The sequence below is a fragment of the Capricornis sumatraensis genome, chromosome 1 (assembly GCF_032405125.1).
Source record: "Capricornis sumatraensis isolate serow.1 chromosome 1, serow.2, whole genome shotgun sequence".
Lineage (NCBI taxonomy): Eukaryota > Metazoa > Chordata > Mammalia > Artiodactyla > Bovidae > Capricornis > Capricornis sumatraensis.
This window is the reverse complement of record NC_091069.1, coordinates 172,949,524-173,021,612: the sequence shown is the minus strand read 5'-3', so window position 1 is coordinate 173,021,612 and position 72,089 is coordinate 172,949,524. Positions and strand designations below refer to the sequence as shown.

Genomic DNA, 72,089 nt, shown 5'->3' with positions numbered 1-72,089 from the left:
CTGAGTGAACTCTGGGAGTTGGTGATGGACATGGAGGCCTGGCGTGCTGCAATTCATGGGGTCGCAAAATATCGGACATGACTGAGCGACTGAACTGAACTGAACTGAACTGAACTGAACTGAAATCACAAAAAAAATCTCAGCATTCTCCAAAGTAGACCTCATAAAAGCCACACTTCTTAAGTATGATAAAATAATGAAACACACAGACATTTAAATTCTCTGCTGCTGCTAAGTCACTTCAGTCGTGTCCGACTGTGTGAGACCCCATAGACGGCAGCCCACCAGGCTCCCCCATCCCTGGGATTCTCCAGGCAAGAACACTGGAGTGGGTTGCCATTTCCTTCTCCAATGCACGAAAGTGAAAAGTCAAAGTGAAGTCGTTCAGTCATGTCCGACCCTCAGCGACCCCATGGACTGCAGCCTACCAGGCTTCTCCATCCATGGGATTTTCCAGGCAAGAGTACTGGAATGGGGTGCCATTGCCTTCTCCAATCAATGGAGAATATTAATTTCTTTTAGTCATTTCTAGAACATATTTTTTAAGTTAACCATGTATTAAATCACAAAAGACTCTGATGCTGGGAGGGATTGAGGGCAGGAGGAAAAGAGGACGACAGAGGATGAGATGGCTGGATGGCATCACTGACTCGATGGACGTCGGTCTGAATGAACTCTGGGAGTTGGTGATGGACATGGAGGCCTGGCGTGCTGCGATTCATGGGGTCGCAAAGTGTCGGACATGACTGAGCGACTGAACTGAACTGAACTGAACTGAAATCACAAAAAAAAAATCTCAGCATTCTCCAAAGTAGACCTCACAAAAGCCACATTTCTTATGTATGATAAAATAATGAAATACACAGACATTTAAATTCTCTACAGTTGGATATTTTTAATCCTTTTATTTGAAGTATAGTTGATTTACAGGGTTGTGCTAGTTTCAGGGTTACAGCAAAGTGATTCAGTTATACACATATAATATATGTATATTTTTTCAGATTATTTTCCCTTATAGGTTATTAAAAAATTGGGTATAGTTTTCTGTGCTATATAGTAGGTCTTTGTTGGTTGTCTATTTTACATATAGTAGTGTCTCATATCTGGAGGAGGGTGTGGCAACTCACTTCAGTATTCTTGCCTGGAGAATCCCTGTGGACAGAGGAGCCTGGTGGGCTACAGTCCATGGGGTTGCAAAGAGTCAGACATGACTGAGGGACTAAGCATAGCACAGCACAGTGTCTCATATAGTAGCGTCTACAGTTGAACATTAACAAAAATTATTCTAAATAAAACTTAGGTTAAAGAAGAAACAAAAATTGACATTATAGATTATTTAGCAATAAGTAGAACATACAAAAACCTGTTGAATTTAGCCAAAGCATTATTCAGATAAAAGTGTATAATCTTAAATTTTCTTCTTGGGAAGAAAATAAAAGCTAAACATAAAAGTAGCTAAACATTTAAGTCCATAAAAGGATAGTCAATTCTCTAACAATGTAGAAGACAGGAATTAATAGATGTTAAAAATGGAAATGAACAAAATACAAACATACAAAAAGAAATCCAGTGCTTCAATTAAATCAGATACTATTTTTTTCTGGAGAAAACCAATAAAATAGATAAATGTGGTCAATCAAAAAAAGGCCAAAAAAAAAAAATCACAAACTCATTAGAAACAAAAAAGAACACATAGCTACAGTGGCTTAAAGGAAAATCATTATATCAATATAGTTGACAATATAGATAAAATGCAAAAATTAGTAGGAAAACATAAATGATCACAATCAAGCTCTTGACTTCTAGAATGACTTCTAGACTTCTAGAGTAAGAGCTTCTGAAAATCTCTTCCATAAAAGCAATTGGAACACTGGCAAAAATGGAGAAGGCCAGGTTTTCCAGAATTCTGGAAATTCACTGCTGTTGAATAACAATCAGAGGAGTGTTTATTTAAGAACACTTTCTGAACCTTAATTGGAATGGCAAATCTTGTGGCATTTTACCTTGCCTTGATCCTGTCTCCCTCTCCTCACCTGTGCCTTACGCAGCCTTGCGAGTGAAGAGTCATGCAATTACAGTAGCTGTGAAAATCAGTAACCTAGAGGCTACTGAGTGAACAAAAAGAGTTTGAAACTCCCCAAAGCTGTATTCCTAGAGAATAACCACCATTTTACATGGATAGTAACTTGTTTAAAAGCTCCATTCTCAGGGATTTCTTTTTTACTTTATTTTTTTAACCTTACTCTGAGCTCATCCCTAGTTCTGGCTTCTGGACATTTATTGAAAACAATCAGCAGTAATTAACATTATAGCTGCCTGATGTGGTATTACCAGCCAAGGCTAAGAAGAAGCTGAAAAACTTTTAAAAAGATGAGGAATAAGATGTCATGCTGCTGCTGCTGCTGCTACTAAGTCACTTTAGTCATGTCCGACTCTGCGACCCCAGACATGGCAACCCACCAGGCTCCACCATCCCTGGGATTCTCCAGGCAAGAATATTGGAGTGGGCTGCCATTTCCTTCTCCAATGCATGAAAGTGAACAGTGAAAGTGAAAGTGAAATCATTCAATCGTGTCTGACTCTTAGCTACCCCAGGGACTGTAGCCCATCATGTTCCTCCATCCATGCGATTCTCCAGGCAAGAGTACTGGAGTGGGGTGCCATTGCCTTCTCCATAGGGAACTTAAAAAATTTGCGACATATTATTTGGAATCTACAGGGTTGCATCTATGTGCAGAGCTATGCATATGCTCAGGAAAGATCTGTGAAGGCTTTAACTTCTCATTTCTGGGCTTGAGACTCTGTACAAACAGGAAGCAAAGGCTAAAACAGAGTTGTTAACTGCCTGTGGGAGCATTGAAGGCATGCCCCAACACTCAAAGTCCTTCAGCAAAGACTGAGAGCCAATTAAGAAAATCCCTGTCCAGTCATAAACTGACACTAAACTAACTGAGCAGAGATTTCAGTGGCTGCACACCACAAAGAATACAGACTTTACAGTCCAGGAATGTTAGCAAACAAACAATACCTATAGCAACAACAAACTTTGCAAGGAGCAGGATTTGATTTCCATAATTTACACACTACGTCTTTTTAAATGTTCAATTCTCAAAAACAACAAAAAATATATAAGATATACAAAGAAATAGGAAAGTAAGGTCCATACAAACAAACAAAAAAAAGCAGTCAATGGAAATTGTCCCTGAGGAAGCCAAGACATTGGACTTCTTAGACAAAGATTTTTTAAAAATTAGCTATTTTATACATGTTAAGAGAACTAAAGGAACCCATGTCTGAATGAAATTTGAGTTGTGTCTTCTCAAATAGAGAATATCAATAAGGAAATAAATTGTTAAAAGAAACAAATAGAAATTCTGTCACTTAAAAGTAAAATAGTTGAATTAAAATTGTTAGTGGATAGACTCAACAGCATATCTAAACTGGCAGAAGAAAGAATCAGCAAACTGAGAGATTAATTGAAATTATTTATTTTCAGAGAGAAAAAGACTAAAGAAGAAATAAACAGAGCCTCATAGACCTGTGGAATATCAGGAATATCAATATACACATAAAGGAGTGTCAGAAGGAGTGCAGAGACAGAAAGGACATAAAGGATGCTTGAAGACGTAATAGTGGAAAAAATCTCAGATCTGGTTTAAAAACACATTAATCTGCACATTCAACAAGCTCAGTGAATCAAAGTAGAAAAACCATTATCTAGCCATAATAGTTGTGGAGCCCTATACTGAGGTCATAGGGCAATAACTCCAGAATTAGCCACGTTCCATGACAACCATTGCCAGAAGCCATCTTGTTTGTTGTGAGCCATCCTGTTTGTTATGAGCCATCCTGTCACTAACCGGCCAGCTCCCATCTCCATATTAGGCAAAGTGGGCACCAAAAGACCACTGATCAATGACTTAATGCCACCCTTCCCCTTAGAAATTTTCTTTGTCTTGAGACTATAAATATTGGCCATAAGCCAAACTGTTGGCTTTCCTTTGAGCAGCCCGCTGTTTTAATAGCATCCTGTTGGCTCCTCCTGGTCTGTCAGGAAGCTGGCCTGCTGTCTTTGCAGCAGCTCTCACTGTCTAAGCCCTTTCTTCTCAATAAATTCTTTTTCTTCTAAGATATACTGTGTCTCAAAATTCTTTTTCCCACCCATGCTGACTGCCTTGACAACAATCATACTGTCAAAATCAAAGACAAAGAGAAAATAATTAGAGAAAGGTAACTCATCAAATACAAGAGGTCCTCATTAAGGTCACCTGCTGATAGAATTTTCAGAAACTATGGAGGCCTTCAGGCCCCACATGATATAAGGCATAGGATGGTGTGTTCAAGCACCAAAAGAAAGAAAAATGTCAAAAAAGAATTCTATAGTCAACAAAACTGTACTTTGAGACCAAAGGAGAAAAAAGACATTCCCAGATAAAAGTGAGAAATGAAATATTAAGTGTTGTACTTTAGGTTCAAATGAAAGCACACTAGACATCAACTCAAATCCATATAAAGAAATAAAAGAATGCCAGTAAAGATAATTACATATCAACAGATATATATGAGAGGCTATAAACATATTTTTATTTGGAATGCTTTTCTTCTATCTAATTTAAATAATATGTTAAATATATAAAAGAAACATTATTCAACCTTTCTGGCTTACTTCACTCTGTATAATCAGCTCTAGTTTCATCCACCTCATTAGAACTGATTCAAATGTATTCCTTTTAATGGCTGAGTAATACTCCATTGTGTATATGTACCACAGCTTTCTTATCCAGATGTGAGGCAAAACCAATACAATATTGTAAAATAAAAAAAAAAAGAAATATTATTCAAACTTTAAAAAGAAGGAAATTCTGCATTTGTGACAACATGTATTCAGTTGCTAAGTCATGTCCAACTCTTTGTGACCCCATGGACTGTAGCACGCCAGGTTTCCTTGTCATTCACTATCTCCCAGAGCTTGCTCAAACTCATGTCCATTGAGTTGGTGATGCTATACAACCATCTTGTTCTCTGTCATCCCCTTCTCTTCCTGCCGTTAATATTTCTTAGCATCAGGGTCTTTTTCAACAAGTTGGCTGTTTGCATCAGGTGGCCAAAGTATTGGAGCTTCAGCCTCAGCATCAGTCCTTCCAATGAATATTCAGGACTGATTTCCTTTAGGACTGATTGGTTTGATCTCGTTGCAGTTCAAGGGACTCTCAAGAGTCTTCTCAAACACCACAGCTCAAAAGCATCAATTCTTCAGTGCTCAGCTTTCTTTATGGTTCAACTCTCACATCCATACATAAATGACTACAGGAAAAACCATACCTTTGACTACATGAATTTTTGTCAGCAAAGTAATGTCTATGCTTTTTAATATGCTGTTTAGGTTTGTCATAACTTCTCTTCCAAAGAGCAAGCATCTTTTAATTTCACAGTTGCAGCCACAATCTGCAGTGATTTTTGGACCCCAAGAAAATAGATTGTCACTGTTTCCATTGTTTCCCCATCTATTTGTTATGAAGTGATGGGACTGGATTCCATGATCTTTGTTTTTTGAATGTTTTGAGTTTTAAGCCAGCTTCTTCACTCTCCTCTTTCACCTTCATCAAGAGGCACTTTAGTTCCTCTTCGCTTTCTGTCATAAGGGTGGTGAGAAATTTAAGAAAACCTAAATAAATAGACATATCATGTTCATGAGTCAGAGGAGCTATATTATTAAGATAACAATCCCTATATTGGTCTGCAGATTCAGTGTGATTCCTATTAGAATCTCACATGACTTTTTGGTAGAAATTAATATCTTGATTCTAAAATTCATATGGATTTGCAAGGCACTGGGAATTGTCAAAACAATCTTGCAAAAGAAGAACAAAGCACTCACATTTCTTGATTTGAAAGCAGCTATAAAGCTACAATAATCAAGATTATGTGGTACTGATGTAAGATAGACATTTAGATCAATGGAATAAGATGGAGAGTTCAGGAATAAACCTATGAATTTATGGTCAACTGTTATTGACTATGCCAAAGCCTTTGACTGTGTGGATTACAATAAACTGTGGAAATCCTGAAAGAGATGGGAATACCAGACCACCTGACCTGCCTCTTGAGAAACCTATATGCAGGTTAGGAAGCAACAGTTAGAACTGCACGTGGAGCAACAGACTGGTTCCAAATAGGAACAGGAGTATGTCAAGGCTGTATATTGTCACCCTGCTTATTTAACTTCTATGCCGAGTACATCATGAGAAATGCTGGGCTGGAAGAAGCACAAGCTGGAATCAAGATTGCTGGGAGAAATACCAATAACCTCAGATATGCAGATGACACCACCCTTATGGCAGAAAGTGAAGAGGAACTAAAAAGCCTCTTGATGAAAGTGAAAGAGGAGAGTGAAAAAGTTGGCTTAAAGCTCAACATTTAGAAAACAAAGATCATGGCATCTGGTCCCATCACTTCATGGGAAATAGATGGGGAAACAGTGGAAATAGTGTCAGATTTTATTTTTGGGGGCTCCAAAATCCCTGCAGATGGTGATTGCAGCCATGAAATTAAAAGACGCTTACTCCTTGGAAGAAAAGTTACGACCAACCTAGACAGCACATTAAAAAGCAGAGACATTACTTTGCCAACAAACGTCCGTCTAGTCAAGGCTATGGTTTTTCCAGTGGTCAAGTATGGATGTGAGATTTGGACTGTGAAGAAAGCTGAGGGCCGAAGAATTGATGCTTTTGAACTGTGGTGTTGGTGAAAACTCTTGAGAGTCCCTTGGACTGCAAGGAGATCCAACCAGTCCATCCTAAAGGAGATCAGTCCTGGGTGTTCATTGGAAGGACTGATGCTGAGGCTGAAACTCCAATACTTTGGCCACCTCATGTGAAGAGTTGACTCATTGGAAAAGACCCTGATGCTGGGAGGGATTGGGGGCAGGAGGAGAAGGGGACGACAGAGGATGAGATGGCTGGATGGCATCACCGACTTGATGGATATGAGTTTGGGTAAGCTCTGGAAGTTGTTGATGGCCAGGGAGGCCTGGTGTGCTGCGATTCATGGGGTTGCAAAGAGTCAGACATGACTGAGCGACTGAACTGAACTGAGCTGAATTTTCAAAAAGGTGCCGAACCATTCCTTGGGAGAAAGAATAGTCTTGTAAACAAATGATGCTGAGAAAACAGGATGACCACATGCAAAAGAATGAAGGTAGATCCTTACTTCAAAGATCATATACAAAGATTAACTTAAAATAGATCATCAGTTCAGTTCAGTTTGCTCAGTCGTGTCTGGCTCTTTGCGACCCCATGAATCTCAGCACGCCAGGCCTCCCTGTACATCACCAACTCTTGAAAATAGATCATAGATGTAAATATAAGAGCCAAAACCATAGAGTTCTTAAAACAAAACATAGGAGTAAATGAACACATGAAAAGATGCTTAATATCATCAGTCATTTGGGAAATGAAAATCAAAACCACAATGAAATACAACTTCATTCTCACTAAGATGGCCATATTTTAAAATGAACAATAATAAATATTGATGAAGAGCTGAAGAAATTAGGATTCCCATAAATGACTGGTGGGAATGTAAAGTGGTGTAATCATTTCGGAAAACAGTTTACCAGTTCCTCAAAGTGTTGTAAATAGATTTATCAGATCACACAGTAATTTCAAATACATATACGTATAAATATATATGCCTATAACTATACCCAAGAGAATTGAAAACATACCTCCACCAAAAACTTGTACCCAAATATTCATAGCAGTATTACCATAATAGCCCAAAGTGGAAGCAATAATGTAATAATCTGAGAGTATAAAACTAGATTCAAAGGAATTTCCTGGTTGTCCAGTGGTTAGGACTCGGCACTTTCACTCCCAGGGCCCAGAGACCCGGGTTCAGACCCTGGTCAGGGAAATAAAGTCCTGTAAGCTGCACAGCCAGCCACTCCCCTCCTACTCTCCCCAAAAAAAAACCAAAAAAAGTAAATTCAAGAAGTCTATGAATTTATTTTGTGATAAATGGACAACTGCTAATGTTTCTTTGAAAAATAAAATGAAATCATACTTTACAAGTATACAAAACTAAATTTCATATAAATTAGCTAAATAGAAAAAATATTAGAATAGAACTTCTGAGAAGATTTTTGTAATCTTGGATGGGTAAGGCCTTTCTAAGGTAGATTAAAAAAAAGAACACAGGTGTCAAGAGGGAAATACAGAGGAAACTAACTACATACAAATTAAAATTTTCTGTATAATAAAAAGCATTAAAAAGGGAAGGAAATAATTATAACACATTTAATAGGCAATCTATTTTTGTAATATTCAGAGGATTTCTACAACCAATAGGTAAACTATGAACAATCTAATAGAATAATGGGCAAGGTATATAAACAGGCAATTCACAGGTGAAAAAAGCAAACGGCTAATAATATGAAAAGACAGCCTTTCTAGCAGTTGTAGAAATGTAAGTTAAAAAAATAATAAGATATCTTTGACCATCTGATTGACCAAAATAGCTGTAAATTTTGTAATACCCACGTCTGCAGAAATGTGGAGGAATGAGTATTTTTCTTAACAGTTAATGGGAGTTTGAGTAGTATAGCCTATTTGGAAGGTAATTTGGCATTATCTACCGAAAGTTCAAATATGCATATCTTTTGACTTAACAGTTGTACTGCTGAGAATACGTCTTAAAAACATCTCTCTCCAGAGAATAAGTGGACGTTAATAGAGAGCTTCTTTTGTGTAGAGAAATTAGGATTCCTCTCAGTACTGACAGAAATAGAAACGACTTTACTAATATTAGCAAAAGTTTAAAAATTTCATATCATCTGAACTGGTAAATTCTATCACAGGCAATTTGTCATGAGGAAATTATTGTAACTACGAAAAAGTTTTTTACTTAAAGATAGTCATAGCATCATCATACTTAATAGGTAAAAATTTGAATTTATTTAAGTCTAAAGCAGGAAAATGTAAACTAATCCATGGAAAATTTGCTCAATAGAATATTATGACACCACTGAAAATTATATTCATGAAGATAATTTATGATTAACATAGAAAGTGCTTCTGAGATTATATTTTACAGAAAATTCAAGGTACAAAATTTTCATGACCTCTCATCCCAATAGTGTTAAATAAGTACCTACCTGCCTGTTGCTTGGAAAGCCTCTTTCCATAGAACAGCCTCAGGCCTTCTAGCCTCATCTACCTGTTTTCCTTTCCCTGCCTCCTCAACTGCCGAGTTTCCCTTGTGTCTGCCTCTCTCTGAGTTAATCCGTGCTGCAGCCAGGCTCTCTACTGTTTCCTGGCTTTTACCTTTCAGGTGGCTCAGAGATGAAGAATCCACCTGCAAATATAGGAGACCCAGGACATGCAGGTTGGGTCTCTAGGTTGGGAAGATACCCTGAGAGGAAATGGCAACCTGTTCCAGTATTCTTGCCTGGAAAATTCCATGGACAGAGGAGCCTGGCAAGCTACAATCCAGGGTGTTGCAAAGAGTTGAATGCAACTGACCACTTACACACCCTGTGTTTCAGCATCTGTTGCTGTGGTCCTAACTCCTCCTGCTTCATTCTACCCAGGTACAACCATTCTTTCTGTATTCCCTAAGGCTTCAGAATACAAGGTGGTTGTCTATAATAGGCTCTGACTGAGGAGTTAGGGATAACAGAGGGCAATTTGAAAACAGCACTGGAAAGATCATCAACATGAATGTATAATACCATTGCAAGAAATGGGTTGTGCTCTCCCCTCAGTGGAATTCTGGAAAGTGAAAGTGAAATTCGCTCAGTTGTGTCCGACCCTTTGTGACCCCATGGACTATACAGTCCATGGAATTCTCCAGGCCCAAATACTGGAGTGGGTACCCTTTCCCTTCTTCAAGGGATCTTCCCAACCCAGGGATAGAACCCAGGTCTTCTGCATTGCAGGTGGATTCTTTACCAGCTGAGCCACAAGCAAAGCTTGGTGCCAACTATTAAAATAGTAATGTGCTTTCTTCTTTTATTGAAAAAAATATGCATCTTTGAATTGAGGAAATATACGGTGGTTTTAATCATACATGCCTCCTGTGGTTGATGGTCTGCCAAGAGCTCTGTATTCTGAGACTGAGGCTAGGTTCAGCGACAAGGATCCTTGCTGCTGTCTCTGGTGGCCCAGGGTTGGCCTTTTAGTTAGTTAGTGTTAATAGTCATTATTAAATAGTTTTATATGCTAAACCTATTTCCACAGGCAAGAGAGGAAATCAAATTCTCTAACCTCAGAATAGGGACAGCTTGGGCTGTCTCAGAACCACATTAGGCAAAATAAAACAAAATTGTACTTTCCTGTGAAATGGTACTGTCCTCATATACATGCACTGGAAGAAAGATGACTCATGTGACTCTGTGCCCTGGTCAGTCATGTCCACAGGCTGCCAGTAGTCAAGGATGGGGCAGGAAACGACCTTGAGTGGCTCCCCACAATGTGCTGCTGGAGAGGTAAGCAGTGGTGTCTTCAGGATATTTAAAGGGTCTGCAATCTTATTAAACTCCTGCTAATAAGCACAACTTCCTTATTTATCAGGATAATATGGTCCAGGATTAGAGAGAGAGAGCCTAGTCTTCAGCTTTCAGGAAATAAACTTTTTTTCCTGTATTATCCCACAGCTGTGAATCCAAAATTAATCATTTTACTTTTTTAATATTGACCTTAACTGTGATGTACCAAGCTCATATCTGAGTGTTTAATTCTATCTCAATTCTCGATTTTAAAAATTATTGTCGGCTGATAACTAAGAAAACCATGATAAATATCAAGCTTCCATTCTAAATAGTAGTTCAGGCTCCTTTGAGCAGAAAAAGTCTGGTCTTATTTTTCTTTGTGGTAGAAGAAAATCTTCTTGAATTTCAGATGATCTGTTGATTGGGTCCATCAAAATTTCAATCAGAATATCTAGGACGGTGGCTCAGTGGTAAAGAATCAGCCGATGCAGGAGACATGGGTTCAATCCCTGATCTGAGAAGATCCCACATACCACAGAGTAACTAAGCTTGTGTGCCACAACTACCGAGGCTGTGCTCTGGAGCCCTGGAGCTGCAACTACTGAAGCCCGTGTGCCCTAAAGCTGGTGCTCCGCAACAGAAGAGGCCACGGCAAAGAGAATACTTCACACCGCTGCTAGAGAGTAGCCCCACTCACCACAACTCGAGAAGAGCCCACTCAGCAATGAAGACCTAGGACAACCAAAAATAAATACAATTATAAAATAAGTCAATAATCATGTCTCATTAAAACAGAAAGAATATCTAGGATGACTGTTACCCTTTCATGTAGGGAGTTGCGCAGACTGTTTCTCTCTTCCTTGAGAATCCTTTCTTCCCCCCACCGAGAGAATCCTTTCTTACTCCATGTTACAGACTGGTTTGGGACCAAGTGCAGTTCAGAGGAAGCCTCCTGGGCTCCCCCCTGAGCAGAGTTCCCTGCAGAGCTGAAGCTTCCATTAAACACTCAGGGAAGCAGTCAGAGGTGGTGGCCTTGCAGGCGGGTCCCCACTCCATCCTCTGACAGTTTGAATTTGGCATGGGGAATCCACTCCAGTACTGTTGCCTGGAAAATCTCATGGACAGAGGAGCCTGGTAGGCTACAGTCCATGGGGGTCGCAAAGAGTCGGACACGACTGAAAGACTTCACTTTCACTTTCACTTTCATGATGAAGCAGGTGGCAGGATAGAGAAGATAGTTCCTGCTGTTCCACTGGGAAAGTTAAAACATGTGAGTTGATGGAAGACCACCAGGGCATGAAATAGAGCTCTGGTTAGGAAAGAAAGCTCCAGATGTGGGCCCTGAGACTGGGTCAGTGTCCAACTAGCACCATATTACTTTAGGTGTTGAGCAGCTGGTTACAAAGCCTCTGGCCAGCTTGAGCTTTCCTTTTAGCTAAGATTGACTAGGGCTTTACCGGTGGCTCAACTGGTAAAGAATCAACCTGCAATGTGGTAGACCTGGGTTCAATCCCTGGGTTGGGAAGATTGTGGAGAAGGGAACAGCTACCCACTCCAGTGTTCTGGCCTGGAGAATTCCACGATTGACTAAGAGTGTGCATAAACACTCAGTTCACTTCAGTTCAGTTCAGTCGCTCAGTTGTGTCTAACTCTCTGTGACCCCATGAATAGCAGTACATCAGGCCTCCCTGTCCATCACCAACTCCCGGAGCTTACCCAAACTCATGTCCATCAAGTCGGTGATGCTATCAGCCATCTCATCCTCTGTTGTCCCCTTCTTCTCCTGCCTCCAATCCCTCCCAGCATCAGAGTCTTTTCCAATGAGACAACTCTTCGCATGAGGTGGCCAAAGTATTGGAGTTTCAGCCTCAGCATCAGACCTTCCAATGAACACCCAGGACTGATCTCCTTTAGGATGAACTGGTTGGATCTCCTTACAGTCCAAGGGACTCTCAAGAGTCTTCTCCAACACCATAGTTCAAAAGCATCAATTCTTCAGCCCTCAGCTTTCTTCACAGTCCAACTCTCACATCCATACTTGACCACTGGAAAAACCATAGCCTTGACTAGATGGACGTTTGTTGGCAAAGTAATGTCTCTGCTTTTTAATGTGCTGTCTAGGTTGGTCATAACTTTCCTTCCAAAGAGTAAGCGTCTTTTAATTTCATGGCTGCAATCACCATCTGGAGTGATTTCGGAGCCCCCAAAATTAAAGTGTGACACTGTTTCTACTGTTTCCCCATCTGTTTCCCATGAACCCAGTGCTTTTAATTATTCATTTAAACAAATAATATACATATTGCTTTCTGGTTCTGTGACAAGGTCTGTTTAGGAAGGTGGAAGATAAGTAAGTCCAGCAAATCTTTTCTTTTCCATTGCTGGGGGCCTTAGCTGGACTTGACTGTCCTTGGATGCTCCTGGGTCACTCTTTGTAGACTTATCACCAGGCCTCTGAAAGCCTCTGTGAAGTCATAAGGACCACATAACCATTTATCTCAGAGATGCAGCCTTACTATTTGAGAGAGGCCTCAGTAATAAAAGCACAGCTAATCAATCAATAACACATATATTGGGTACCTAATGTGTGCTCAGCACTGATCTGGGTGCTGAAAAAATTAAAAATTTTAAAAGTATAATACTTACTATGGTTTTTCTAGTAGTCATGTATGGATGTGAGAGTTGGACCATAAAGAAGGCTGAACACCAAAGAATTGATGCTTTTGAGCTGTGGTGTTGGAGGAGACTCTTGAGAGTCCCTTGGACTGCAAGGAGATGCAACCAGTCAATCCTAAAGGAAATCAGTCCTGAATATTCAATGGAAGGACTGATGCTGAGGCTGAAACTCCAATACTTTGGTCACCTGATGCTAAGAACTGATTCATCAGAAAAGACCCTGATGCTGGGAAAGAGGGAAGGCAGGAGGAGAAGGGGATGACAGAGGATGAGATGGTTGGATGGTATCACCGATGTGATGGACGTGAATGTGAGCAAGCTCTGGGAGTTGGTAAAGGACAGGGAAGCCTGGCGTGCTACAGTCCAGGGGGTTGCAAAGAGTTGGACACTATTGAGCAACTGAACTGATAGTTCTTACCATGTATTAAATATTTAAAAACCCTAGAATTCTTAATAAAACTGGGGGGAGGGAGCAATACCAAAGGAGGTCGCTTATTCACATTTTATGCATGAGAAAGCTGAGGAGTGTATGGTTTAACAACCTGCCCAAGACAATGCGGCTGGTGGAGCAGAGATTTGATCAGAAATGCTAGGCCCTGAGTTCAAGAAAGACACTGGAAGGCACTTTCCCGTAATTTTAGGACTTGTAAGATCCTGAACTTGGGTTGACTCCAGGAGATGGTGGAGGACAGGGCGACCTGGTGTGCTGTAGTCCATGGGGTCACAAAGACACGACTTAGCCACTGAACAACAAGATCCTAAAACCCTGAGGATATAATGGCTTGTTTCCCAGATGATGGTGGCAGAGAAAATGTGGATTCACTGACTGCATGTTCTATTTTTTTTCTTTTTCACAGTCCACATATATTTAGGTTTGGTTTCGTGACAAGATCTCTCTTATTTTTGTGAAGGCCTTTCTCCAAGTATAGGAGGCATTCACAGGCCACTGCTTCACACAGTACTCAAAATGTGCTCTTATTTACTTCACTATCTGTGTGTTCATCTAAGCATTTATCTGGATCGGGTTCATCTGACAACTCCAGAGTGATTTTTCCACCCCTACCTGCTCCAAATCCCTTACGCTAGGAGTTTTTATTTTTCTGTCACCTGTTTTATTGGCTCAGTTTTCTCAGAACATTGTTTCTCAGAGAAAGAGTGACCCAGGCCATGCTAAGTCAGCAGGGCAGCCAAGAGAAAGGGAAGCAGAGTCAAACTAGTCTGTCTCTGTTCAGGAGGAATGGTGTCAGGCAAAGTAACAGCTACAGGGATCAGACAGTCATGATGACAGCTGTTGTGGAGGTAGGCCAGGTGCAGAGGAAGCTCCAACACTCATTCTCTCTCACAGCACCTTGTTTTTCTCTTGCATCATATTTGCTACAATATGAAATGAGTGTGCTTATTTACTTACTTGTTCCATGTATGCTTTTTCCACTAGACTGTGAGCTCCATGAAAACGGGGGTCTTGTGTGCTTTATTTACCACTGTATATCCAAGGCCTAGCACTGTGCCAGGCACAAGGAAAGTACTCAGTAAGTATTAATTGAATACATGAATGAATGCCTGGCAGCCATGCCATCCCGAGAAGGACCTGGGATTATATCTCATAGTAGATGTAATGTTGAAATGTTTGATAGAAGATTAGATACAGGTAAAGATACAGTCAGTGAATTATTAGATAGGACAGAAAACAATGTCTAAAGGCAAAACAACTGGGGGAATACACATGAAAAGAGACAAGGAGGATAGTGTGGGAAGGTCTAACTCAATTAATCAGAGTTGTAGGAGAAGAAGGAGAAATTTGGAGAAGTAACATATGAAAAGATGATTGATAGCTCACTGGAAATAAAGAGACAGCAATATACCAACTTAAGAAGCTAACCAATATAAATAAAAAGAAATCTATACCTAGGCACATCAAAATGAAACATCAGAAAGACAAAGACTGAGAAGATCTTAAAAGAAGCCAGAAGGCAAAAAATATTAATACAATCTGCTTTCAAGAAAGTGGCAGCTTGTCAGTTGACTTCTCAACTTAACAAGAAAAGCTAGAAGACAGTGAAGTAGTATCTTCAGTGAAAAAGAAAATAATTGCCAAAATAGAATTTTATATCTCTCAAGAATAAGGGTAAACAAACAATAACAGAGAGTTTTTCAACAGCAGACATCATTAAAGAAATTCTAATGTTTGTAGTGATGATTTGACTGGAATGTACTTTTTTAAACTTATTTTTAAGTTAATTAATTATTTTTTGACCGCACTGCAAGGCAGACAGGATCTTAGTTTTCCCACCAGAGAGTAAACCTGGCATGGGAAGTGTGGACTCTTAACCACTGTACCACCAGGGAAATCCCTTGACTGGAGTGTACTTATCTCTAAACTCATTAAGTTGTATACATTAAATATGTATAGTACCTTGTATGTCAGTTGGGCTTCCCTTCTTTACCACTAGCAAGTGGTAAAGAACCTGCCTGCCAATGAAAATAGATGTAAGAGATGTGGGTTTGATCTCTGAGTCGGGAAGATCCCCTGAAGGAGGGCCTGGGAACCCACTCCAGTATTCTTGTCTGGAGAATCCCATGGACAGAGGAGCCTGGTAGGTCACAGTCCACAGGGTAGCACAGAGTTGGACATGACTGAAGTGACTTAGCACACATACATGCATGCAGTTTGTATGTCAATTATATCTCAATAAAATGGTTTTTAGATAGAAAAAAATTCTGAAGCATGTACTTCAGATAGTCAGAAAATGATCCAACAGGGAAGGTCTCCAATATAAGAAGAAATAAGGATGAGACTTCCCTGGCAGAAAAGGTGAGAAAAATAGAAATCCCAAAATAAAATGATAAAGTGATATAAACTGAAATGTATCAATAATTACAATAAAGACAATAATAATTGATAAACTGAATTTATAAACTAAAAGTAAATGTTTAGACACATCTAAAATATAAAGACACTGAGAGGTTAAAGGACAGAAAAAGATACAGTATGCAGATACCAATCCAGAAAAGATGGTATGTTAGTTAACATCACACAAAGAAGATTTAAAGGCAAAAAGAATTATTGCATGTAACAAGTATCAGTCCATAATAATAATAAAGGGTTTAATTCATAGAAAGATACTACAATTTAAAATTTATAATATTCCTAACTATACAGCCTCTAAATATACAAAGAAAAAACTGACAGAATTACAAGGAGAAATAGAAAAATGCACAATGATAGTGGGAGATTTCATTTCTCTTAATAACTGATAGAACAATAATTTCCCCCAAAATTCAAGAAGGATTTAAATGATTTAACCACTATGACTGAGAGATTTTTACGTAATGAACTTGTATAGTACACTGTACCCTACAACTGAAGAAAGTACTTCCTTTTTAAGCCCAAACAGAGCACATGAAAAAGTTTGACCACATAGTAAGCCATAAAGGAGTCACAATAAAACCAAAGGTTGGAAATTATGCAGATCATGTTCTCTGACCACAATATAATGAAGCTAAAATTAGTGAAAGAAAAAAGAAACAAAAAAAAACTAAAAAAATCCCTAAATGTTTAGATAAGAAAGAGATTTATAAATAACCCATGTGTCATATAAGAAATAACAATGGAATTTAGAAAATATTTTGAACTGAATAATAATGAAAATGCTTCATAGCATATTTAGGGGATACAATTAAGACAGATTTTAAAGGGAAATTTATAGCCTTAAGTAGATCAGAAAAGAAAAATGAAAAGATAATATACAGAATGGGAGAAAATAGTTGCAAACAATGTGACTGACAAAGGGTTAATATCCAAAGTACACAAACAGCTCATATAATTCAATATAAAAAAACTTCACCCAATCAAAAAATGGGCAGAAGATCTAAATGTGCATCTATCCAACAAGACATACAGATGGCCAACAGGCACATGAAAAGATGCTCAACATCGCTATTATTAGAGAAGTGCAGATGAAAATCACCATTTGCATTTTTTTTGAATGTGAGGTATTACCTCACACCTGACAGAATATCTATAATCAAAAAGCCTATAAACAATAAATGCTGGAGAGGGTGTAGAGAAAAGGGAACCCTCCTCTGTTGGTGGGTATGCAAATGGGTGCCACCACTAAGGAAAATTGTGAAGGTTCCTTAAAAAATGAAAAGTAGAGCTACCACATGGTCCAGGAAGCCCACTCCTGGGCATATGCCCAGAAAAGATGAAAACTCTAATTCAGAAAGACACACACACCCCAGTGCTCATAGTAGCACCATTTACAGCACTATTTACAATAGCCACGGCATGGAAATAGCCCAAATGTCTATCAACAGAAAACTGGTTTAAGAAAATATGATACATATATATACTCCTATATATATATATATACAATGGAATATATATAATGGAATATTAGCCATAGAAAAGAATGAAATATTGCCATTTGCTGCAACATGGATGGACCTAGATAATATCATACTAACTGAAGTAAGTCAGAGAAAACAAATATATGATATCACATACGTGGAACCTAAAATTTAATAAAAGTGAATCTATATTTAAAGTATAAAGACTTATAGACATGGGAAACAAAAATAGGTAAGCAACAAGGGTTTACTGTGTAGCACAGGGGACTATATTCAGTATCTTGTAATAACCTATAATGGAAAACAATCTGAAAAATGTATACAACTGAATCACTTTGCTGTACACCTAAAATGAACACAATATTGTAAATCAACTATATGTCAATAAAAATAAATAAAATATTTAAAATATTTTTTAAAAGAATAAATTTTGATTTTAACTCAAAATCATGCTGAGTGAAAGAATCCAATAACCAAGGAATACACAGTGTACGATTTTATTTACATAAAAGTCTTGAAAATCAACCTGCTACCTATAAACTAATCTACAATGTAAAAAAAGCAGATCAATAATTGTCTGGGATCAAAAGGGATCAAAAATGAATGTGATGAAAACTGGGATCAAAAGCCCACCATTCCCCCCAAAGGTAATTTTTATCCTACCTTTGTGATAAACCTTTTCTTTTTTGATTTGTGATGTTACAGTCTATGCTTGCACCCTAACCAATGTGCTTTAATTTGCCCAGGACTCTAAATTTTATATAAATAGAATTAGACTGTATGGTTTTTTATAGGTGACTAGTTTCTTTGACACAATAGTGTATTTCTGAGATTTATAGTGTGTATGCCTATAGCACCTTCGTTTTAGTGCGGCATGTTGTTCCAGTGTATGAATTTTTATACAGGGTTGACTTCATGGGGCATGCAATCTCCTTGCCCCTGGGAATACTGTGTTCTGTGAGCCATCTCTAGGGATCTCTGAGACAACCCCTGGCTGCTGTTCCAGACTTGCTGCCCATTACGTTAACTAAGACTGTTACCTCTGACATTTAGGAGGTAAATGTCATTCTTGGCAGCTCAGCTGGTAAAGAATCAGCCTGCAGTGTAGGAGACCCTGGTTCGATTCCTGGGTCGGGAAGATCAACTGGAGAAGGTTTAGGCTACCCACTCTAGTATTCTTGGGCTTCCCTGATGGCTTAGCTGGTAAAGAATCTACCTGCAATGCAGGAGACCTGGGTTTGATCCCTGGGTTGGAAAGACCTCCTGGAGAAGGGAACAGCTACCCACTCCAGTATTCTGGCCTGGAGAATTCCATGGACCATATAGTCTATGGGGTCTCAAAGAATTGGACACGACTGAGTGACTTTCACTTCATTTTACTTCTGATGTTTAAGTGCTGCCCCTGGTCTCTGGTATTCCAGGACTGTGTCTTCCCCACTGATACTGTGAAGCCCACTGCTGTAACAGTATCTTCTGCTGTCAGTCCTGGCCGGTGGAAAGTAGATATGATTAGCTTTTTGATGTGTGTCCCCCTCTCACCAGCATGTTTCTTATCACCTTGGTTAAGGAAGTTGTCTTCCAAGCCTTGCTGAGAAACACAGACAGTGATAGGTTGTCAGGTTTCTAAGCTGGCTCATTCTAGCATTCCAGCTTCCCAAAGCCCTTTGAGACTTTCCTCCACATTTTGCATATCTACTTCATTTGCTAAGTACATATCATGTTTTTTTCTAATCTTCGAGTGCCATCCCACTGGTGTATTAAAACTGTCACTCAGGACCCTGTAATAGCCAGATGTTAAATCCCTGATTTAGATTTTTATTCTGCCTTCCTTGATCCAGCACCCCCAGGATCCACTCCCAGTTCCTGCAATACATACTAGCCAGATTTGACAGCTCTTTTGGAATATTTTCTATATTCTAGCAAGCCTGGTATTCCTTCAGTCAGATTTTGCAGAGTCTTGGTCTGAACTATGTGTCTGGTGGCCAGACGGAGGTAGGAACAGTTTCTGGAAAGGATAAGGATTGCCTTGAAGGTATGATTGCCAGATTTAGCAAAAAAAAAAACCAAAAAAACAGGATACAAGAGATTAGGATACTAAAAAAATTGCTCATTGTTTATCTGAAATTCAAATTTAACTGCACATCTTGCACATTATCTGGCGACTCTATTGCCTCATTTGAGGTTTCTTTATATCCTTTCAGCAACGGAAGTTCTCTCTTCCAACCAGAGAGAGTTGGTCACTTCTTAGGTAGGCCCTGAGGTTTCAGACAATTGAAAGCTCTCATTAAATCCTCAGGCTGATCTTAAGCTGTGCCTCCCCTCCAGCTGCAGGATATGAGGGTCTTTTTAAATGCTGTCGAGGAAATACTCTGACCCTTTCACTGCTTGAAATTAATCTTGTTGATTAATACAGCTGAGCCTGTGATATTCTCTCTGCAAAGAATCAATAGTGATTACCAACAACCATCTGATTCCACTGCCCTTTCCTTATAGTAACTGTTGCTCCCATACCCCTCAATAGCCTGACACAGTAGTACCTGAATTTTTCAGCACATTAGAATTTTCTGGGAGCTTCTAAAAATACTGGTGTCTGTGTCCCACCCCAAGAAATTGCAATGTGGTCAGTCTTAGGTGTGATCTTCATTAGGAATTTTTAAGAGATTGCCAGGTGACTTTAATGCTAGGACATTGCGCCAGTTACTACATCCCCTTGTACCTGTATCCCTTTGTAGCTCACTACAGGTAAGTCTTAGTGATCTACTACCACCAGCATGCAGGCAATCTCAAAATCTAGTCCTAATTGTTATCCAGGTGGTGAGTAATCCAACTACAAAAATCTTACCCTTAGTGGCTTACCAGATGGTGCTAGTGGTAAAGATTCCTGCCAACGCAGGAGACGTAAGTCACACAGGTTTGATCCCTGGGTTGTGGAGGATCCCCTGGAGGAGGGCATGGCCACCTACTCCAGTATTCTTGCCTGGAGTATCCAGTGGACAGAGGAGTCTGGCAGGCGACAGTTCATGGGGTCGCAGAGAGTCGGACAAAACTTAGTGACTTAGATCACAAGCACACTACATCCTAGGACCTTCCTGGTATCAACTATCTTTGGTAGAATTCCCTGAAGACAGGGAATCTTATCCAAGTAACTTTCCATGAATGCTCTCAGTAAAAGTGTGAAGAAGGCAGGAACAGGGCAGAAATGAAAATCAGCAGGAAATGTGGTCTTAGCTGGAGACTAGCTATAGAATCTGACTTCATGCGGAGCTCTAGAGCAAAGTTCTACTGCAGAGTTAGCTCTATCTTGAGGCAAGAGGGCTGACCTTTTGTATCCCTACATGAGTTAATAACTGGCTAAGTCTGCTTCCAGAGGGGATGACAGAGGGCTGGCGTGTGGCGTCTTAGCCAGGGCAGGACTAGGATGAGGTGAGCAAAGCAAGGTTAGAGGGGTACCAAGATCTCAGTAGTCAAGATGAATTATATTTTAATGCAATATCTTTTTTATTGGCATATAATTGCTTTACAATATTGTGTTAGTTTCTGGTGCACAACAAAGTGAATCAGCTTCGTATTTACAAATATCCTCTGCCCCTTGAACCTCCCTCCAACTCCCCCCAATGTAATATTTTAAACAAATCAAAATTAACTCCCCAAACTCACAATGAACACAGCCCAACTTTAAATAAAGAGAATTAGGGGAGGAGGTTCCTACTTGGCCAAGGGCAAATCTTAGAGAAGGCATCTATGGCTTGTTGTCAGTTGACATTCACAGCATCTGGAGGGTCAGCACAGATAAAGGGGGACTGGGCAAAGCACCAACATCCAGTACCCTTCCTTTCCCCAATTCCATGTATTTAAGTTTGGGTTGACCCCATTCCCCTAGCATTTTGGGGAGGGAAGAAAGGAGAATAATACTTGGACCTGCTTCATAAGGTCAAAAATCCCTGGCCATGGTTACTATTTTAGAGATGAATGTGGGACCCAAACAACCCCAACCAGCTTCCTCTCAAGAATATTTCTGCTGGAGCTAACAGAAAAGATGCTCTAGGCAGCATAAGTTAGAGTTGTTTGTGGCCGTACTTCTCAGCTGCACTGAAGGAATCTGCCCATAATAGGAGAAGAAACCAACATACCGAGAAATCTGGGCCAAAAATGAAGCTAGGGAGTCAGAGACTGGCCTAAAAATATTGATTGTGCTGGACTCAGGTGAACCAAGGTTTTTCTGTTTTATGATGTTTCAACTAGGAATATTTTTTATTTTATAGAACATAAAGTCTGACCTAAGGAATAAAGCCAACCTGAGGAATAAAGAAGGGGTAGGAGAAGAGGAGTGGAGAAGGCACTGGTGACTCACTCCAGTACTCTTGCCTGGAAAATCCCATGGATGGAGGAGCCTGGTAGGCTGCAGTCCATGAGGTCACTAAGAGTTGGACACAACTGAGAGACTTCACTTTCACTTTTCACTTTCATGCATTGGAGAAGGAAATGGCAACCCACTCCAGTGTTCTTGCCTGGAGAATCCCAGGGACGGGGGAGCCTGGTGGGCTGCCGTCTATGGGGTCCCACAGAGTCGGACATGACTGACGCAACTTAGCAGCAGCAGCAGCAGCAGGAGAAGCAGAGAGGGAGAGAGACAGAGAAACATAACTGGAGAGGTCCAAGAGTAGATTTGTTTCAGGTGTGGCGGGAACAGGGCCTGCATGTTATCACCAGGCTCTATCTCCTAGATCTGTTCCTTAGGACTGGCTCCATTATCAGGTTAAACATGAATCAGACAATAAGCTCAGGGACAGATACTCTGGTTTCCCCCAAATCTACTTACCTCTCTTGGCAATAGTTCCATGATTCTTGAATCAAACATCTGTGTCTGGATTCTCTCTTTCTTAAGCATGAAATATTTCCTAGTATCACCAGTTCTTTCCCCTCCAAGTCTTTTCTCTTGATCACTTATATGCAAGTCTTAGCATAGGACAATTTGGGTTTGGAAGGCACCTCCCCAAGCCACCCCACTACTGTAACACTTGCTCACTGTTCTGCAGCTCATTTTTTTTTTTCTTTAAATTCTCATACTATCACATATCACTACACATTCCTTTTGGTTCTCCTTTCTCTTCTTAAAATGAGTTCTTTAACTTCTACAAGATGATGCAGCTTTTCTTCCTCTTCCCAGTGTAAGCTTTTTTTTTTTTTTAAACACAGTGCCTGGCATATAGTGTGCTCAATAAACAGCTATGATGAACAACAAATTCTTACTGTATAGCACAGGAAACTAAATTCAATATCCTGTGATAAGCCATAATGGAAAAGAATATGAAAAAATGTATATATGTATAACTGTGGAGAAGAAATGGCAACCCACTCCAGTGTTCTTGCCTGGAGAATCCCAGGGACAGAGGAGCGTGGTGGGCTGCCATCTGTGGGGTCATAGAGTCGGACACGACTGATGCGACTTACCAGCAGCAGCAGCAGCAGCATGTATAACTGAGTTGCTTTGCTATTTAGCAGTAGTTAACACAACACTATATTAATAGTTCAGCTGTGTCAATTAAGAGAAAATTTTAAAAATAAATAACTATGAGGATGATGATGCTGACAATGGCAAGGAGGTGGCGTCGATTCCTTACATAGGGTTGAGAAGATTTGACGATGGTTTCCAATGCTAAACACCCTGATAGAAGATTTTCTTCATTTCTTACCTATATTTCCTGCTGCCAACAAGCCATTTCTATTAAGTTCTTAATATAAGCAATTACCCAGGGAGAATCTAAATTCTTAAAATTCTCATTGATCTGTCATCTTGTTTAAGTCTTGCTATAGTATATATATATTTTTTCCAGCTGAAACTTTAAACCTCTAGGACATTCACACATGTTAATATGCATGGCTGGTTTGGACACAGGAACAGGATTTATTTTTAATGTTAAAAAAGCATTCCTTCTTTTTTTTTTAAATTGATAAAGAGGGTCTCAAGTAATACTCTGAGACTGTGACTCCAAGACAGTTCAACAAATAAATTAAAATCTAGAGGGAAAAAAGTACGAAAGGACTGATTTAATTGTTTGATTTGGCCTTTTTATTTTTTCTTAATGGAATGAGCTTGATGTTTTCCCATCAAGTGGACACAGCTCAACTGTTCTTGCAGAGGCTGTGAAGCCTGAGGGTAAATACGTGATGTGCGCAGTTAAACAGTGGCAGGTGAACTGGTGGAAACAGCATGTAGCTAGTTTCTGTTACCAGTCAGCACAGCAACCACACCCTGACCTGTTCTAATAATAAGCTTCAGGTATATGCTCTGGTTTGCAAATATGAATTTTAGAAAGAGTTTTAATTTTTTGGTACCCTGTGTTCCGGGAGTGCAGAGCCCTGGCTTCCTGCTCTGTGTCTCTGGTCTGTCATGTGTGAGGTTAACCTCTGCCCTAAGCCCACACTGGGTCGATGATACAGAAAAAAGATTTTTTTCACCTTGGTAACTAAATCGAAGACTGTGATTGATTAATCTGTTTTCAATCTACTGGCTGTGCCTGAATCATGTAGCTTTCCTAATATCTGATGTTAGGATTTCTTTCCTCCCATTATGATTTACTGCAGAAAACTCCTGTTGCCCATCTCTCCTAAAGCAGCTCACTTAAGTTTTAATTTTCCTGCATTTGCTTCTGTGATCGAGTCTACTTGATCCTGCCTTTAGTCTGATGGGCATGGGCACCGGAATCTAGTCTGGAAATGTTAGGAGGCTTCTCCTAGTTCATCTCCTTAGCTAATTGTGTCAGTTTCCCCTTTTTTTTTTTCCTGCACACCTCTTCCCCAACAAACCATCCTCTGCATAACTACCCTTTAAGACTGAGTCCTCCAAAAATCTTAACAGGGAGCCCTTGACCCTTGAGAGATCCCGCTTTCCCTCTCAGCCCAACTGCTTAGAATTTTATGTTATATTTAGTAAGGACAGACCTCTGCCACCATGACAGAGAAGTAGATATTGTTGCATGTCTGGAAATAATCTTGACTAAAGGAAATATAAAGGGTCTGTTAGAAAGATGTGTTTGGCCTCAGACGGTAAGGATTGAGAGTCCCTCATGCATAACATGATTGCATGAATCATCTCAGTCCTGTGTTGAGATGCTGAGAGAGGGACTTCTTCAAGTGAGGCTGATGTGGGAGGTGTTGTAGGAGCATTTCTGGCTTCTATCAGGGTGCAAAGGGACTTCTGGGCTGAGTGTGATATGAAAGAACCCACACCCACCCTTATTACTTCATGATGGCTTCCTGTTCCCATTTCTCCCACTACTAACGCTCCCTCCCCACCATCAGCTCCACCTTGCCGTAACAAGACACCCAGTTGCTGGTTTGCTGAGGCTCCTTCCCTTTCCTTTCCTTCCCTCCCCTTCCTCTTCTTTCCCTTCTTTAACTGTATAATCCTTGTATCTTTTGGATTGCCCTTGATTCTATGAGGTAGGTAGGAAGGTGTTATTAACCCTATATTACACATAAGAAGATCTAGAATCAGAAGGATTAAGTAATTTGCCTAAGGTCACATGCCGACTAACAGCAGTGTCAGGCCTACTCGACCCAAAGTCCACATTCTTAGTGCGTCATACACTGACAATGTCCATTTCCCAGATGGTCTCGCTAACAGGAAGTGCAGAAAGGCACAGTAAGGTGGAAAGTACCCTTGACTGAAGCTGGGAACCTGACTTCTGGTCATAGCTCTTTTTGAACTTAAAGAGGAATCCTCCTTTGCCCTCACTTGCCATATAAAATGGAAGGGCTCTACTTGATGCTTTCTATGTTTCTTCCATTTCTAATAGACTGTTAGGACTATTTAGTGACTCTTTATATATTTAGCAAATCCATGGGTTCACAGCATTTAATCGCAAAAACGATGATTCACAATCAGATCATGGGAAGAGAAGCCTCTTTGCCACATGTAGTATGAAGCTGGCACGACTACCAGGGTGGAGAGCTACTTTCTGAAATCAGTTCATGTATATTTTTAAAAGGCATCTTTTCATGCTAAAAACACTCATAAGGTACTGAGCACTCTAATCTTTGTCTAGTTACACTCGTTTATAAAAAATACTTCGTTGATCTTGTGTATTAATGTATATGAATGGGGAAAGAACATAATTGATGCCGGATGAGGAGACTGGGTACTAGTTTTCTCTGAAAGCATCCTTAGTAGAGAGCCTTGATCCAAGACATAGCACCTATGGTTTCCCCAACTCTGTGATTCTGATTGAGACTCTACTTCGGAACACTATACATACTGAGATGTATTGTCCTTGTCCACTAAGGAAAATTTACTTATCACTATCTAAAGTGTAGATTAATAAGAAATAATGTGAAAAGTACAAAATCTTATATGCTTCTTCATTAGATGTGAAAACTACTGATTCTGATCTCTTTTGTTTCCTTCATTGTCATGCCTTTTATCCTTCATGCTTGTTAATGTACTGTATTTTTAGCAGAAAAATATTTTCTTCAGAAAGTTATAAGGAACAGATAGATAACTGCCTATATAATTAGAAGCATTTCATTACATGCTGGCAAACTTAAAATGTAGCAGACTTTAGAGATGTCGCTATAAACAGATATATTTTCCTTTTCTAGCCTAATTTAACCTTGCCACCACCCCTCCCATCTCTGAATGAATCTTCACTTTCCCATCTCTCCAGATCCTGCTTCCCAATTCCTGTGGTACACAGCCTCCATCTCTCATGAGGGCCAAGGACTATTTGATTTCTTTTAAGCCCTTAAATTATATGGTTTCATGAAATGAGAGGTTTTACTTTAGTTAATAAGGATCTCTACTAAAATTGAGGGGTAGATACACAGTAGGTAGCACTACTTCCTGTGTTGAGTCCAGTATGTAGTCTGTAATCCTGCTTCCTGGTGGCTGGGAGGAGCTGGATCAGTGTGAATGCTCTGAAATAAGGGGTTCTGAAGGCTGAGATGGTGGGGGGATGATTATCCTGGGTGGCCAGAGGCAGCTCTTTTAAGGGAGTGAAACCAAGTTATTCTTAGAGTGGGAAACTAAAGTTCTAACTTGGGAGGTGGAGCTGATCATCCATTTAAGTTGTATGGCAAGAACAGGAGGTGATTAGGTGGCTGAAAGCTAGGATGTTTGAGGAGAATTTGGCAGATAGAGCATGAATCTGCCCAGACCAAGAAGTTTAGGAGTAGGGCTATGCGAAAGAACACTTGCTTATTTAGTGGCTTTAAGTTCCCCTTGGGAAATCTGGAGCTGCTCAATATACCAGCTAGTGGCTAGAGTTGTCCTTGGGGGGGAAAGGAAGTGTTGGGACAGGAATGAATTATTGCTGGAATGGATATTCTTGGATCACAAGATATTGTGTTAATTGTGTGCAGCCTGGGTAGTGGTAAGGTATGTGGCCCAACAGAAGTAGTGGTGTTTGAGCTGAGCTCTTGTTAGACCAAGAGTCTAATAAGCAGAGGGAGATGTGGAAAAATATTCCAGAGACACAGAATAGCACAGGTGAAAACAACCAATATAATACAAGCTATATTTTGGAAACTATTAGTAGCTAAATATGGCGGCATCATGGATATTCCAATATGAGAAGAGGGGAAAACTAAAATTGGTAAAGAATTAGTTTAGAGTCATGTTGTTGATGACTTTGGATTTTAGGCCAAAGGCAGGCAATGGTAAAGTCCTTGAAAAGTTTGAATAATGGAGTTCCAAGTAAGAGGGTAGATTAAAAACACACATCTAATTCTGTTACCTCCTGAAATTCCGCTAAAGCTAAGGAAAAAATTTATTTTAAATTTCTTTTTAAAAATTGACATTTATTTGTTTTGAGTGCACTGCATCTTTGTTGCAGTGCATGGGCTTTCTCTAGTTGTAGTGAGCCGGGGCTACTGTAGTTGTGGTGAGCGGGCTTCTCGTTGTGGTGGCTACTCTTGTTGCAGAGCACTGGCTCTAGAGTGTAGGCTCAGTAGCTGGGGCTTCTGGGCACTAGAGCACAGGTTCCATAGTCGTGGAGCACAGGTTTAGTTGCCCAGTGGCATGTGGGATCTTCCCAGACCAGGGATCAAACCCATGTCCCTTGCATTAGCAGGTGGATTCTTAACCTTTGGACCACCAGGGAAGTCCCTGTTTTTAATTTCAAGTCCAAGAATATGAAAGGAGACAACAGTTTGGAATCTGAAAAATAGATGGATGCCTGGTAACTACCTTAGCAGGGAAGGATAGACAAATCTTTCCTGTCAGTGTAGAAACCAAGAAACAACCCAATTTATACCCTAGGGTTATCAAAAGCCTCAGGAAATAGCAAGACTAGGAACCAATTGAGGATGAGGTGAGGGCCCAAACAAGGAAGACTGGGTAAAGTTTATGTGAGAAGCTGAGCTCTCTTTTCCCACTCTGCACTACTGGGCAACTTTCCTCTCCCGCCCTCTCAGAAATCTGAAGTCTTGTTAGCTAGAGATGGTGTCTGAAAAAGAGACATCTCACACATTTGAGAATGGCGTTGCCATACTGAAAACATATGGACAAAGTAAATTTACATAGAGTGAATAAAGATTGCAGATATCCCACCACTAGCGCACACACAGTCACATGTGCACACATCCTCCTCTTCTCTCACTTTTCTCCCAAAATTCTGACAGAGAGACTTCCACCTTTCAGGCAAGATATCGGAAAACTACCAGCCCAACAGGAAAGACCTAAAGATGGTTTCCCAGTGAAACCCTCCTACTATTATGCCCATTTTGCTGATGAGGAAACATAGGCACAGAGATGTCAAAATGATTTACTGAAGGTCATTCATTTAGTATTTATTTGTAAGTATAAGTATGTATGTATATACCTATTACATATGTGTATGTATACTCATGCTAAACACTGACACATACACATATATAAACATAGTGTATCAGTGGAAAATGCACAATAAGCTGGAGATCAGTGCTGTCTTCACGTGGCTAAGGAAAAGAATGTGAGGGAGACCTTCCCACTTATTGCCTTGTTCCTTTTGATGTTTGGACAAAATGTAGGGTAAGAGGCAATAGACTGGGGTTATTTTGTTGGTGATAGTCATGTTCTCAGGATGAGGAAATAAGAGCCTGAATGAGAAAAGAGGGGGTGGATGCTAAAGCTGGAGGAATCTTTGCCTGGCCTGGTGCTGACCTGATGTGGCAGGTGGGTGGGAGTGGGCAGTGGGTGCCAAGAGAAAGGTCAGAGGGCAGTGGTCAGAGATGACTCCTTGCTTTCTAGTCTGGGTTCACAAATGTGAGGACACTGAGTAGACGAAACTGGCTTCAGAAAGGCAGAGGAGGGTGGATTGCAAAAGAATAATAAGTGACAGGGATGGTGGGGGAGGAATTAGAGTCACAACAGGAGCTTCTGTTTTCTCTGACCATGCATTTGTCCTGTAATGTGCCTCATTACCCGCAGATTCTGGACTTACGAGATGATGGGACGGCTCCTGGAAAATTCAGTGATGGGTCTTCTGGAGGCACCACCTTTGGAAGGCTGAAGTAGTGTAGTGTAAGATGGAGCACGGACACTCAACTGGCAATCAACCAAAATGCTGCCTGTTCCCTGGCCAGAAAACACCAGGCTGGGAGATAAAAGGGCCGAAGGGGCCACAAGTCACAAAATTTTCCCCAGCTCTGTCACTTACTAAGTTAATGACCTTGGGTAAATCATTTTGACCTCTCCGTGCCTATGTTTCCTCATCAGCAAAATGGGCAAAAGAGCCCAGTACCTTCATCACAGGGTTGTTGTGAGGATTAAATGGGATAGTGAGTTTAAAGGTCTATAAGAGTGCCTGGTACAGAATAAACACCAGTAATATTAGCTAGTAATGTTATCACAACTCATGATCACTTTTCACCTTACTTGGGGTTCTTTCTCCCAGACTTGGAACACAGAAGGCCTAGAGAATTTAATATACAAGAGGAGATGTTTTCACCAGAGGGTATGCTAATGTTCTGTTCAGTCCTTATACAAATAATTTTGAGGTACTATCTTAGGTGCCTGAGATTCACTGGTGAAGAAATTAGACACATCCATGCCCTCATACAGCCTGGACAACTTTCTTTTTTCCACAGTTTCCCTGGCTCTTCTCATATGCCATGCATTTATTTTTAATTGGAATATAATTGTCATATAACACTGTATTAGTTTTAGGTATACAACATAACAATTTGACATGGTATTTATTAAGAGATCACCTCAATAATTTAACATTCATCACCACACATAGTTACAAAATTTTCTTCTTGTGATGAGAACTTTTAAGATGTACTCTCAGCAACTTTCAAATATACAATACAGTTATATGCATTTATTTTATAATCAAAGTATTTTCAAGAAATACATTTTTACACTAAGCTTTTGTTAATGTACATACAATCACACATTACATGGTATAAAACATTGCAAACTGAAAGGCAAGTATCCCTTCCTTAACTTCAGATCTCCCAGTTACCCTGAGAAAAAACATCCCTTATGTCTCAGTACCTAGATAAACACAGAATCATGTAAGACACCCTTACTTATCCAATGGTTAAGGGAAAGGGAAGAGGAAAGTGTTTGGAGTGAGTCGGGGCTTTTAGTTAGGTGACTGGAGACTGGGCTATCTTAGCACTATCAAGAGCAAAGACATACCTTAGGAGGATAGAGGGAGTGATATCAGACTATAAGTATTGCTGAACTACAAAATTTAGACTTTTACATCATTTTAATGGGCTTCCCAGGTGGTGCTGGGGGTAAAGAACACACCTGCCAATGCAGGAGATGTCTGAGACAGGGGTTCGATCCCTGGGTCAGGAAGATTCTCTGGAGGAGGGCATGGCAACCCATTCCAGTATTCTTGCCTGGGGAATCCCAAGGACAGAGGAGTCTAGAGGGCTACAGTCCATAGGGTTGCAAAGAGTCAGACACGACTGAAGCAAGGGAGCACACATCATTTTAATAGAAATTTATTGAGAACAGATACATGTGTATGTGTAACTAAACTACTCTACTGTACACACGAAAACACCACAAAATAATCAGCTATCTTCCAATATAAACTAAAAAGTTAAAATAAAACACACCTCATGTTAGTCTAATGAAGATGCTTAGAGCCTAATGAAGGTAAGGGCAGGGCAGAGCACACAACTGGGACTATTACAGGTGCAAGCATGGCTAGCGTAGCTGTCTACAACCCTTCAGGGTCCTTCATGTAGAATAAACACACCACCACTGAGCAACTGAACAACAACAACAAAATGTAGAATCAGAACTACTTTTCTGTAGCGTGGGCCTCCCAAAGTTCTCTTTAGGGTTAGACTGAGGCTTCTCCATCCGTTAGTGATGCTGTCTTAGAGCCAGGGTCTCCTAACTCATTTCTACTGGGCTAGTATATTCCTCTCCTGTGCCCAGTTTCCCTGTTGTTGAGAGCTGACAGACACATAGACAGTCCCCTAGACAGTCCCCAGAGCCCTGCTCTGGGACAACCGGTATCTCCTTAGGACACCTATGGGCTTTGTCAGCCTCTGGGCAATGTGCATCTTGGTCCTCTTAATTCTCTTGCAGCTCCTTCACTCTCAGTCATTTACTGAAAGAGACCTAGGCCTCCTTCCATCACCCCATTATTAAGATGATAGCTCTCCCTTCCCAGCTCTGCTTCCAGTCAGGTGAAACATTACAACAACCTGGCTATCATCAAAACCCCTCCCAACCTCCAGGGAAACTGCTGTCGGCCTGAAGTCCATTTGGTTAGACTGTCCATCTGTTGCTCTTCCCAGGGCTTATTGAAGGACTGCACACACTGAACATTCACGTGCACTTCTATTGGTCAAAAGCTTTCATTTTTTTTCCTGTTCTGAGTATTGTGATCTCTACTGGCTCTCTCACAGTGGCCCCAGGCCACTGTCTCATTTTTTTTCCCCAAGAAGCAGAGTTTATTATCCACAGCATTCTTCTGCTTTATCCCACAGTCTTTGCTAAGGCTCAGCAGTAGCTTCTTGGGCAGGTGGATCCTCCTTAATATTAGCATCAGCCCTGATGGTAATGGCTACAGAACTGGTTCCTTCTCTGTCTCACTAATTTCCCAGATTTTGAGTTGGTCTGCTCTTTGTTGTCAGCACACTGGACCATCACTTTCCTTACTGACCCTCACAGAGGGACCAGAACTCTTTAGCAGAGTGTGGACTTTCCTCAGTAATTACATTATTATAGTACATATTTCTCTATACTTCAAAACATTATAAGCCCATAAAATACATAACTCCTACCCAGACTGAAAAGGTAGTTGTTCAGTCACAGGTATACAAGATGGAATGAGGGTTAGTATCTGAGATTCAGAGTAGATAAAAGCCACAATTCCAGGAATTGGGAGTTCTACGTAAAACCTAATTTATAAAATTAAGAAAAGAGACCAAATCTGGAACAAGAGTTGTTAATCTCACACATGATTCCTGAGCCAGGAATCAGTTAGATGGGCTTGACCCTTAAGTGTGTTCTGAAATGAAAAGAAACAGTTGAAATCTACTCCTGGTACCGAGAGCAGAGCTGGCATGGTAGGAGGCTATTTTACTTGGAGGGAATTCTGAAGCCCCCGCTAGTATTAATAGTAATATTTTCTTGCCTTCTGGGAAGGTTTAGAGAGACAAGAAAAGGTCAGTCAAAACTTGAAAAGGAAAGCATATAAAAACAGTTATATGGCATTTACTCTTTAATTAAAAATCTGTAGCACTTTTGTTGTCTGAGGTTGTCTTTGAAGTGTTGACATCACACTGGACTTCATCAGATCTTTCAGGTTCTTGGAGTTCTACCCTGGAAAAATAGAGAAAAGAATTCGGGGAGATTTCACAGTGGAGCCTCTTTGTTTTTCTAGCTTTCAGCGGTGGAACAGGACATAGGAATGAGCAATGGCATTGCAACAGCAATGAGGAGAAACAAACTGTTGAAGAGGTATGCCATCCATGCTTCCTGTTTACTCTATCTGATTTTTGTCTGGGCCTGCCACTGCCCTTCGCTGATTCCCTGGTGCCTTCCCTCTGTAGGCTCTTCCAGACCTTTTCTGAACTGGCTTTGACAAGGCAGCACAGCACCTGGGCTCCATCCAGGATTCCGAGACCCACAGTAGCTGGTAGTAGTAGTGCCCTGGTGAGTGCAGGGCACACCGGAAGCAACGTACCCTGGCGTCATGACTGTGTCTCTTTTTGACTTAGGGTTGCTTTAACCTTATGACTGTGTGACTAGTGCCTCAATATTCTTGAGAGCCCAGTTTCTCATGGTGGATGGAGGTACAATCTGACTGCCTCATTTTGTGAAAAGGTGGATTGCCAGGAATCTTTGTGTATTCTTTCATGCATCCATCCATTCTTTCAACAAATATCTATTTTAATAACCAAGATATGGAAACAACCTAAGTGTTCACTGATGATGGATAAAGAAATTGTCACACACACACACACACATACAGAGTAGACTACTCAGCCACAAAAAAGGAATGAAATCTTGCTATTTGTGACAAACATGGATGGCCCTTGAGGGTATCATGCTAAGTGAAATAAATCAAACAGAGAAAGACAAATACTGTATTATTTCACTTACATGTTGGAATTTAAAAATTAAAAAAATAATTAAAAAATCAGGCTCTCAGATACAGAGAACAGACTGATGGTTGCTAGAGGTGGGGTTGGGGTAGGGAGGTGGGAGAAATGGTTTATTTAAATGAAAAAAAACTAACTTTTTTTTTTTAGTTTAAAAAGATTGCATTAAAAAAACCCTGAAAACTTGAACCCCTTAAAAAAGAAAAAAAAGCACCTCACCAAATTCTGCATTCCATAGCCCTCTGCTGCTAAGTCGCTTCAGTCGTGTCCGACTCTGTGCGACCCCATAGACAGCAGCCCACCAGGCTCCCCCGTCATATGTGAACAAAAGATAATGTAAAGAAAAGGATGTACACATTTCTCCCTGTGCCATATTTAGGGTTACTTAAGTGCTATTCTTATATGGATTTGATTAGGTTAAGTATCTAGAAAGAAAGCTAAATAAGTGAAAAATAAATACAAATCAAACAAACTTAAAATTGTTGCTCAGCTGAAAGCAAACGTAAGAGAGACTAAAACTCTGATGAACAATGTTTATTTTTCCACAAAACTTTCAACATGCTATATACTCATCAAACCATTAGATTGTAAATTCTATAAATAAATCCCATCATCTTTCAATGAATATTCACCATGAAAATTACAACTACTGAGAACTGTTAGTATTATTAAAAAGCTGCTTTCTATAGATTCAAGTATATTTGCTGTTTCAATTTCACAGTTTAAAAAAATTATTGATTACCTACTATATGACAGACATTCTGCTAGGTTCTGGCAGCACAGTGATGACCTTCACTGATATATTCCCTGCCCTCTGTAGAGTTTAATTTGGTTAAGTTTATAGAGTTTAGTTTTATAATTATACCAATATATAAGTATAACCTGGTGTTATAAAGAAAAAGCACAGGGATTCATAAGATACTATAACAAGATGACATAATCTAGTTTGGGAAGGGTTTTTAAGAAAGTGCAGCTTAAGCCAAGATCTGAAGAATGAGGTGAAGAAGTGGCAAAGAACATTCCAAATAGAGGGCACAGCAGATGCAAAGACATTGAGGCTAAAGGGTACCTATTATCACTTCTCACTTATGTATTTATTCATTCCACAAATGTAGGACACCCACTGGTCCAGGCATTGTGCTAGGTACTGGGGTTGCCATGGTGAATAAGATGCATTCTATGCTCATCACATCAGACCCTTTTGGTATTATTTTTTTCCTTGAGCACGACTGAGCTTGCCATGCCCCTTGGGCATTGTACACAGGGCACACTGCCATCCAGTTATAGCTAGGATGTTTTTCTCTAAGTTCAAACTAGTCTCACTTTCCTTTTCCTCTCCATATAAGCTGAGGTCCCAGCATGCCTCATACCAAGCCTAGTTAAATTATAGACCCTCTGGGGATTGTACCTCTTTCAACAATGTCATAGGGTCAGAACTCACCTTTTCTCAGTCTGTTCACTCTCTTTCCCCTCCACTTTGATGATTTCTGAAAAAGACAAAAACAACTTCAGAAAACGTATTTCCCACAGATACTAAAAGAAGGAAAGTTTGAAGAGGCTCCTAAGTCCTAGGACCCAGAGAGAAATTGTTGCTGCCATGTATGTGGAATAGACGCTTCCTCAATGAAATTTCATGGGGACTGAGAAGGAGCTTCTCTCATCCCGAAAGTAAATGCCTTCTTTTGCTCATATGCCTTAAGTTCTAACATTGGGAATAGGTTTTACTTTGGAGAAGACTCTTGAGAGTCCCTTGGACTGTAAGGAGATCCAACCAGTCCATTCTGAAGGAGATCAACCCTGGGATTTCTTTGGAAGGAATGATGCTGAAGCTGAAACTCCAGTACTTTGGCCACCTCATGAGAAGAGCTGACTCATTGGAAAAGACTCTGATGCTGGGAGGGATTGGGGGCAGGAGGAGAAGGGGACGACCGAGGATGAGATGGCTGGATGGCATCACGGACTCGATGGACGTGAGTCTGAGTGAACTCCGGGAGAGGGTGATGAACAGGGAGGCCTGGCGTGCTGCGATTCATGGGGTCGCAAAGAGTCAGACACGACTGAGCGACTGAACTGAACTGATAGCTCTATTCTTTACTAAAATAAAAATGCTACTGAGGGGTGTATCACATATAGTTTTAGCAAACATTTAACGATGGGGAAAAAAGTTTCCAGTCCTTTTCTGAAAGTAAGGTTTGGAAGGAGGAGGAAAAGGAAATATTGAATATGCTGACACCTTACTGGGTTATCCAACTGGTGCTACTAAATAATACACAATATTGCATGGACAGGATCAAGTGGGAAATCTCTAGTAAGCTAGACCTCCCAAAGCCTGAGTTACTACTGGCATGGCCTTACTACTGATGCAACTTAGGGAGAAAATTTCTCTGGGTTGACAGCTGTGATGGTGCTATTATCCCACTGAGAGCCTTACAGCAGGAGTTGTTAACCCAGGGGTCCATGGAAGAATTTAGAGATCACAGCAGTCCTTTCAACAATCCTGATGGTTTTGAACACTTCTTATCTTTAGTGATTCTGTTTATGTGCATATGTTTGAAAATAATCAGCTTTATTGAGATAAAATACACAGTAAAATCCAATCATTTTCCATACAGATTTTACTGAGTCTAACAAATGTATGCAGTCATGTAACTACCACTATAACCAAACTATAGAACATTTATATAAGCCCAAAGAGTGCCCTCTAGCCCTTTTCAATCAATTTCTTCTCCCACCCATCCCCTCCAACCACTGATCTGCTTAATGCCACAATAGTTTTGCTTTATTCTAGGATTTCATATAAGTACAATCATATAATGTATAGTCTTTTCGTGCCAAGTATCTTTCACATAGCATAATACTTTTGAAATTTATTCATGCTGTTTCATCTTACCAGTAGTAACATTCCTTTCTATAGCTCAGAGATATTTCCTTGTATGTATATGCTACCATTTGTTTATCCATTCACCAACTGTAAAAATTCAGGATGCTAGTTTTTCAGTATTATGAAAAAAGCTACTATGGACACGTGTGTGTGTGTGTGTGTGTGTGTGTCTGTGTGTCTGTGTGTCTGTGTGTCTGTGTAGACATATGTCTTTATTTCTCATAGATAACTACCTAGGATTGCTGGGTTGTATAGAAGAACATGAGAATTTCATTTGCTTCATATCTTCTCCAACACCTGATATTTATCAGTCTTTTTAATTTTAGCCATGATAGTGGGTATATGGTGGTAGCTCATTATGGTTTGAATTTGTGTTTCCTCAGTGACTAATGACATTATGACTGTGTGACTGTTGCTTATTGGCCACTTGTATATCTTTTTATGTGAAGTATTTATTCAAATCTTTTGCTTTGTGACTTTAGTTATATGAATTATCTTATTGAATAGTATCACACAATTATATATTCCAACTATAAGTTCTTTATTATATGTATGTTTTGCAAGCATTTTGTCATAGTCTGTGACTTGACTTTTCATTTTCTTAATAAAGTCAAAGGGTGAAATTTTTAATTTTGATGAAGTTCAGTTTATCAATCTTATCTTTTTATAATACAGTTTGTGCTTACTGTGTCCTAAGATTTGCCTAACCTAAGCTCATATAATTCTTCTTCTATGTTTTCTTTCAAAAGTCTTTTAATTGTGGCTCTTATTTTAGGTTTATGATCCACTTCGAGATATTTTTTGGGTGTCCAGGTTCGCAGTTTACCATGTGGATACCTAACTGACCCAATACCATTGTTGAAAAAACTATCCTTGCAGCATGGAATTAACTTGGCGCTTTTGTCAAAATCAGTTGACAAAATCATGTGAGTTTATTTTTTGAATTTCTATTTTGTTCCATTGGTTGATTTGCCTGTCCTTTCATTAATGTCACACCATCTTGACTCCTATAGGTGTAAAATAAATCTTGAAATTAGGTAGTATAAGTCTTCCAGCTTTGTTCTCATGTTTCATAATTATTTTGGCAATTGTAGATCCTTTGCATTTCCATATAACTTTTAGAATAAGCTTTTTAATTTCTACAAAAGAGCCTGCCAGGATTTTGATACTGCATTGAAACCAAATACCAATTTGAGAGAATTGGTATCTTAAGAGCTAGTCTTGTAAACCATGAACATTGCATAATTCTCCATTTATTTAGATCTACTTTAATTTCTGTCAGCAGTAATGTTTTTTAGTTTTCACTATATATATATATATATATATGGAGAAGGCAATGGCACCCCACTCCAGTACTTTTGCCTGGAAAATCCCATGGACGGAGAAGCCTGGTGGGCTGCAGTCCATGGGGTCGCTAGAGTCAGGCACGACTGAGGGACTTCACTTTCACTTTTCACTTTCATGCATTGGAGAAGGAAAGGGCAACCCACTCCAGCGTTCTTGCCTGGAGAGTCCCAGGGACGGGGGAGCCTGGTGGGCTGCCGTCTATGGGGTCGCACAGAGTCAGACACGACTGAAGCGACTTAGCAGCAGCATATCTATCTATCTATCTATCTATCTCTATATATATAGGTATCTACTACTTTTTTTAAAAAAATTTATTCCAAAGCCTTTAATATTATTTGATACTACCTTAATTGGTATTAAAAATTTCAATGTACAATTGTTTGTTGTTAGTATATAGAAAAACAATTGGTTTCGTGTATTGACCTTGTATCCTGTGATTTAGCTACACTCAATCAGTTCTAATAGCTTTTAATGGATTCGGCTTTTCTATAAACATACTCATCTTACCTGCCAAAAAAAAGCCCGTTTTACCTCTTTCTTTGCAATGTGTATGCCTTTTACTTCTTTTTCTAGAGTTGTAGCATGGCTAGGACTTCAGCACAATGTTGAACAAAAGCAGGGAGAGTGACACACTTGCCTTATTCCTAATCTTAGGTGAAAGCAGTCTTTTATCATTAAATATAATGCTAACAAAAGATTTTGGTAGATGTCCTTTAATTTCAATTCAAGAGCATTCCTACTTTTACGGGAGTTTATCTTTCTTTTTAAAAATTATGAATGTGTATTAATTTTCCCAAATGCTTTTTCTGTATCTATTGATACATATTTGGTAGGTATCCCATGATTTCTCTTTGTAGTTTTTCAATATGTTGAATTTTATTGCTTGTTATTTGGATGTTGAACTTACCTTATATTATTAGAATAAATCCCACTTAATCATGTTGTCTAATATTTTCATGCATTGCTAAATTACATGTGCTAATTTTGTTGAGCGTTTTGGCATCTATGTTCACAAGGGCCATGTGTGGTTTTCTAGTCTTGTCATGTCTTTTTCTAGTTTTGCTTGGTATTAGGGCTCCCCCTGCCTTCAGAGCAGCCTAGAAACTGACTCCAGCCAGTAAGTTGTGGACAATCACAGGGCTCACCTCATCTTTTCCCTTCTCTTAGGGAATACAGTTTTCTGTAGCCTGTTGTCCAATGTCTGAAAACAGTTGTCACATACGTTTTGTCTGATTCTAGTTGTTTACTGCAGGAGGGCAATTTCTGTAGCAGTTAATCCTTCATGGGAGGAAAGAGAAGTCTGTGTCTTCTATATAATTTTAAAAGAGCTCTTTATTTTAAGAAAAAGAAGCTATTTCCTTCTACCTTCTTATCACCTTTGTCATTAAGATGTCCTTTAGAGCCTCAGTTAAGTATGATCTTGTACCCTATGGCAGTTTTTTGATATTTAAAGGCAGCACCTGTGTACTCCTCAAGGCTTTTTGTCCTGGCTGACCATTCACAGTTATTTCAGTTATTTCTTATTTGACTGATCTTCCAGATACTTTATAAATCTAGTTAGGTTCTATTTTTGTCAAAGTTCTCTTAAAAATAACAGTGTTTATAGCTGAATATAGTACTTCAGGATATCTGTACACTAACACAAATAATTATATTATCCTTTCATACTCATGACAAAATCACCACCATTTTTAAAAAGTCTTGTTTTAAAATGAAAGCAGCAATAAGAAGACGGATTCTAAACTTTTGGATTTGATTACAAATTTAGCATTTTGAAGGATAGATAGGATGAGTTCTCCTGGTTTCATTTTTTAAGTTCTGTGAAAGTTTCTGTTTAAATGGTGGTTTAAAATGATTTATTTTGGAAAATATATTTGTCCTTTAAGAAATCATTCTTGAAAGAGCTGAGACTGTCCCAGATTTGGTAAAGGGGGGCAAGTTATAAAAACTGGAGGTTGCTAAGCACTATTATAATACAAATTTTAGTCACACAAGACACAAATGAGGAAGTAAAACTTTAGAAGGAGCTATTTTAGTCTTTCTCCCCAATAGGTAAGCTGACAGGGTAACTTCTGATTGGGAAAAGACAGTAATTTAAGGTTGCAATTTCTCATGCCTTCACTGCCCTATTTGACAAAACCAAAATAGAGAAGAGGGATAAGAAACCAGCTAGAACAACCATGGTCTTTCCCTCTTATTCATTTAACAACCTAAAAAGGGTAAATATGTATGGCCAAGGAAGAGAAAAACTGGAATTACCAAACAAACACTGGAAAGGACTTTTGACACCAAGTTAGTTAGTTGGAGAGCTGTGTACTCTGAGCAAAGGAATATTGGATTAGGAGGAAGCTGCATTGTTGGAGAAATTTCTACTCATCAGTAAGCTTGTTTCTCTGTGGATAGGTCATGACTGTTTCCATACTTATTGGCAGAATCTTGTCCCTTGTGACTGAGATTCCCATTTCCTTGCTTGCTTTCACGGCCAGCTGAGGACCATTTCCAGTTTCTAGAGGCCATCCACATTTCTTGGCTCAGGGCCCCTTCCTCTGTCTTCAAGAGCAGCAATTGTGGGTTGAGCTTGTCGCAAGCTTTGGCTCTCTCCTTCCATTTTATCTTTCTAATCCAGATGGAAAAGTTTCTCTGATTCACATGATTAGATTGGGTCTACCTGGATAAGCCAGGATAATCCCATCATTTTGAAGTCAGTATACTAATCATATATGAAAAATCTCTTTTTCCATGTAAGATAACTTATTATAGGTTCTGGGGTATATGAGATGGATATCTTGTTGGTGGCATTATTCTGCCTATCATACAGCCAACGCCAAGGGTATCCACAAGCAAGTGCAGACATTGCTAAAGTTATAGAACCGGCTTTTACAGACATCTCATATCTATGTGGCCCGGTTCCTTAGTACCTCTCCGTTCTCCAGTGATATCAAGGCTCTTCTCTTTGACCAAATTTGCTGGCACATGTGACTATCTGACCAAACGATGTTTCCTACCAGTATTCTCTGTCATATTCTTGAGAGGCTTGTGTACGTACTATGCTCTCTCTTGTGGTTTTCTGCCCTTTAACACTCATATCTCAATCTGACCACCTCAAATGCAACAGATAGCTTCTTGAACATCCTCCCAACACTCTCATATGTACAGACACGTCCCCTTTAACTTCTTTATCTAGTCTCCTGAATTTTTCTGACTGCTTATTAGGTGAAGAAACATTTTTACTTGCCTTTCCTCCTCCCTTTGCTTTGTTTCATTTGTAAGCTGATTGTGCGTGGGTTCTCAGTCACTAAATCATGACCAACTCTCTGTGATCCTATGGACTGTAGCTGGCCAGGCTCCTCTGTCTGTGGGACTTTTCTCGGACATTTCCTCTGGCAGGAAACCTTCCCGACCCAGGGATCGAACTCATGTCTCCTGCATCTTCTGCACTGGCAGGTGGATTTTTACAACTGAGCCACCTGGGAAGCCTGCATAAGCTAATCATTCCATTGCCAAAGCAAATTTAGGAAACAGCTTATTTCCAAGCAGAAGGTTGCATCTGCACATTTACCTAAATCTAAATGGCAATGAGATTGAGAGAGAAATAGAAGTTAAAAACTCTCGCTTTGAAAAGTCAAAGCCTGGGCAAACATGATACATCTGTAATCTGACCCTGTGCTGTGAATTTTACACTTTTATATCACAGAAATCTCTCAGTACGCTCTGTGCTTTGGCAGTTTGAATGGCTCTGCCATATGCTTTGTGTCAATGTATTGAAATTGGATTATCACTTCCAAATTTACTGTTTTTGGAATACAACAGGATGAAATGAATGACTACTAATGTCATCTCTTCATTTTCTTAAAATCTGTACCTGCAATCTTAAGATGCTGACCAGAAGCATTACTTATCTTGTGCTTTTTACCATAAATGAGTGAGGAGGTTTTACCTTAATTATTAGCACAACCAAACTTTTATTGGAGGCAGTTAGTGAGATAAAGTCCAACTTTATCTTACAACATCATCCAAACCAGCCCTAATCACAAACAGGCATGGAATTCTTATAAAGGCAGGGACCACTTTGCCCACATTAAACATAGGACATTTTTACAACAGAAATCAATGAGGAGGCTACTCAATGCAGTGCTGTTTACAATAGAAAACCTATAGGAGCAACCCAAATGTCCAACAGAAAGGACTCAGTTAAATCAATTAAGGTGTATCCACATAATGGAGTATGTTGGAGCCATTTTGAATGATGCTATAGAATAATACTTAGTGGCACTAAAAATTTTCTTCATACATTTAGTATAAAGCAGTTTGAAAACAGTATGTTACATTATCCAAACTGTGAAAAACAGTCTTCATAATACTATTCCATTTGTGGAAAAATAACAGATTAATATACAGAAAAATCTGGAAGATACACACTAAAATGTCTGCATAATCATTTTTTTCTTATTAGTGGAATTTTAGGCAATTTTTATGTTCAGTGTATGTGGTAATGGATATATCGTACTTGGTAATCATTAAGAATTAATATTATATTTTAAAATCAGCAGGGCATAATTCATCTAACTTACTTCTCAGGAAACCAAGACTTCTAATAGATGAGAAGGAAAATCTTATGATCATCTAATCCTTTCCTTCTCCCACCAAACATCCTTGCTTGAACACCATCAGGTCCATAATCATGAATGTTTAGGAGTGTTTTCACCCTTTTACTTTGTTGAATTCTCACAGTGACCTCATGAAGTAGGTAAACCAAGGAATAATTAGCTTTGTCTGGAAATGAGGAGTACATTTGTAAACCTTAGATTAGAAACGTTGCCTTTCCTGGAAACCCAGAGCCACCTTACCAGCTCTTACTCCCATCTATATGGGCTCCAGACCCTGGGAGAATCTTTTCCTCCAAACACTTGCTGACCCTTTGCCAGCCTGGGCTCAGCCAGGGAGCTCCAGAAGGCAGCTGATCGGGAAACAGCTGCAAAGTGGCAATCTGCAGAGAGGACAAGCACTGACTCACCACATTCATTAGAGGGGCCAGGCTGCTTCGTCTTCCTTTTCCTTAGTATTACAAACACCGTCCCACACACAATGAACACTACAAGTAGAGCCGCAATCCAGAGGATGTGGTCTGGGACAGGGGGGCTTGGCACAGGTGACTTTGCATCTAAAAATGAACCCAAGTTTGCAATCAGCCAGGAAGGTTGATTATGAAAGTTTTATAATTACTGCTCTTCTCTTTCTTTACATGCCAGCATCTCCTCAGGGCTCTACTGCCAGACGAGCCTGAAACTCACATGACTCGGGTGAGAGAGAATCCTAGTCTCAGGGCCTCAGCAGCTGACTGAGAACCAAGCCAGTGACTCTGATCCCTTGCCTGGACTAGCTGTCTTGCCTTCCCTTCCCAGAGGCTGGGATGACAATGACTCTGATCTAGAAGAGGGTCAACTTGGCCCTTGGTTGTGGAATCTGGGCAATGTATGTGCACGGAGGCTCTGAAGATACAGTCAGCTGGGCAGCATCCTGCTTCCTCAACCCCCTCCATGGTCCTGAATTTTCCCTTAGAATAAGTCCTCTGTCCAATATCATCTGAGTATCAGGCTCCAGACACTTCTCACCCCGACAAACATAACAGCCTCCTCACAGACCTCCAGTCTCCACGTTTATTTGTTTTTCCCCCTGATGTCACAGTGGACTTTCTCAGCATGGCTTTCAACATGTCCCACCTACTGGTAAACCTTTGATATTTCTTAATGCCCTGAGGAATCAGGGTCAGAATCAGCTCCTGAGAAATCAGGACTTACTTCCTTGCTCATGGATGCCTAAAGTTCCAAGAAGTTTGTAAAATAGACTTTGGGAAGGAGAAATAGAGCTTAGTGGCCCATTTTATAGACATTTATGAGAACAGGTCTGGTAGTTAATCTCAAATAATAGAAGACTAGGACCAGTTGACCTCCCATTAGCTTAGGGGCAGTTTGTGGACCTATATCGTGTTCCTAGGACCTAAAGAAAAGGAGTTGTTGGCACTGCAGGTCACATTCAATACTTTTTGAGTCTGTCCCAGTTTAACCTCACTTGAGCCTGTCTGGCATCCCAGTAATGGAGGGTAACACTTGTTGTCATGGAGGCTGCCACCTTTGGATACCCCAAAAATGTTCCCTGTTGTGGGCCTAACCTATCTCTGATCTAGCCAGAGAATAGGGACCCAGAGAGGCAAGCCCCATCTTCCTGAGGCAGCTGGAGCTGAAACATTTCTGAAGATGGTGGCAGTGAGGAACGTTTTGGTAGCGGTTGAGAAGCAGCAGAAAGGTGAGCCATGATGAGGCTGTAGTGGTAGAAGGACCCTGTACCTGTGGGAGTCATGGCAGAGAGCCACAGGGTGTTTCATCTTTGGTGATTGGTGGCAGCTCCAAGAAGCTGCTAAATCTCAGGACAGTGTGGGAGAGGCTTCTATCAGCCCAAAAGAGGCTACAGTAGAAGGAACCAGGACAGGCAGGGTGACCATGCCATTTACTTAACAGTTAAGAGTCAGAGGTGATCAGAAGGAAATCAGCATCAAGAGAGAGGACTGGCCTACTGGTACAGCTAAGCTGGCTGGTAGGGGTGGGCTCCAGGGGGTACAGTGGTTAAGAATCCGCCTGCCAATGCAAGGAACATGGGTTTGATTCCTGGTCCAGGAAGATTCCACATGCCTTGGAGCAACTAAGCCCATGTGCCATAACTACTGAGTCCCCACTCTAGGGGCCGCATGCCACAGCTGAAGCCTATGTGCCCAGAGCCCCTGCATTGCAAGGAAGAGTAGCCCCCGTGTGCATCGACAAAGACCAAGCGCCACCCAAATTAAATATATATCTAAAAATAGAATGCATCTTGAGGCCAAGTTATATTTAAACAATGAGACACCAGGAGAGGGGAGCTGTCAAAGCCAGAGGATGGAGCAAGAAACCGGGGGGATGCTTAGGAGGGGGCAAACCAAGGGGCCAGAGCTGGAGGAGGGGGCCAGGGCAAGCAGAAGGCAGATGGGTGGGGGGAGGGGTTGGGATTGGAATAAGCAGTGTTGAAGGCAGTGTGGGTGCAGACTGCCTTTATTTCAGAAGAATTTTTCAGTTACCACTCCTCAGAAGTGGAGCCTCAAATGGGGCCGTATTCCAGGGCAAAGCCAGGAATTTAAGATAGCAGGCTCCTATTAGTGGGCACGGCTGAGTTTCAGCCCTTTCCTCCAGTGGGACTGGTCCCATACTACACCATCAACATGCCACAAGCATTTCTGCTTCTGAGTGTTTCCTTGACACATGTGTACTGATGGCCACCATTACCTGTGCCCACGGCAGGTACTACTAATTGATTGTGGCCTTCTAACCACCCAAGTCTGGATGCTGTTTCAGAATTTTTGGAAGCCACCACAAGTACCTGTCATCTCTTTACCACACTTATTCAGCCCAGTTGTTTCTGTTATGGTAATATAATATCCCATTTCCTTTAGGAAGCCTTCAATGACCCTCAAGGAACTTGCCTATCTCTGAATGCCTGTAAATCTTATTGTCAGTCACTCTTGTTTTTAGATTTAGTTGTATTTCTATAGGATATAATTTGGATTTCAATTCAGTCTTTTTAAATCCAGTTTGCCATGTGTGTATATCATGGGGTTCTGGTTCTATGAGAAGGTCCCTGAGAGCAGAGAGTATGTTTTATACTTTTTGGTTTTCTCCTCTGCCACCAACAATGTCTAGAATGGTCCTGTATTCATAACATGTATGTATGCACATGTGTGTGTTTTAATGAATGAGAGAATTCTAGCCTGGAGAAATGCTGCATTTTCTGACCTAAACTTCAAAGTCTTCTATCAAAAGGCAGCCCAAAACACCAGGCCGGTGTCAGGGCTAAGAATTTGCGTCCTCAAGTGCATCATAGCCTCAAGTGCATAGCCTCCTGGACCTTTTAACAGTCAGATGAAACAGGAGCTGTCTATCTAGGTCCTTCCTTACAGTATCCTAAAATGGCCCAGTTGGAGGCTTCCTGGCAAGCAGGGGACATTGGATGATCTGCCTTACCCATCTGTGTATTATACCTGATAAACAGAACAGTCTGGGGAAGCAAGCTTACCTATATTGTAAGGTGGGGATAAAATTATCTTCGTTGGCTCAAGTTGCAGGACACAGAAGATTGTCACATTTGTTTCAGGTGGGATGGGAAAAGACATGCTGATAGAAACATTGTACAGTTCTGTGATATTATTTTGAGATTTCTTCATGACAGCATCATAGTTGCTAGTTGAATTTTTAGTGTTTAGCCTCACATACATCTTCTGAGGTTCTGGGTAACCTTGTGTAGATGAGCAGGTCAAATTGATGATGTTAGACTTTTCGGTTTGGTTAGCAATTAGTCTTATTTCTGGTTGACTGAAGTTAGCTGAAAGCAGAATAGAGATACAAAAAAAGAAAGAAAGAAATCAGTTTAAATTTGATGTATCTGGAATGGAATAGCAGATAACTAGGTATCCTGGGAACTCCTTGGGAGTACGCTTGGCAGCCTTAGGGTGTGTAAATTGTGGGCCTTGGCACATGGTGAGAGCCACGTAATGATGCCACATTTATTTTCAGAAATGGAGTTCGGGGCCACCATGCTTCCTGCTTACCCCAGTCAAGGAGGTGCTCTCTGAGCCACAGGAGGGCTAGCCCCTTCTGCCAGCCAAATCCCTTACTCTTCTTCTCTAATCACTAGGTACTGTGCAGGTTCTACATACTAACTCATAGTTGAGTGTATTGTTTCTACAATTTCAGTGATTTGCGTGCTATCTTTACAAGTTTTGCTCTATCAACCTACTACTTAAGCATTCTGCTGTATGTGATGTGGCAATAGAAGGTAGATTGCCAAGGTGTTGCCTACTTTAAACCTCATTAACAATAGTTATTCTGGATCTAGTAATTCTGCACCTGGGTATCTATCCAGATAGAGAATTACACAAAAACTTGTACATGAATGTTTATAGCCGTTCTATTCACAATAGCCCCCAAATGAAAACAACCCAATGTCTTTCTATGGGTTGAATGGATAAACAAAAATGTTACTATTCACAGTAACAAGGAACAGACTTTTGATACATGTGACAACTTGGATGACTCTCAAAGGCATTATGTTAAATAAAAGAAGCTGGTCTTAAAAGATTACATACTGTATGACTTCATTTATGTGGTAGTCACAAAAGATAAGTCCATAGGATGCAAAACAGGGGTTATGGGTATAGAGAGCATACGATTAGAAGAGCGTAGCACGGGGACATTTTTTTTTAGGGTGCTGAAAATGATTTGTATCCTGTTTATATTGCTGGTTACTGACCTCTGGTGGCTCAGATGATAAAGAATCTGCCCGTAATGCAGGAGACCCAGATTAGATCCCTGGGTCAGGAGATCCCCCGGAGAAGGAAATGGCAACCCACTCCAGTATTCTTGTCCAGAGAATCCCGTGGACAGAAGAGTCCAAGGGGTCACAAAGAGTCGAACACGACTGAACGACTAACACTTTCACTTTCTTTGTATTGCTGGTTACACATATCTGTACCTAAGTTCAAATTAATAGAACTGTACGCCAAGATAAAAATGATTAATTTTACTGTATTTTAATTTTAAAAATTCTGTAGTGACATTTAGGCTTCTTCAAGGCCTGGAAAAATAGGGGAGCTGGTTTGTCAGCTTTTGGATTGTGTGCCTTGGGTTATTTCCCTCCTGTCTTCTGGGCTCATGATTAGGCAACAAGCAAGTTGTAAGCAACCTCCAGGAGACTGAAGGGAAATCCCCAATTAGCCAGCTGTCACCCTTGCAAAGAGTTCCAGGCAAAGATTTAGTGGGTGAGAAATCTTGGGCTAAAAGAAAAAATGAATGTAAAAGAGATTAGAGACCTATATGGTTCATATAAACTTAATAATGTCCAAATCACCCATGGTTTTCACTTAGCTGCATTTCCTTGGCTTAGTTAGCTCTAGCTGGTCCCCAAAGCAGATTCTTACAGATCCTTCAGAAGTAAACCATAAAAAGTACGAAGGATCTTTAGTTTCCTACTCCCAAGCCCTGCATTCCCCTCAGGTGGGCTTCCCAGAACAGGCTGTCCTCTGCCTCTCTCTCGAGGTACCCCCTTCCCCGCCTATTGCAGTCTCATCTGAGAAGGCCTGGGATCTGAACACACCATTGATTACATACCCAGCACTATCAGGTCAGAACTCATCTGGTGGATGGAAACCAGTCCTTGGGACCTTCTATGATGGATGAAACATTGATACGAGCCTGTGTCTTTGATTTGAACGTTGTGGAGTCTCAAGGTCCAACTGTCCTGGTCAAAGCTTGTGCGGCCTATATACTTGGGATGAACGTTATTGGGCTTCTCTTGGCCTTTGAATAGCTCATAGAGAACCAACTTATTCTGATCCTGCCAAAATATCACCAGTTCGTCCAGGCTGAGGTTTTGGGTGTTTGGAAAGTGGCATGGCAGTTCTCCAGTCTCGTTGAAGAAGGCATGACTTTTCAAGGAAGCAGCACCTGAAAAAGGAACAGTGGAAACTGGGGAAGGAGAAACAAGAGGGAAAAATAAAAATCCCAGAAACTCCATTTCTCTTTATACAATACCCAGTTGCTATCTTCTCAGTAATGGTCTTGAAGAAGTAGATATTAAACTCTGGAACAGTGCATACCCACTGGTATGTGGAGAAAGGAAGGAAGGGGTTTTTGTCCTCATTTTACTGCTAACTGGTTAGCTTTATGCAAACTGCAATTCCTATGCAGTTTTCTTATCTGTTTAATGAATGAGTGGACTAAACATTCTAAGGTTTCTTCCAGTACTGTGATTCTGTGAATTTAAATGCCAGAACAGGAAAACCAGCAGAATTATATAACTCATTCACCCATTGGTTACCTTCTTGTAATCTGAATATTAATTCTTTCCACTGTAGCTGTGGAAAGAATAGGCTCCAATACTTCTTCACCATGACTGAAAGTTTCCCCCTCCCTTTCTTATTCCATGGTAACAAATGTGATATCCTTCCTTTCATTATGCCTTGTAGCTGGGGATCACAGTGAATAACATCTTTAAAATTCAAATAGTTCCCTTTATAGAGCTTCCCTCATGACTGCTTCTCCCACAGCCAGCTCTTTCAAGGAGAAAAAACAGTTTGGAAATGACACAAATTGTCAGCCAAGGCCTCTATTCTTTAACCTCTCTAAGCTCTTTCAGAGATCAGAAAGAGAACTGGGCAAATATGATGGTTGTTTTGGGATGTGGTGGTCAAAGACCATTTTAGGTACATGAATGAAATGCTGGAAATGAATCATAACTGGGAAGGTGAGGATGTACTTTTGGAGTATTGGGGAATCCCCAGGTACCACAAACTTGCTCTCCTCAGCATGCATGCATTTGCTTTTGGAAACTTTTTCAAACCCTAGAGAATGTGCTGGGAGAGTTCAGAGAAAGGCTTTCATTCCTGAGGGCATATTGGGGTTTATATTCGGGCCACATCACTCCTTAAATGCAATGGATTATAGGGTTTTTGTAGAATTTATTCTGGATCACAGAATTACTTGAAACTTGCCAAGAAATTAAGTTGTGGTGAGTGAGAAGTACAGGGTTAGGTGGTGAAATGCTGTATCTTAGTTAACATGAAGTTAGGTGCCACTTTGGGAAGGGAATTAGGATGGTTCTGATTAAGCTTCATCATTCCAGACTTCAGTAAAGGGATGCTGACATTAAGGAGGAAAGGAGAGGTAGGTTGGTGAGGGAGATGAGAGATGTTACTTGAGGTATTCTTGGGTGGTGGTAGGAGAACTTAAATTGGAATGACCAGTGGGTTTCTCTTCTTAAGGGAAATGGGCTTTTCTTTCTAAAGGAGAAATATTAGTGATATGCACTTGACAAAACTGAAGTGTGTGCAGAGTAGCCCAGTGAGAATGGATAAGCAAGGAAGGGGTTGGGGGTGGTCTTGAACTCTATGGGAAGGGACTCCAGGCATCAGTGAGAGTCAGAAGAAGTTTGAATCACTGCTTGTTGCATTATACTCACTAGAAGACTGGGAAGCCCTTGAAATTATAAAGTACAGTCTCTGTACGGCATGCATTCCCATATTAGAGAGAGGTGGGAAAATCTACCTGGGTATTGGAACAGTGAAATGGGGACTTAAAGAAGACTTTCTGTGTTCAGTAACCTTACCAGGCACTCCTGGGATAATGCTATTCCTTTGCTAAACTCTGAATGATAATTGCAAGGACTGATGTTGAGGCTGAAACTCCAATACTTTGGCCACCTGATGCGAAGAGCTGACTCATTGGAAGAGATCCTGATGCTGGGAAAGATCGAGGGGAGGAGGAGAAGGGGATGACAAAGGATGAGATGGTTGGATGGCATCATCGACTCAATGAACATGGGTTTGGGTGGACTCCAGGAGTTGGTGATGGACAGGGAGGCCTGGCGTGGTGCGGTTCATGGGGTCACAAAGAGTCGGACACGACTGAGCGACTGAACTGAACTGAACTGAATGATGATCTAAGGGTGCCACCTGCTGTAAAAGCTTCTAGCAACTATCTCTGGGAAAACTCATGCTGGTTTTACCACAGATTTGCCATACGATATAGAGCAGATGACCTAGTAGAGAAACCAAATACATGGTTGAAAATTCTGTCAGTTAACTGACACGGTATATTATTACTCAGCAGTCAGTTGTGTCTCTAGCAGGGAAATTACTTTGCCTTTGGCTTCTTCTGTCTTCCTGATTTAGGGTTGCGTCTCCACACAGCCTCACAGTAACGCCTCCTGCCTGCCTGCTCTCTCCACTGACAGACGCATCTGTGACCCAGGCTCCCTCTCTCAAAGATAAGAAGGAATTTTTCTTCCACCCATCCAACCGCTCCCCTCTCATCTAACAACCGAAAGGGTGGTCTGTGTTCTAAAGGCACCAGCGTCACTCAGGGGCTGTCAGAAATGCAGTATCTCTAGCCCTACCCCAGACCTTCTGAGTCAGTCTGCATTTGTGATAGACCTCCAGTTTGAAAAGCCACAGTAGAGTATTTCTCTCTCTGTCTCCAGTGGAAAAGAGTGATGATGCAATAGGAAAAACCTGTTTCCACCCATCCCTCCCCAAACCTTCTCTCTTTACCCTGGAGTGGAAATCACTCTGAAGTCCCTTTTGAGTGGAACTGAAAGTATTTCACAACTTAGACTCCATAGTTCCCCACCAACCACTGGCTTCCATGACTTAACTCAGAGACATGCACGTGAATCACTTCTCTGATGATACAGGGAAGATTTAGCTCAAAGTCTGCTCTCTCTAAGTGGCTTCAGGCTTCCCCTGTTATGACCCTAAACTTAAAGTCACCCAGATACTGTACTCACTGGGCTCCCCTGAAGGTTAAACATTGAGATTCTCTCTCTTCCCTGGCACTTGAGTCATAGAAATGGTCTGGGTCTAGTTATAACAGGCTTCCCAGGTGATGCTAGTGGTAAAGAACCAATCTGCCAGTGCTGGAGACATAAGGGATCCCTGGATCAGGAAGATCCCCTGGAGGAGGAAATGGCAATCCGCTCCAGTTTTCTTGCCTGAAAAATCCCCTAGACAGAGGAGCCTGGCAGGATACAGTCCACAGAGTTGCAAAGAGTCAGAAACGATTCAAGTGACTTAGCACTTAGCACATGTTAGGAGATAGTCACTCAAGAATCCTTCTAGACACCTCCCAAATCAGCTGGAGACATTTCAAAAATGCCTCTATCAGGAAGACATTGCTGATAAAGTCTGAGGATTTATCAGCTGAGGATTATCACCAAGATAGTGTTTGGCTGGCACACAGAAACTATAGTCTTCTAAACCTGTGAGGTCTCTGACCCCACCCAGGACTTCAGTTTTCCCCAGCTACTACCCAAATGCATATCTCATGTGTTCTAGGTCATCTCTTCCTCATATTACTATGCTTGTCTGTACTCATGAATTTCCCTTCTTTTACTAAACTTCCTTCAAAGCTCTACCAGTGTCATTCCATTGTCATAAACTCTTTTATGTCTTCAACCTCTTCATCAAATGTTTCCCATAAGGTTGTGCTTTTGCCCCCAGCCACTGCTTGTTTTATGACACTTGACAGGGACCTTTAGTAACACTCTTCCCCCTTTGAGGTGTTCTCTTCTTTCACTGCTGTTAGCTACTAATCATTTGTCACTACTTCCTTACTCACTGAAGATTTTTGGCATTAGATGCAAGGTCTTTCTTTCTAATCAATTGTTCCTATCAAATATCAGAGGTGGCTTTGGCATGGATAAGTTTACCAGCAACCATGCCTCAATGTTCTTTGATCTTTGCCACTTGAAAGATCTTCATCCACAGGGTATTTTAGCAACTCCTTTCCCGTGACATAATCCTAAATCTTATTGCTAAGAACAGCTCTGTCCCTATAATCTTAAACCTCAATGTGCCAATCTCTGTCTGCAAGATATCACCTTCCAAGATTTGCTCTTGATTACCTTCATCTGTTCCTCAACTTCCTCATGACTTCAACTCTATCCAGTCTATACCCTATAATGCAGTGCTCTCCAAAAGCAGTCTCTTGATAGGTAGCTAGTATGACTAAGATACTTAATTTTCATCTTACTTAATTTTAGCTAATTTAAATTTAAATAGCCACATGTAGCTAAGTGGCTATCATATTGGATAGTGCAGCTATAGTATATTTTTTCAATCATTCCTTTGCAGGCAACTTCCATAAGCTTGCCCTTTTGTGCAGATTTCATTCCGAGAACAATCTACTTTTGATCTACATATCTGTTCTCACGACTGAATGTTTGAACACTCCTGGAGAAAATTATTCAATTGAATAGACTGGTGACATTACAAATCACGTGTCTCTAGTTCACGTAACTTGGCCTCTGGGCTGCTCACTCTACTTGGTAAACCCTCTCCCTTCCTCCCAGCAGTTTCTTCAGCAGTACCCTCTGCTACTGCTTGTAGTTCCTCTTTCTCTTAGAGTTAACATTCTGAAAGACTAAGCAGTGATTGCTGTCTCCACCCCTGCCTCTGTCTCCACCTCACTGATGAAACTTCCCTGGCACGTGTTGTCATCGGCTTCCCCCCATTGTTAAATGCAGAACACTTTTTAGAACTTATCTTATCTGACCACACTGTTGAACACCGCACTGTTGGCTACCTCTCCTTCTTGAAACTCCATTCTTTCGCAAACTCTGACATCCTGGTCAGTTTCCTCTCATCACCCCTTAAGTAGTGACTAGGGCAGGGATGGTTCTCCAGGAGTTTTCATGACTGAGATGATATTTCTGTTAAGACTAGCGTTGCTTTGATCTCATGCCCACTGTGGATCTCATTACAGATATAAATACATACACAGTTATATATATATATTATAGGTATATAATATCTGTATATTTTATAAAATATATAACTATACTATATATTATATGAAATATGATCTATTAAAATATATGAAATATCATATAAGATAAAATGTAAAACATATCATTACATGTCAAAAAACTCAGCTCCTGACAAGTCCAAGCCCTCAGATTATACCACCCACTGCCCCTCATAGCTGTTGTTATCCATCTTGTCTTAGGCACCCCCTTATTCACTGAAGATCTGAGCACCTAGCTTCCCCATCATTGCCTTTGTCTAGGTAATTTCAGCCCCTTGCACACAATGCCCAACCTCTCTCTTTCTTGTCCTCTTTTCCTCCAGTATCTTGTCTTCTCTACCGCAGCCATCTCCTCCCTGGACCAGAATTCAGATCTTATTGTTATCACCTCACCTCCTAAAAACTCTCAATAGCAAGCATCTCACCTTGTGGCCACCACCTCTTACCTTTTCATTTTATTCTTTCTCCTACCACCACTCCATAAATTCTCCCACCTCACTGGGATATTTATGAATTAGAATATTTCTCACTGTATCTGCAGATAGTACCTAGGTCAAACCTCCACTACTTTTTGATTGGATAATTGCAATTGCCTCCTAACTTATCTCCCTACTTCTACCCTTGTTCCCAAATCTAATATCCTTAAGCCCAATTGATCCTTAAAAATACATCTCAGATAGTATAACACTCCTGTTCAAAAGTCTCTGATGACTTCTCATCATTCTGAAAATTATATCCAAATCCTTTCTCATCACACTGAGAACTATACCCCAATCCTTCCCGTGACCCGTGAAGTCTTATGTAAGCAGATCCCTGGTACCTTTCAGACGTCCTCCCTTCACTTACTCTGCCCCAGCCATACTGGCTTCCTTGTCATTCCTCCTAAAGGCCAGGCACACTCTATCTCAAGGCCTCACCACTTCAGTCTTTTTGCACAGCCAAGAAGACATTGCAGTCTTGGAATGGAGCTGCAGTCAAGGATTTGCTCCCTTCACCAGCCAGTCACGCTCTTTTACATATTTGTATCTGTAGCCCAGGCACCTTTGTTTTGCAATTTCTTTATCTGGGGCCTTGGGCAAAGGTCTTCTTAAGATGCCTCTGCTGAGGCTGCCTTATGTTTGGAGACATTTTCGCCTTGCAGGCTTACTTTCCCCAGCAGACTCAGTATTTCCATTCTGAGCCCTTCCCCCTCATCCTTCCTTTCCGCCTCTCCCCAGGGTCCATAAAACTGCTGGACCCTTTTGATCAGAGTGCCCTCAACAGTCTGAAGACCCCCATGTCTGTGCTGATCCACTTGATCCTTGACTGCTCTGCTCCCACAGAGAGAGAAAGAAATGAAAATGTGGAAAAACAGGTTAAGAGTCCAGAGGAGTTAGTCTGAGAAGTACTGCTGCTGCTGCTGCTGCTGCTACTGCTAAGTCGCTTCAGTCGTGTCCAACTCTGTGCGACCCCACAGACAGCGGCCCACCAGGCTCCCCCATCCCTGGTTTTCTCCAGGCAAGAACACTGGAGTGGGTTGCCATTTCCTTCTCCAATGCATGAAAGTGAAAAGTGAAAGTGAAGTCGCTCAGTTGTGTCCGACTCTTAGCGACCCCATGGACTGCAACCCATTAGGCTCCTCCGTCCGTGGGATTTTCCAGGCAAGAGTAGTGGAGTAGGGTGCCATCGCCTTCTCCGAGAGAAGTACTAGTAGTTCCTAAAAGAAGAGAATGGGAGGAATGGTAGAGAAACAATATTTAAAGAGATAACGATTGTGATTATTCAAAACTGAGAAAGACACAAGTCCTTAGATCAGAAAGGCATACTCAGCATCATGACAATAAATGATGATAAATGACAATAAATCCGCGCCAGATATACTGTGGTGAAGCTGCTAAACAAAAAGCATCAAATACTTCTTCAAATTTACAAAGAAGAAGTGAGTCATTCTTAAAAAAAAAAAAATGAAGAAAGAACACCTATAAAACAATGACAATTAGAATGAAAACTCGTCAGCAACCATAAATCAAATAAGACAACGGGGGCAGTTACTTCTGAATGAATAAAACACACACACACAAATAAAGCAAATTACAGCATTTTGACTAACTGGACTAATACAGTTTCAAAAATTATAAAAGTGAAAAGAACTTAGAAACTTGAGAAAGTGTGTATGAAACTATACTGAATAAAACATATTCAGGGATTTGCATGTATATTGTGGTTACAACTATAGGTAACTATTTTTACTCTCTTGCCTGTTACATTATTGTAAGGACCAGAGAAGTGATTTTTAAATAGTACAGGGAGAAGGAATGAAAGAAAGTGAAAATGAAACCAAGAATGGGTAAATACTGTTAGAGGATGTTGCAAGAGTGTTTTGTAATTCGGAGGTCCTGGAATTTGGCCCTATGGCTGGCAATGGCTATCAAGGAAGGGCTACAAGTGTGTTTGTTTCTGTGAATCACAGCATACCGAGGGGACTGAAATCCCGAGTTGCATACTTCGGAGATGGTATTAAGATTTCTCCCAAAGGAAAAACAAGCTACGGTCTCTCAAACTCTTGCCTCTTCCTAAAGTAGTTTGTTTGCCATTGGAACCTCTCTGTTCCCTACAAATACCACCCCTGCTCCCAATCAACCCTATACTTACCCTATTCAGTGACCATCTTCCACTAAATTTTGTCAGACAGCCCATTCTCTCTGGAACCTACTGAACATTAAAATGATCCACTGATTCAGAAGTAAGAGACTCCCTACTGGGAAGCATACATGTATTTCAAAGACCCCGGAAACAGTACCGTAATGTTAAAGGAGTGACTCCAGAAGGAGAACCATGAGGCTTCATGACACTTCTTTGGGAATATGGGAATTAGGTCTGAACTATCTATCCACCTCTGTGATTACAGTGACCACTATCAACAGCAACAGGAAGTGGGAGTCAAAGTAACCATATAAACATGCAACCACCCATATAAGAATCTGGAAAAATCCGGGGGAAACAATAAACCTTTACACCAGATACAAAACAAAGGTTTGAGCCAATTTTATGTAACTCTTAAAAGCGAAGGAAGAACCCCCAACTACTCCTGGTATATTAATTGTTCAACCAGAAGTATTGTTCAAGAGAAATGAGAAGCCCCAGGACCCAGAGAACCTCCAGACAATAAGAGAGCATCCTTCAGAAGTCAAACTAAGAAGAAACTTCCTCCTGATGTGTGAACTATTGATTTCCCAAATACCACTCTGACTCCAGATTTAAGTATTACTGGAGGTGCTGGGATTGCAGCAAACAGAGCTGGACAATTAGAGGTACCTTGAGCTTTACCGTCTGAGCCACCAGGGAAGTTAAATTATAATCTAATAAACACAAATTATAATCTAAACACAAATTATAATCCAATAAATACACATTATAATCTAATTCTGCAAGAAGGCTGCCTTCTTGCCCTTTTAGGTTTCAAACTCTCATTCAATTTTTGCCTCATGGGCAGAGTCAGCAAATACATTGTCTGATTTCCATGATTAGGGGAAGACACAAAACATATTAGGGGGAAAAGGAGAAACAGAATTATTTCACTGCATTGTTTTATATCTGCTGTCAAATGAATTATTCAGCCCTGTGTTTTTGCTGGGTCAATTGCATCCCCTTTCTCCCTTTGGCTGCCTGCCTATGAGCCAGTCACTGCTTACCAACCCAGCAAGCAGAGATGTGCCCTGAGAAGGAAGATGAGATTAAGATGGATTCCTTTTCATTCTTTACATAAGAATGAAATCTGTTTTGTTGTTGTTGCTATTTTTAATCCTGTGTGAAGTACTGGCAATGTTATCTTCTAATCAAGTGTCACTGTCTTCTGTCCCACTTTAAATTTGTACTGCCAAAAACATAACCACTCTCATCACCATAAAGCTTAAATAACTTCCATTTGGGGGAGTTATTTTTTTAATTTCAGTATTGATAACTCTTTTCAGAAGCTAGGAAGTGTCCAAGCAGTTTCAAACACAAAGCAAGGGCAGAAGTGACACCTGGACTCAATTTTTGGTAAGGTTTTTCAGTTTTATTTTCACTTTCCATGGGCAGAGTCAGAAAGTTTAGGGGGAGAAGGGGTGAATGATATCTCAATTCAGACTTTTCTGAAAATTTGTTTTCAGGCCATTTTTCTTTCTTCTCTCCCAAGTCATAAGACCTGGACTGGTCACTGTATGAGAAAGACCAGGGCCCAAGCTGTAGGGACAGCTAAGGTATTGACTGCAGGGAACTTGGAGGATGTATTTGATGGGAAAATGGTGAACTTGACTGAGGCACAAGCTACATGATCTATCAAACCTGTTTAGGTGCCCAAGGGACAAATCCTACTACTGTGGAGAGTTCCCTAGCAAGAGTTAGGAGAAGTAGCACCATGTCAAGGTGAAGTGAACAGATGCTGCATCTGTACTGCTGGGTCTGAATTCAAGCTCTGCCACTTATTAGCAATGTTGTCTTAAGCAAATTTTTTAACCTCTCTGGGCTTTAGTTTGTACATTTATAAAATAGGGAATCATAACAAGACCTAAAGCAGAGTTATGATGATGTTTAAATGAGTTAATATCTATAAAATACCTAGAACAGTACCTGGCACAAAGTTTTTGTAAACAATACATCTGTGTGCTTGTCAAATAAAAAAATTAGAAGTGGGATGGGAAGAGGTTCTTGCTGGATAATGTTCTCCAAAGCTTTGCTTCAACCCCTTTCTCTCTGCCCCTACTCACACATAACTTCTACCTTCCCAAGAGTTAAAATAGCAAATCATATTGGTCCTGGGAGGTGAAAGCTAGTATTATGACCTAAGTCAGTGATCAGTTAGCCCATCTGTAGATCAGGTAACATGTCTATAGCACAGACACAACAAGCTCCAGGGTGCTAAGCAGAAAGCACTTCCCCAAAAGCCCATCCCAGCCAGCATCGATCTGAGGGAGACTCTTTGTCAACCACAGCAGGGACGAGGTCAGTGGCCAAGGGCTTTATGTGTGGCCGCTGGGAGGAGGTGAGCTCTTGGCCAGTCTAGTGAGTTAGGGGCAGCCTGTGCTCTGCTGCTGCCAAACAGCAGGTGGGCTACCCCTCCCCTGTCTGCCCCACCCCAGGACCGGGAGGCTTCCCTCTCAGTGCCGAGGGTAGGGAAGACAAGCAGCAGGAAGGGGATGGGTCAGGAAGACAAGTAACAGGAAGGGGATGGGTCAGGGGATGGGTCGGGGAAGGGCACCCAGTCCCAAGATGGGTGGCAAGAACCTTGACCAGCCCGAGTTTACTGATGAAACTAAACTCAGAGAAAGCAGCAAACAGGGAGGGTCTGAGTTTTCTGAGGCCTGACACTACTAAAATTTATTTTGAGTAGAGAAGAGCTCTTTAAGAAAAAGAGTACAAAACACAAAACAAAATGCCCATGGCTGCTGCAACACTGCTCAACAGGGTGAGAATGTGACAGAGAGACAAGTCAAGAAGTCACAGTGGAAAGAGACAGTGGTCTTAACTTATTGTGGTTAAAATATCTTACTAATGAAAACTTGACCAAGATCTAAGACCCATGACCACACTGTTAAGGCTCCTCCTGAGGTCTTGGAGTGGCTTGGAGAGAGCTGTGCAGGTGAGAAGCCCTGAAGCTTAGCCCTTTAGCTTGATGGTAAATCAGCTGATATGATTAGCTGGAGGGCATTTAATCAGGTGGTTGCAGGACTGGGTGCCTTGATCCTCCCAGTAATCAGTGCCAACTATGTTCTATGGGTGCAAGCTGAGGGAAAGAACAGGGGGAAGGAGGTGGTGGGAGAGGGAAGGTTGAGAAGAAAACCAATGATGGCTAGTAGCTGGAGACGTTTAGAAGCCAGTTTGTCATTTCCTAAAGGTGTGAAAATGCCAGCAATGGGAACAGAGGAGCAAAAGAATTAAGCTTCAGGCATGTCAGAATAGGGACATTCCCCCAGCTCCCTGGGCACTGCTGGACAGTCCAGTCTGCCCTCCTCTGTGCATCTAGAACCACAGGTGTAAGATGGCAGAAGGCGTGGGCTCCAACTCAGGTTGGACCCGCCATCAGCTGATACCTGTTCTCAATTGTGATGCTTCCTTCTTCTTCATGAAAGTCTTTTTGGCTTGTGGTCTTGTGTACGCTGAATAGAAAGTGAGTAAAACCCATCAAGTCTCAGGCCCCAGCTTGCATTTCAGGTTCACGGGGAGACAGTCACGGGGAGACAGTAGGAGGATTCTAGGACTTTATAAAGCCAAAAGTGTGCTTACCAGAAAGCAGGAGGGCCATCACAATGAGAGTGTTTCGCAGTCCCATGGTGCTACAGTTAAAACAGAGAAGATAAAACTCGATTAGAAAATGAAACCAAAATGTGACAAAGTGGCGTTTGAAATTCACTTCGGCCCATGGGTGGGGCAAAGATGATACAGTGTGTTCATCAGAGCCATTCTCTTTTTCTCCTAACCCTACAGACATACCCTATTTCCCAGCCCCCACCCCCACACAAGTAGGCCATGTGACTGGGTTTTGACCAGTGGAATTGTGAGCAGAAAAGATGGGCGTTACTTCCAGGTACCACAGTGCTAAAGCCTCTCTCTTGCCTCCACCCCCTGCCTTCTTTGATGCAGAGGATCCAGATGAGGAGTCCAAGCAGCCAGAAGATGGTAAAAGCCTCACTATGAAAGAAGCTGATTGGCTGAACAAATTAATAAAACAGCTCTTAACACCCCACAGTGATCTATATTAGACTGTGATGCGAGCAAAAAATAAAATTTTTGTGTGTTAAGTTAATGAAATTTTGGGAGTTTTTTACTGCAGTAGCTGAGAAAGAAATGGCAACCCATTCCAGTATTCTTGCCTGGGAAATCCCATGGTGAAAGAGGAGCCTGGTGAGCAACAGTCCATGGGGTTGCAAAGAGTCAGACACAACTGAGCAACTAAAACTGCAACAGCAGCATTATTATCTTGACCAATAAATGGGTATGGTAGGACAAATAGAACGTATATACGGCTTCCCTGGTAGCTCAGTTGGTAAAGAATCTGCCTGCCTGCAGGAGACCTTGGTTCAATTCCTGGGTGGGGAAGATCCTCTGGTGAAGGGATAGGCTACCCACTCCAGTGTTCTTAGGCTTCCCTGGTGGCTCAGCTGGTAAAGAATCGCCTGCAATGCAGGAGACCTGGGTTTGATCCCTGGGTTAGGAAGATCCCCTGGAGAGGGAAAGTTTACCCATTGTAGTATTTTGGCCTGGAGAATTCCATGGACTGTATAAGTCCATGGGGTCTCAAAGAGTCACATACGACTGAGCAACTTTCACTTTCATGTTTAGAAATCAATTTTTCTTTGGCTTCCCTGTGGTTTCCAAACATTAATGTGCATAAAAATTATCTGGAGGATATGTTAAAGCAGATTCCTGGGCCTTTTCCACAGAGATTCTGATTACTAGATTGAGTGAAATCCATGACTCACAAACTCACAGGTGATAGTGTTGCAGTGGGCTCCTTAAGGAGCCCACTTGGATAACCCTGTACTAGAAAGTGAAAGGGAAGTCGCTCAGTTGTGTCCCACTCTTTGCGACCCCACGGTCTGTAGCCTACCAGGCTCCTCTGTCCACGGGATTTTCCAGTACTAGAGTGTTTGCTTAATCTATGTGATGGAGCCAAGGAAAACGATAGGTATTGCTTTATAACCTCCATGCTTTCTCTTTTCATTTCCTGCCCTCCATCTTTCTTCATTCACCCATTGACCCCAACTTAAACCAAAAAGGCTGTAGAGTGGCTTACAGGGAAGCATAGAGTAGGGAAGATGACCAACATTACAAATGGGAAAAGCAAACCAAATGCAGGAATACAAAATGGAGTCAGGTACAATGCCAAAGCTAAATGCTTACTGTAGAAATCTGCCCACTTTGTATGGTATGGGTCACAAGTTTGGCTTGTTAACTTTTTAACAGATAAAGTGAAAAGGAAAATCTAATTGGTGAATCAATTTCCAGATCTGTCCATGAGATAAAAATAAACCGATGCTCAGATGAAAGTATACAACTATTCCTGATCCAATAGCAGACATTTCTTCCCTGCGGGTGATTTGTCTAGAAGCCATCCTTGATGCCTGTGGGTTATGCTAGACACCCTTGCTTTCCTTTCCTTTCCCATAGCACCAATGTATGACTTTAGGCCAAAAGTATTTGCTATGTTTCTTTCCTTCTGGACTGTAACTTCTTTTCTTTAAATAAAAAATTTTTAATAGATCATAGCTGCTCATAGTACTACATTTGAAATATAAGGGCAATAAACAGTGGAAAGCAACTCCCTGCCAACCTTGCCCCCTAGCAGTTTGATTTCTCCCCATAGCAATAAGTGGAGTGACCACTATTACCTGTTAGCAGTCTCTTGCCTCTACTTGCAGTTATTTGAGACAAAGTGAAATGAAAACTGAGACCCATTTTTTTTTCATTTTATTATAAAACACAAATGTTTGCCCACTATAATGCAGTTCTGCACACTAACCACTCCCTTGGAAGTTTTTCTGTGTCCACACATACTGGGTATCCTCAGTCTAACAGTTGCATATTATTCTGGTGTTTTCAATCGGATGGCAATAATTTACTTTACCAGCCCCTATCAATAGACATTTGAGTTTTTCCAATCTTCCGCTGCAATGAACAGCCTTGATCATATGCCAAATCATATATGTGAGAGTAAGCTATCTTCCTAGGAGCAGAATGGCTTGACCAAAAAGTTAAAAAGCAAATTCAATCTTAATCTTCACACATATTGAAAAATTATTCTCCCCTAAAACTAGATGCTTATGCTCCAACCAACAAAATCACAGCATGAATGTCCTTATTTTCATATAGATTTTGTCAACAAAGATTTCTAATTTGTAATCTTTACCAATCAGTTCAGTTCAGTTGCTCAGTCCTGTCTGACTCTCTGCGACCCCATGGACTGCAGCACGCCAGGTTTTCCTGCCCATCACCAACTCCCAGAGCTTGCTCAAACTCATGTCCATTGGGTCGGTGATGCCATCCAACAGTCTCATTCTCTGTAGTCCCCTTCTCCTCCTGCCTTCAATCTTTCCCAGCATCAGGGTCTTTTCCAATGAGTCAGTTCTTAGCATCAGGTGACCAAAGTATTGGAGTTTCAGCTTCAGCATCAGTCCTTCCAATGAATATTCAGGACTGATTTCCTTTAGGATTGACTGGTTGGATCTCCTTGCAGTCCAAGGGACTCTCAAGAGTTTTCTCCAACACCACAGTTCAAAAGCATCAATTCTTTGGTGCTCAGCTTTCTTTATAGTCCAACTCTCACATCCATACATGACTACTGGAAAAACCATAGCTTTGACTAGATGGACCTTTGTCAGCAAAGTAATGTCTCTGCTTTTTAATATTGATCTTTACCAACAGGGAAGGTTAAAATGACATCTCATTGTAATTTTTTAAAAATTCCTCTTTTGTTGTCATGAAATACATATAACTTCAAATTTACCATCTTACTCATTTCTGAAGTGTGTAGTAATGTTAAACACATTTACATTTGTTGTGCAACCATCATTACCACCCATCCCCAGAACTCCTTTCTTCTTGCAAAACTGAAATTCTATACCCATTAAACACTAACTCCACACACTCCTCCACTCCCTCTGTCCCTCTGTAGAAGCATCATTCTACCTTCTATCTCCATGAATTTGGCTACTTTAGGCACCTCATATAAGTAGACTCAAATAATGTTTGTCTTTTTTGTGTCTGGCTTATTTCACTTAGCATAATGTAAGATTCAAGATTCAAGCATTTTGTAGCAGGTGTCAGAATTTCCTTCCTTTTTAAGGCTGAATAATATTCTATTGTATGTAAATGCAACATTTTGTTTATCCATTCAATTGTTGATGGACATCTGAGTTGTTCCTCTTTTTGGCTGCTGTGAATTATGCTATGGTCATGGGTATACAACTATCTCTTCAAGACATTGCTATCATTTCTTTTGGGTATATACTCTAAAGTGGAATTACGGGATCATATGGTAATTTTATTTTTAATTTTTGAGGGAACTGCCATATTGTTTCTCCATGGCTATACCATTTACATTCTCATTAACTGTGCACAAGAATTCCAATTCTCCACATTCTTGCCAACACTTGTTATTTCCTGTAGTTCTTTTCTTTAGTACCCATCATAAAGAGTGTGATCTATTTCTTACTATGATTTTAAAATGAATTTCTTTTATTTTGTGTATGAGCATAATTTCAAATGTATAAGAGGTAATATTTCTTATTCCATATCTGTACATTTCTTTTGCCTATTATTAATTTGGGTCACTGGCCTTTTTTTTCTTTTTTCTTATTGATTTGTAGGAGCTCTTTTATATTTAAAAAATTCATGCTAATTAGTGAACAATTCAGAGAAGGCAATGGCACCCCGCTCCAGTACTCTTGCCTGGAAAATCCCATGGACGGAGGAGCCTGGTGGGCTGCAGTCCATGGGGTCGCTAAGAGTCAGACACGACTGAGCGACTTCACTTTTGCTTTTCACTTTCATGCATTGGAGAAGGAAATGGCAACCTACTCCAGTGTTCTTGCCTGGAGAATCCCAGGGACAGGGGAGCCTGGTAGGCTGCCGTCAATGGGGTCGCACAGAGTTGGACACGACTGAAGTGGCTTAGCAGCAGCAGCAGTGAACAATTAGAAAATTTGTGTTTTGTGACAGTAAGTTGCAAATATATTCAGCTGCCAAAACACATAGTAGGTGTCCAATCTGTGCACCTCACGCCGTCTCCCAATTGTTCTGCCTTCCTTCCAGGGATTTTAATAAGTTTCAGAACACAGGCACTATCTGTTGGGCCAAAGCTGACACCAGTCAGTGGTAGAATCTGGAAAAAGAGTTCTTTATTTAAAAAATTGAAGTATAGTTGATATATAATGTTGTGTTAATTTCTGGTATACATCAAAATGATTTAGTTATAAATATATTCTTTTTCAGATTATTTTCCATTACAGTTTAATACAAGATACCGAATATAGTTCCCTGTGACTTACAGTAGGACCTTGCTGTTGATTTTATACATAGTAGTTTTGTATCTGTTAATCCTAGACTCCTAATTTATCCCTTCCCCTCTTCTTCCTTTGGTAATCATAAATTTGTTTTCTATATCTGTCTATTTCCATTTTATAAATAAGTTCATTTGTATCATAAAGATTCCATATGTAAGTAATAGCATATGATATTTGTCTTTTCCATGTCTGAGTTACTTCATTTAGTATGATAATCTCTAGGTCCATCCATGCTGCTACAAATGGAATGATTTCATTCTTTTTATGGCTGAGTAATATTTCACTATATATATACACTACATGTTCTTTATCTACTCATCTGTTGAACATTGCTTCCGTGTCTTGGCTACTGTAAGTAGTGCTGCTATGAACACTGGGTATATGTATCTTTCCGAATTAGAGTTTTTTTGGATATATGCCCAGGAGTGGGATTGGTGGATCATAAGGTAAAGGAGTTCTCTATTTGATTCTTGTGCACTTCATCACCCTAAATCACTACCAATATCCTATTTATCATAGATTCTGAGGACTGTGAACCCTGTGAGTCTGAACTCCTACCTAGTATAAAAATCTCACACTGTTTGCAAACCAAGTATCACTATGCTTAATGTAATCAAAGTTTTTTTTTTTCTTCCCTGGGTATGTGTCAGACAGGACACACAATCAAAATTATACTTTGGTATAAATTTAATGAATCACCTTTAATTCAAATAATCACATGAAATCTGTATTGTCCTGGGAAATCCTGGACAGATGGTCCCTGTAATTCATTCAGTGGGGAGGAGCACTGGGTCTGAGGAGGACATCAAAATTATTTTTTGCTTCTCTTTTTGGAATCTCTGTCTTCTCCTGGGTGAAAAGCTGCCTCTCCTTAACTTCCTCTCATTGATGCTGGTATCATTCTCTCAAACTATGCAGAATAAGCCTAACAGAGAATAGAGAATAAGCCTAAGCCTAACATACTTCTATCAAAGCCTTTTATGGATTTTGGGGGAGAGAGATCATGTTTGTCCTCGAAATCCTGCCCCAGCAGTGATATTCCTAGTAAACTTCCCTAACATTAACTTAGAGACTGCACACCATCCTGACCAACACTGTAGATACCTGGTTTACCGGAGGCCCTATTAAAATATAGGGCTAAAACACTTGAGTGTCATGATACTCTTTTATACAGTATAAATGTATAAAAATATACTCATACATATGAAAAATTTCTCTCATCTCTAGCCATGGAGTGTGTGTGAGGGGCCAGTTTTCTTCAATGTCATTGGCTATGAGGCAGAGCAGAAATGTCACTGCTCCCCGCGCAATGAACTCTGAACCACAACTACGAGTCACGACTTTCTCCAGAGGGCCTGAGAAGTAGAAACTCTAGCTTTTGGAGGGAGAGAGCAGAAAGGGGATTGGGAGAGGAAAGAACCTAAGAATTTACGGGGGAGATTCTCTGTGAGGATATTTCTGTCGGCTGTGAGCAGAATAAAGTCTGTAGGTGGGTGAACTGGTCAAAAACCTAGAACAAGTTTCAGCGTTCTATTTAGCTGGAGGTTCACCTTCAAAACTAAAGAAAAGCACCCACCAGACGCTACTTTCTCTCACTTTACATACCTGGCCATCAGAGAATGTGAGTGAGAGTCAACTCAATGACCAAGTATACTATTCCTCACAGCAAGGTGAGATTTTCTTTCCCCATGTTGCAGGTAAAGAAACGGAGTTTCTTCCCTGCATTCTTCTTCAATTTTATTGAGATAACATCGGTTTATAACATTTTTTCATGTTTACAACATTATATTTCCACTTCATACGACATTATATTTCCATTTCCGTATATACTACAGTTTGCTCACCACCAGAAATTTAGTTTCCATCCATCACTCATTGTGTTCTTTTTAACTCTTGTATAGTTCCTTTAAAAGTCCAGTTGGTTTCAGATGTGCTGTTGTTATTGCTTAGTCACTCAGTCATGTCCAACTCTTTTGTGACCCTGGACACAAAAGCCTGGACGGTAGCCTGCCAGGCTCCTCTATCTATGGGATTCTCCAGGCAAGAATACTGGAGTGGGTTGTCATTCCCTTCTCCATCTTCCCAAACTGGGGATTGAACCTGAATCTCTTGTATTGGCAGGCAGATTCTTTACCACTGAGCCACCAGGGGAGCCCCAGGTGTGCTTTAGGAGCAAGGAAAAAAGATCTCAATTCTACCCACTCTCGGGGTAACAAGGGAAGAGCACATCCCTGGGGCCAGGTGTGATGGCAGCTCCTAGAATCAGAGTGTGACACTCAGGGGGACAAGCTAGGCTAGATGTAGGACGGACCACAGTGTCCCTGTGTATCAGAGACATTTCTGTCCCGAGCTGCCATTCAGTCCACAAATATTACTTGAGTACCTATTACGTGCCAGGCAGAGAATGCTTCTCTCCACCCCAGCCCCGGACAGGTAATGAGTTTGCTGGCCTGGCCTAACCTCCAGACGCACGTTACTGTGTTTCAGCTAAGCCTCACCTAGAAGAGTTCTGGGAACTACGTGCATTGGAACAGAACAAAGGGGATTAAGAAGAGTTCTTTTATGTCTCAAGTCTGCAGGAGGATGTGGGATCTAGCTCAGGCGAAAGGCAGTATGCAGATATGGCGAGGTGGTGTTGGCCGGTCACGGGGTGGGACAGGGGAGTATACATATGATGGCTTGGGAAGTGAGAGAAAGATTCCAAGGCAGAAGTTGGGGAGCAGCAAAAAAAGTTCCCTATTTCACTACTTTGTCTAGAATATTAGTGGTGATCAGGGCACCAGGAAAAATGCTGATAGGTTTTCTGGTGTCTAATGAAGGTTATTCATTGAGAGAGTCTCATGCAAACATGTAGTGAATTTACTCAATGTCAGGCTTGTTCTAGAGGTTGTGAGGGACTGTAAACATGTGCAGGCCTTGATCCCTAACCCAGAGCTAAAAAGAAAAACAGAGTGTCCACAAACAGCTATCATTCAAGCTCCAGGCCAGCGTGGAAGGTGGACTCATTCATCTCCTCCCAGCACATATGAGAGTCCTTCTCCGAACAAAGCAAAAGATGCCATTTTCTCGATGGAGGGAGGACTAGGTTTGTCTCAGCCCAGGTTCAGACCCAAATCCTTTGTTTTCTGCCAGCTTGTACTGTGGCTGGCCAAGCAAGCATGCTGGATGGGCACTGCCAGCTGAGTGAGAGGACAGTGAAGGCCAGGAGCCCTCCAAGCACCATGAAGCTCTCCTCTGTAGCACTTGTCATCATTGTAATTTTACATTTATTTACAAGCTGCCCAGGGCCTTTACTGGCCTCAGGGTGACACGCTGTGTCAGTCACTTCTCAGGGCACCAGAACCGGAAGCTCTACCCTTAGAACAGCTATGATTACCTTGGAGGTCCTTGGAGGAATAGGGTAGGCTTATTTCCTTTTTCACAAAGTTTCTGAACTACAAAATAAGAAGGTTGCTGGGAATTGTATCTGAATTTTAACTTCTGACAGGGTGTCTCGTGATATGCTTGAGAGCAGTGGAGCAATGTGGGGATACATATTCATACAGATACTTGGCTGTGCCCCTAGGTTGTTCATTCATTTAACAAATATTTTTGGAGCCAGGCCTTGTGCAAGGTGCTGGGAGTAGAATGATGAGCAAAACCAGAAAGGACTCCTCTTCCTATAGTTGCTTATAGGTTAGTAGATGAGCAGGATGATGATCATACAAATAAATGTAAAATTACAATGATGACAAGTGCTACAGAGGAGAGCTTCATGGTGCTCGGAGGGCCCACAATAGGTCTAGTCTAAACTGAGATCTGAAGAATGATGTGATAAATTAAAGATGGACACATATTCTTTGCTACTCCTCCCTCCTACCCCTTTGTGACCTCTAATTTCCTCCCCTTGAGTCTGGGCTGGCCTTAGAGATTTGTTTGACCAACAGAGTGCACTAGAAGGGATGTTTAGGACTTCTGAGGCCAGGTCAAAAGAAGCCTTGCAGCGTCTGTCTTTCTTGGAATGTGGGGCTCAGAGCCACTATGCAAGATGTCCCCCTGCTGAGACCACCATCATGGAAATGCCATGTGTAGGTGTTTGGGTCGACAGTCCCAGCTGAAACCAGCCTTCCAGCCATTTCTGCCAAACCACCAAACATGGGAATAAAATCTGGAATCCTTTAAATCAGAGGTCAGCAAACTGCAGCCTGAAGACCAAATCAGACCACCACCTGTTTTTACAAATAAAGTTTTGTTGAAATGCAGCTATAACCACTACTTTAATTATTGTCCTTGACTGTTTTTTGTACTGCAGTGATAGAGTCGAGAAGCTGTGACAGAGATCATATGGCTTGCAAAGCTGAAAATATTTTCTATCTGGCCTTTTATAGAAAAAAAAAATACTGACCCTTGCTCTAGATCAGCACTGTCCAGGAGAAATATAATGCAAGCCAAATATGTAATTTTAAAATGTCTGGTAGCCACATTAAAACATTTTAAAAGAAATAGGTGAAATTAATTTCAATAAGATATTTTATCTAATCTAATATCTAAAATATTATTTCAATATGTGATCAATATAAAAATTATTAATGACTATTTTACATTATCTTTCCTGTACTAAATCTTCAGAATCACATGGATATTTTATATTTACAACACATCTCATTTAAGGTGAGCTACATTTCAAGTAATCAGTAGGTACATGTGGCTAGGGGCTACTGATTTAGATAGTATACATCTAGACTAGCCCATTCATCAGCTAAGAGACCAAGTTGATGCCATGAGGACCAGAAAAATCGCTCAGAAGGCTGCCAAAACTTCTGACTCATGTGTTATGAGAAAGAGTGAAATATTCATTGTTCTAAGCTGCTAAGTTTGAGGGCAGTTTCTGATGCATCAACAGGTACGCAGAACAGATTGAATAGGTGCTAAGTAAGTGTAGGTTGGTGGAGTGACTTGGAAAACGCTAGGCAATGGGACCAGCATGTGCCAAGGCACTGAGGGCACATGAGAGAAGGTTGATGTGGATAGAGGGGTGGAGGACAAGACTGAAGAGGCCAGCAAGGGCCAGACCATGCTTATCTTATGGGTCAGTTAAAGATTTTGTTCTTTATTCTGAGAGCAACATGAACAGCAGAGGAGTGACATAAGCAGGGTTGCATTTTGAAGATGACTGGCTACTGTGTAGCAGATGGATAGTAGAGAAGCCAGGGTAGAGGCCCCCAGACCAATCAGTTGGCTATTGTAGTCATATAAATGAAGGAAGATGGCTTTTTGTTGTAGGTTGTGGCGGCAAAAGTAGATAGAAATGGATAGATCCAAGCAGAATTTAGGACTAAAACCAACAGGATATGGTGATGGATTAAATATGGGGGATGAGAACAAGGTGTTGATTGATTCATTCACTCAACAACTGAGTATCACGAATCATTCTTGTTTAATAGGCTGATACTAGGTGGGTACTGCGGGGCTCTCTGTTTTTTACTTTCTCATTTTTACATGTTTAGTAAAACTATGAATGAAAGCACAGAAGTCATACTTCTGCTTTCAAATGTGCAGATGTACATACAAATGTGCGCAAGAATAAGCCAGATAGCTATTGGTCAGTTGGTCAGCTGAAAAGAGAGTCTGATACTAGCATGCTACATCTCAGGGTACACAGAAAGATCTACACTTAAGTGAAGTAGAATAAGTAGATAATAGAGAAGAGCTTATCCGCAGTAAATATACAAGTCATACAAATGTTAGCGTGGCAAGGCTAACCAAAAGTTAATTCGTTCTTAGTGTAGAAGGTGGTCACTGTTCTCTGTGCTAATCACACCACATCATTTGTGGTATCACATTCAGTGAGGTCGGTTATACTTGAATGACCATGGCAAATTAGAGTTGATCAAGGGATTCACCAGGGAATAATGAAAGTATGTCAAATGAGGAACAATCGAAAGGCCTGGGGGTAGCTAACTTGAAGCAGAGAAACCTGCAAGTGCCCAAAGCTGTCTGCAAATGTTTAAGGGCCCTCCCACAGGAAGACACTTGCACTGCTGTTAAAGGGACAGTAGTTCCAATACTGCAAGGTGCAGGGAGCCGGATCTCAGCTTCAGGTGATGAAGAACGTTGAATAGAGTGCTACAACCAAGGACTGGATTTTCTTGTGAGATAATGAGCTCCTCATCACCAGAACTGCTCAGGCAAGAGTAGAGTAATAATGCAGAGGAGACATTTTAAAAGAGATTCTTGAATTGAGTGGGTGGTTGAACTGCATAACTTTTCTTAAGTTTTCCTTGAAGCTGCTCATTACATTCCCAGAAAGGAGGAAAAATAAGGGAGAAAACCTGGATACACCCATCTTTCCAGGGAGAAAATCTGGACACACCACTTTTCCCTAACCCCACCCAATTTCATTCCTCCAAGTTTTAGCACGGTATATAGTCGCAAAGAGTCAGACACAACTGAAGTGATTTAGCACAGCACACATAGTATGGTGGTCTTCCCAGGTAGCACTTGTGGTAAAGAATCCACTTGCCAGCACAGGAGACATAAGAGACTCAGGTTTGATCCCTGGGCTGGGAAGATCCCCCCGGCATGGCAACCCACTCCAGTATTCTTGCCTGGAGACTCTCATGGACAGAGAAGCCTGGCAGACTACAGTCCATAGGATTGCAGAGAGTCAGACATGACTGAAGCAACTTAAAACACACACACACACACACACACACACACACACACACACACACACACACACACAGTATGGTACGTTTAAAGGATCCCAGGTCTGTGGAGGACCTTCTGAGTTGACAAGTGGTCCAAGGTTTCAAAAGAGATAGCGAACAGCAAGTAATCCTATGGTCCAGAAGGTGGGGTAAAGATGGTGATATCTAACCTGGGACTTAAAAGTAGGTCAGTTTTGGTCTCAGAACTGTACCCTGGTGACAAGAACAGAGTGAGCTAGGAATGTTAGTGCTTGCTGGAGAAAGTCAAGTTCAGTTAGAGCAGATGAGGCTTCTACTCTGTGCTCCCAGCCTGCTCAGTCTGATCCTCCCACTCCAGAGAGCTGTCAGCCTAGGCCATTGCATAAGAGGATCTTTCTCAGAGAATTTCCATCTTCCTTTCATATTAGCAATTATTGAAAGTCCAGAACTTGATGTGGTGGCCATCTGCCTCTGTCCTTGAAAGGCTCTGCAAGCCTCTGACAATTCTTCCCTGGACAGCCCTTCAAATAGATTCCTGCAGAAGTACTATCCAGGCATTCAGTTAATGTGGCTCAGGGAACTACTGCCTCCTGGTGAACTACTTTCAAATGTTTGATTGCGTGTAACTGGATACATATTTCAGCCATATTCTTGAGGTACACATACATGTATAAGAACAGGATAGCTGAACATGGCCTAGAAAGTCAGATAAGGAATTTATACTTGCTTTTATAGAAAATTGAGAGTTTGAGATTAATAGTGTGGGAGCAAAAAAGTTATACAATGAAAGTTTAAAGAAAATAAGCCTGTCAGTGGCCTGAAGGAGGCAGTGAAGGCTGGTATGAGGGTGATCAAGAAAGCCAATATTAACAGCTTATACAGCAAAAAAGACACAGATGTGTATAGCGGACTTTTGGACTCAGAGGGAGAGGGAGAGGGTGAGATGATTTGGAAGAATGGCATTGAAACATGTATAATATCATGTAAGAATCGAATCGCCAGTCTATGTCCAATGCAGGATACAGCATGCTTGGGGCTGGTACATGGGGATGACCCAGAGAGATGTTATAGGGAGGGAGGTGGGACGGCGATTCATGTTTGGGAACGCATGTACACCCATGATGGATTCATGTCAATGTATGTATGGCAAAACCAATACAGAATTGTAAAGTAAAATAAAGTAAAAATAAAAATTTTAAAAAAGCTTATAGACTTGAGATGAAGATGCTGAACCAACTTAGCAGAAGCAGGCATGACAGGAAAGAGATGGGCCTGAGTGATAGCTTGATGAAAATGTGAACATTTCCTGGTGTCCGGTGGACACGGGAGGTGACTAGTACTGATACACATCACCCATCCTCACCTCTGCTTTCCTTGAGCTCCCCCGTACCAGCTACATCTCCTCGCTGAGGCTGGATCATATGTCTGACTTGGTTTCCAGTCTCGTCTTGGAGCAAATCCCTTTGGGTCCTCATTGATGGAGAATTTCCTTACCTAACACTGCTTTCATTCATTAGCTGTCATCTTCCTCACCCATTTGGGAGCAGAGTGTTTTCATACAGATACAAGGGGAGTAGCATCAAAGAGGCATAGGTACAAAGAAGAAAGGTCTAAGTAGGTTCATAAGGAGCAGGGGATGCTTTTCTTCATTTCCCAATATTGTACGTAACTAAAGCATTAAAACTAAGAGTTCATTCCCCTCACTTGCCCAGAAGAACG

General features: G+C 40.9%; 1 protein-coding gene across 1 annotated transcript; it reads right to left on the bottom strand.

Annotated features, from left to right (window-relative positions):
• Positions 1-32,176: 32,176 nt before the first annotated feature.
• CD86 (CD86 molecule) lies at positions 32,177-71,845 on the bottom strand. Its single transcript, XM_068968479.1, has 6 exons — positions 71,734-71,845; positions 47,489-47,845; positions 45,399-45,704; positions 42,316-42,462; positions 34,515-34,560; positions 32,177-32,291 (listed from the first exon to the last, which is right to left on the bottom strand). Exons 1-6 carry the CDS (start codon positions 71,843-71,845, stop codon positions 32,195-32,197), a joined length of 1,065 nt encoding a protein of 354 aa, XP_068824580.1. The 3' UTR covers positions 32,177-32,194.
• Positions 71,846-72,089: the final 244 nt, after the last annotated feature.

Excerpts from the sequence above, each read along its gene's own strand:
- CD86 (XM_068968479.1), bottom strand. The coding sequence starts at position 71,845 with ATGAGGACCCAAAGGGATTTGCTCCAAGACGAGACTGGAAACCAAGTC. Across the intron at positions 47,846-71,733 it reads GGAGCTCAAGGAAAGCAGAG|TTTCCACTGTTCCTTTTTCA; the intron begins GTGAGGATGGGT and ends CTCCTTCCCCAG. Across the intron at positions 34,561-42,315 it reads TGGCCCCTCTAATGAATGTG|AAATCATCAAAGTGGAGGGG; the intron begins GTGAGTCAGTGC and ends TGTCTTTTTCAG.